General features: G+C 42.2%; 1 protein-coding gene across 5 annotated transcripts; it reads left to right on the plus strand.

Moving 5' to 3' along the window:
• Positions 1–2584: 2584 nt before the first annotated feature.
• Positions 2585–52236, plus strand: PRPSAP2 (phosphoribosyl pyrophosphate synthetase associated protein 2). Of its 5 annotated transcripts, none has more exons than XM_055307052.1 (12): positions 2585–2717; positions 7782–7877; positions 8131–8281; positions 9294–9346; positions 12784–12850; positions 16715–16887; positions 19542–19657; positions 28893–28948; positions 36518–36666; positions 44069–44139; positions 47715–47861; positions 51301–52236. In XM_055307052.1, exons 3-12 carry the CDS (start codon positions 8163–8165, stop codon positions 51457–51459), a joined length of 1110 nt encoding a protein of 369 aa, XP_055163027.1. In that variant the 5' UTR covers positions 2585–2717; positions 7782–7877; positions 8131–8162; the 3' UTR covers positions 51460–52236. The 5 variants fall into 5 exon arrangements, with proteins under 5 accessions (XP_055163027.1, XP_055163030.1, XP_055163028.1 ...); XM_055307053.1 differs by lacking the exon at positions 2585–2717 and adding an exon at positions 2763–2781 and having other exon boundaries at positions 51301–52226; XM_055307054.1 differs by lacking the exon at positions 2585–2717 and adding an exon at positions 4378–4629 and having other exon boundaries at positions 51301–52226.
• Positions 52237–57981: the final 5745 nt, after the last annotated feature.

The following is a 57981-nucleotide window of genomic DNA, read 5'->3' on the forward strand; positions in this document are numbered from 1 at the left end:
TATTTTATTTGCAGCAGTTTGGCTCTTGAATATGGTCTGTGATGTGATGCAGGCAGGCTGATCATTTCCAGAATATATAAAGACTCTGTAAACCTCCAAGTATGCAAGGGATTCTCAAGCTTGGCAATAGACTAACCCAAAATTGCATTGAAGTGGAACTGACCACAGCCTTTAAATCCTCGTTCTGCTCCTGTCTTGCTCATTACCCATAGCTGTGTAACAAGACATCTCCAAACTCAATGATCTAAGCCAAAAACTTATTATCTCTCAATGGTCTGTGGTTTGACGGGGCTCAGCTGGGTGATTCTCACTTGGGGGTCTCTCATCCAGTTGCAGTTGGGTGGTCACTGGGGCTGCGGTCACTGGTGGGTCACCTGGGCTGGATGCCCACCACAGATTATCCTCATGGCCTAAGCCCCGAGGATAATGAGAATGGGAGATGAGACATTAGATCTAGGAATTTCGAAAGAGTATTTGGAGAATGGAAGGCAAACGGACAAGTGGTATTTGATCCAACATAGCAAAGGAAACTAGAAGTCATGTGCCTGCAGTGAGGGGAAACTGATTAGAAACTAGTTATTTCATTGGAATCCTGGAAGCAGAGCTATATGAGACCAAGCCATACTGGCTCAGGAGAGGCGATCTGTAAAATTTCCAGAATGTTTTCTCTGTGTGGTGCAAATATTATATAATTCTGTGCTATTTCACACCTTTTCACCAAGGGGGGTGTATCTGAGGTCACCCATTTTACAGACACTTCTTGAGTACCATACTTGTGCCAGACACTGTTTTTGGTACTGGAAAATAGAAGTCAGCAAAAGAGACAAAGGGCTTGCTTTCACAGGCTTACAAACTATGGGGCCTGGGATGGGGATGTTTATGAAATAATCACCCAAGTAAATACATAATTATCAATCACGATAAGTTTAATGAAGGAAAAGAACATGAAGCAGATTGGGGGGAGGGTTTAGGGAAGGCTTGAAAGTGACAACTGAGCTGAGATACAGTTTCAGTAGGAGTTGATGGGGGAGATGACTGCAGAAGGAAGTACATTCAAGGAGGCAGGAACAGCATGTGCAAAGGCCCTGTAGTTCAGAGATGGAGAAGCAGGCTGGTGAGAAAGAACAATAAACAAGTAGAGGAGAACACGCCCCCTGTGAATGATAGAAACCCAATCCACACTGGCTTAAGAGGGTGGAGGGGAGAAATTTATTGACTCCCGTAATTGACATGTCCAGGGAACTACTGACTTCAGATGCAGCCTAAACCCATATAGTTGGGGCCCTTCTATACTCCCTCCCCTCTCTTCCTCTCTCAGCATCTCTTCTGGCGGTTCCCCTGCAGGTATCCTTACAGGCGGCAAGATGCAAGGCATCCAGCCACAGTTCCCCACATGGCTGCAGATTGTATCTCCTGGGCTCCCATTGGCTCAGCGGCCTATCCTTGGAGCCAATCAGCGAGCTGAGAGAGATGAGCTGTCCTGATTGGTCAGATCCATTCTTGGGTAACAAGAGGCGTGAAGTGTGGATCCCATGCTTCTGGCCCAAGCAGGCAGGTGGTCGATCACAGTGCAGAAGAAGTGAAGAAAATCTAGCAAAGGTCTGTTTGGAGAAGATTCCGTTTGTTCCAAAACGTAACAGTGGGCTCAAAGGCCTCACTCTTTGCAGAAGTATATCCCTGTAAAGTTGTCAGGCAAAGGAGATGTCTTAAATGACTCCATTTCATGAACTATCACACAATTTATAACTCATAAATTGTATGCTTGTATTCCTCAATTGTAAAATAAGAGGTGCCCAACCTTCAGTGAATGATTTCACGCTTGTGAAAAATCCAAAGCAGAGTTGGAGATGCAATGTGATGTCGGTTCAGCGTAGTGCAGGGTTTGGTGCCAGGCTTCCTGGATTGCAATTCTTGTCTGCTTAGTCATATGTCAAGCCATTCAGCGTCGGTGTTTCAGATACCACGGCTACTAAAATGCCTACTTCACACTCTTGTGAGCATTAAATAAATTACAGTTAATACATGGTAAGCACTTAAGAGGACTCGGCCTGACACATGGTAAATGCTACCTACATACGTGGTCACTATTATTATGTTATATATATAAAATAAGGGGTAAACATACTTAAATTATAAAGAATTCGGGCAATAGATACCAAAAACACCGATTGCTTTATAATGAAAGAAGAAAGGAAATAATTACAGGAATAACTGAGCATTTAACTATATGCCGGGAACTGAGCTAAAAAAGCCCTGCAGGTGCTATGTCCTTTAATCCTCACAGTCCCGTGAGGTGGATGCTACTATCATTTCCATTTTTCAGATGAGGAAATCGAGGCTCAGAGGTGAAGTGACTTTGCCTAAGGTTACAGGCGGGCAAGGACTGGAGCCCAGACACCTGTAATTTCACAGCCACCTGAAGGCTAGCCCGGAGCAAGGCCCGCCCCACCCCGAGGAGGCTCAGCCCCGCCCACCTCCCCGCCCCTCCCCGCCCCTCCCCTCGGGCGGGCCACGCCCACGACCCCGAGCCAGGTGCCTCCGCAATCCCAGCTCCCGGCCCCGCCCTCGGCCCCGCCCACGGGCCTCGCAGTCGCCGCGGACGCCGCTCTTGCGCATGGAGTCGCCATTTTGCTCCTAGAGAAGCCGCCTGGAGAGACGGCGCTTTCTTCCTTCGGCAGCCGAGGCTGCGTCGGGGCCGGGGCTGGGGTCGGGGCCAGGTAGGGCGGGAGCCAGCGACGAGCGGCGGCGCGGACCGGCGGGCTCCGGCAGTGCGGGGCGCAGGTGCAAGGGGCGGGGAGCCCCCCGGCGCCGGCTGGCGGACGGGTCGCGCGGTCCCGGGGCTGCAGCTGGGGGGGGACAGCAGGGCGACCCCGGCCTCGCGCCCGCCGCCGCCCCCTCCCCCCTCCTCCCTCCTCCTCCGTTCGTCCCTCTCCCGCGCGGGCTCCGCGGGGCTCGGGCCGGCGCGCGGTCCCCGGGGTTCCCCCGCTCCAGGCGCCGTGGGGAGTCGAGCCCTAATTCCGGGACCTGCGGCCGGGGCGGCTCAGAAAACCAGCCTCCAACCCCACCATCCGCGGCCCCTGATTTTAAGTCGACTGGCCTCGCTGCTCGCAGGCGCTTCTCTTACCCCGTAACCTGGTGTCTTTTTTTTTTTTTTTTTAAATTCCACCCAGAACTCACCTAGAGGAGGTTGAGTGAGGACCTTGATGTTGATTTTTAGATATTCTTTTACTAGAAAATGTTTTCCCCTAGTATCTTAACATTGATGATGAGGACCGCCCCCCCCCCCCTTATTTTGATACTGGCGCAGTTTGGGTTGTGTAGCTTTTGCAAAGAATAAGGAAATGCAGAATGGGGATTTGGGGCACGAGGAAGTGTGATTTCTAATGTTTAAAAGATTTCAATGCGCAAATAAAAATAATTCAGCCACATTATTGAACTCCACTAAATCATACCCTTCTTCCTGCCCGTGTTCCTATCCTGACCCAGTCTAAACCATTGTCACCCAGTTTTGATTGGAGGAGACGAAATTCTGCTCTTATTCACTTAACATAAGCACTTTTGCATTGTCCCAGACGTTTACCGTTCCTATTGTCTTGAATATATTCTGAATTTCACTTAATTACCCCATTATCGATCCTTTCTTCACTCCCAGTGTTGCTCTTAAAAAAAAAAAAAATCTTGCAGTGACTGACCATCATTGAACAAACGTGGCTTTTTCTTTCTTCCTCTTGGTGTAAATTCCCAAAAGGGGAAATACTGAATCAAAGTTCTGTGTTGTGTTCTTTCTTCAACACTCAGATATAAGTTGTTTCCCAAACAAGGCCTGTTTATGGTAGATGTTTTTCAAAATGTGGAAGTCGGATTCTGCTCACTGTGATGCAGAATCAGCAGGGGAGTCCAGGCATTTTTTGTGCTGTTGGGAGATGAGCTGTCCCCACAACTGTCTGTGCTGCAAGTCAGACTGGAACTGAGCTCATGTCTGCAGCTTAGAGGCCATGCAGCCTTGAGCATGTTTCTTCCGTGTCAGCCTCATTTCCCCCAGTGTAAAATGGAACCTTGTCTGGTCCCTGCTCTGTTGAGTTGTCATCCAAATTCAGAGCACTCAGAAAATGATGTTATCCCATAAGAAAACATGCTGATGGAGAGAGACAAAGTGCCTGGGATCAGAGGCATGGAGGATTAATTCAGCTTTAGGTTTTGCCCTACTAATTCTCTTCAGCAGTGAGATATAAAGCAATTTTTTTTTGAAGTGAGGTACATCACTAATAAAAATAGTAATTCTTTGTACTTTATGATGCCTTTTAGTTCCATTTATTAATCATTGCAACCTGGTCAGGCTTTTATTCAAAAATGTTTGTTGTTTGACAAACACTGAGCTTCTTCCATGTGCCAGGTACTAGGCACTGGTTTATACAGTGGAGGACATAATGGAAAAAAAAAATCTCTGCTGTCCCAGACCCTAAATTCTGCTGGAGGAAGCTGATTTTACCAAGCATCTATCTCTGTTGTCAGGAAGGAAGACGCACAGGCCCTGTGAGGCCAAGTGACCTACCCGAGGACCAGTAGCTAGTAACGTGGAAGGCAGACCCAAGACTTCACACTCCTACTCCAGCATCTTTAGATAAAAAGGTGTTTGTACAGTGGACCCTTTGGAGGGAAAGCATCACACTTTAATGCAAGCCTTCCTTGTCCAAAATCCAGGGAAGTGGGTTTATTTCATTTTATTTTATTTTGTTTGTGTAAAGATTTTATTTATTCATGAGAGACACAGAGAGAGAGGCAGAGACACAGGTAGGGGGAGAGGCAGGCTCCCTGCGGGGAGCCCCATGCTGGACTTGATCCAGGGACCCAGGGTCCTGGATCACGAGCTGAGCCAAAGGCAGATGCTCAACCACTAAGCCACCCAGGTGCCCCTGGGGAAGTGGTTTTGAAAAGACTGCTGGCCACATCCAAACCAAATGGTCTTTCAGTGTGGAATCATTCATGAGACTTAACAGGTTGTCAGATCTCATTCAAAGAGGCGTAGGATTTGCTTTTAGAAAGGTGCCGAGATTCTCTGGAAAGGGTGTGTTTTCATACTTGTTGTAAATAATCCTCACACATTCTAGAGCAAATTTAGGATAAACGTAAAAACAACTAGTTTAGAGGCTCCACTTCACCCTGTAGCTTTATGCTAATGAGCCTTCTGTTAGCTCCATCTTGGTGATTCTGTTTCTGAGGATGATCTTTAAAGCTCACTTTTATTGAAGCTTGGTAAAGAGCACAACTTGCATTTCCAATAGGGAAAAGGAGAACCCAAACTAGCAACAGCCCTTGGGTTTGAACAGGACTTGACTGTATCGATAGCCATTTCCAAATGGACTCCCCTTCTGGTGCCATTCTGAGGGAGGTCTCAAGTTAGGTTTCAATTATAGAAACCTGGTATCTGAAGATGGGCTCAAAAGAGACCACAGTCAGTGGTGAAGGGCATTTAAACTGACCAGAAAAAAAAAAAATAAAAAGAAATAATTAACTGACCAGTAAGGAAAGGCTCCAGGAAGTATCCTGGAGCAGAGAGTACCCAGGAGTAAGAGAGCCATCTAGAGATATGCGGCAAGGGAATTTGACATTTCCTGTAGATTACCAAGGAAAAGACAAGGATCTGGGGGTGGCGACTGCAGGGAGAGAAAGTTTAGCATGTTCTACGGAAGTGTTTGGAATGGAGGGGCCCTCCGGGTATGGGCATCTAGCTCTGGAGCTGTTCAAGCACCTGCCTGCTGTGGCTTCTTGGCGGGAGTCCTGTAGATGGGCGGGTTTACCTGCAAGAGCTCTTTCTACCCTCAGATGCTTTCATTCTGAGTGTTCCAAGCCCTCTGAAGGACACTATGGTACTTTAAGAAGCTTCTTACTTGAAGTTTGGGGGATGTAAAAAGATGTCTACCCCAAGTGTATTACTGTGCTTGGTCAGTAGAAAACTGAAATATTAAAAGTTGATGCCTAAGTAGCTTCCATTTACCAAGCAGATCCTCTGTTTGGGACACTTTAAGTGCTGTACAAAATTAATTTTACAGTGATCCTGTAAGGGCTGTGTTTATATATTGTATGGATGAGGGAACAGTGGCTGAGAGATTAATTTTTGCAGGGCCTCTCAGTAAGCTCAGGGGAAGTAGCAGCCAAGATGCAGACACGATTTTGACTGTAAAGGTTGTACTTAAAATTACAGGAGAATGAATTTCTTCTTCCAGACCTGTACCCTGTGTTCTTAAACACAGACCTACATTGGTTGAGAGACGGTGTTGGAAAGATACTTAAGATCTCTTCCAACTTTGAGGATTGAGGATTTTTTTTTTCATGTAACCTGCCACTCTGCCCCCACAGTATGCCATAAAGCAGGGGTCAGCAGACTTTCTGTAGAGCGCCAGATAATCAGTGTTTTTGGCTTTATGGCTGAGGCTCAGCTCTTATCATTGTATCTGTAGGCTGTAGACAGTGAACGTGGCTGTGTTCCAATACGATTTTATGTACAGAAATAGCATTTGGAGGGATCTGGTTTGGCCCATAGGCTATAGTTGGCTGATCCTTGCTCCTGAGCTGCTTTTCATGGTAGGCATCTCTGGTCCTCCTTGGTCTCCTTAGGGCTTTGGTCATGTGTGTATGTGTTTTTATTTGTAATTATTAGGCTGTAGGTAAATTTCATTGAAGTCCATATTTCCCTTTGTGGCATGCCTCATAAGAGGCAATCAGTGGGGGAACATGCTTTCCTAGCCTGCTGGTGCGTCCATACCTGTAAATTGCACCACCCCCAAGACCCAGTGGTTTTCTTTTTGCAGTTACTGCAGAGAGAGACCTACATGTGCACTAGGAAGCCTGTTTAGGATGTTGACCAGCTAAATGTGGCATCTCTGCATCATGGAGTACTGGCATCAGTTAAAGAAAAGACACGATGGGCCTATATTTTGTAACCCTGGGTTGTCAAAATATATCATTTAACAAAAAAGATGATAAATTTGTATCATGATTCTTTTTCTATGTTAGAAGTGTATTCTTATCATATTTTCTTATGAGGGATGGATCATGTATGAATGTGTAAAGGTCTGATGGTGCCCATATCAAACTAATAAAAACTGTCCATTCCGGGAGGGTGAGTGGTAAGGAGCACGGGATTGGGGCTAGTGACTTTAACCTAAACTATCACGTTTCAGTTTTTTTTTTCCCCCAAGGAGAATGTGTTTGTGTATTACTTGTGTAATTAAAATTGAAGAACAGCAGAAAAGATCCGCACAGCTTCATTCTTAGTCTCCACCGGCCTTGCGGGGGCAATCGAAGTAAAGCTACAACCGAGGAAGTGCAGTGGGCTAGCTGGGAAGGTGCCCCCGTTCCTCATGGTCCTCGAGACTATTGCTGGTACACCTAGTCCTGCACCGTCCTTGGGTGATAAGGACACAGCTCAGAGATCGGAAGGTGGAAGGACACGTGAAAGGCCTCAGCCCTGACAATTTTGAGGCCAGGGGCTTTTCTCTTTGTGCCCTGCTGCCCATCAGTTGGTGGTCTGCTTACTTCCCTTCCACTCAGGGTTATTGTTTGGTCTGCCTTATGTTCAGTTCAGGAAAATGCAGATGGCAAGGTCCCTTTTAGACCCGGCTCAGGGCTCCAGAGAGTCAGCTGGCAGTCCCCGGGGAGGTGTTGGGATAAATAGTGACTACAGTAAAAGCTGGGCATAGGTGGGTTATTTCTTCATGATTTTTGAGGGTCAATCCATGTCCTTGCTAATGGCTCTGCCATTTTTCTGTGTGTTAATCCAGGAGGAATTTTGTTGTCAGAGAATAAAAGGAGGTTGTCCATAATTGACTTTAAGCAGCAAACAGTAAAACACTGAGCTCTTCAGCTCCGCCTTTCTTGTAAGTTTATCATTTATTCCCAGTGGTCATGAAAACTAAATCATATAACAACGTATTTCCATAAATTTGGAGCCATAAAGCCCAAACGAACTTTTTCTTTATCCATACATATATGTAATATAAAAGACTCCATGATGGTGAACACTTATCTCCTTCAGCTTAAGTCATTTGCTATTTTTTTTAAAAAAAAAAGTTCATTCAGGTGAATTTAATATTCTGTGGCAGTTCTTAATATACTTTTAAATCCTCCTAGGCTCTGAGAATTGGAAAACCAAGAAGGTTTTGATGTTTTGTGTGGCGCCACCTGAATTAGAAACCAAGATGAACATAACCAAAGGAGGTCTGGTGTTGTTTTCAGCAAATTCTAATTCATCATGTATGGAGCTCTCAAAGAAGATTGCTGAGTGAGTTATAATTACACTATTAAAATCCATATTTATAAAAAAAATAAAATCCATATTTATTATGTGATGTTTTAAATTTGATGATCGGAATAGCACTGATTGTTAAACTTGAGAGCAGATATTTTGTGGTTAGCCTGCGTATTATCTATATATTAAGGGCTAACTTTTTGTAAGCTGTTGTAACTCCCTACATGTTCATTCAGCAGACATTTAGGGAGTCTTGAGGAGTGCCAGGGATTGTGTTAGGTGCCATACATATACAGAATTACTTGAGTATAAAGAACAACGGAGTGTATTCTGTATGAAAATAGTTTATCTAGTTTATAGTTCAGTATAGTTTTAGTTATTTATTAAATATTCTCCAGAAACCAACATTGCACTGTATGTTAACTAACAAAATTTAAAATAAAAATAAAAGATAAACATTGAACATCTTTCTGTGTACTAGGTCTTGATCTAGATATTGGGGACTCATGGTGAACAAACCAGTCAAGATCCTTCCTTCTTATATTTAGTAGACAACCAGATAAGAAGGAAGTCAACAAAACAAAATTTCAGGCAGTGGTAGGTAGTGTGAAGAAAACAGTGTGAAAGAAATGATTTGGGCAGGTTGCTCGGGTACCTTTTAAACTCAGGGTATGGTATATGAATTGAGAAGTCCTGTGGGTCAAGGGGACAGAATGTTCAAAGGCCCTGGTGTGTGCACCTCTGACATGGTGGTATAGCCTAGGGGCATGGCAGGAGGGCAGAGGGCGCAAGGAATGGTCGGTGAGGCAGGCTGAGCAGGACTCCAGAGGCCTTCTTGGGTTAGGCCTGGGATGGCGGGTGGGGGATTAGATAACAGAGTGACTTAGTAGTAGCATATCTGCTTTAATTTTATAAAAAGAGTGCCTCTATTTCATTTTGCCTTATCTTTTTAATGAATTTATGAAGCATCCTTAAATAGTTAAGGTGTTGGATAGATACTATCTCTGTTACCTTTCCAACTTTTCTCCCCCTTTCTCTTCTCTAGGCGGCTGGGGGTGGAGATGGGCAAAGTGCAGGTTTACCAGGAACCTAACAGAGGTGAGCTATCTTAGACATGCACTGCATTGAATTTTTTTGTGGAATGTGCCATGCTGGCTCTGTCTTTCATCCTCCACTCTTGAAACAGTTGGATCGAGTGGCTGGTTAGTCCTGCCTGCAGGAAGTTGGGTGGGCAAGGTGGTGAGAGTAGTGCTCTAGCTCCTACTGATACCAGCTGTATGTAGAGTATGTGGGAGCTTGGACTCCAGCTCTCAGACTTCCTCTAATAAAAACTGCAGAGATGCATGAAACCTGTACCCTGAATGGAAACACTGCTCAGAAGTCATATGAGTTTATGTCACTTTGGGCAGGCTGAGAAAACCCTGTGTGGCCACAGTATTAATTGGTTGTTAATTCTCTCTTTTTTTTTTTAAGATTTATTTACTTATTTGGGAGAGAGAGTACAAGTGGAAGGGGAAGGGGGAGAGGGAGAGAGAATCTCAAGCAGACCTTGTGCTAAGCATGGAGCCTGATGCAGGGCTCAGTCTCACTACCCTGAGATCATGACCTGAGCCAAAACCAAGAGTTGAACGCTAACCTGACTGAGCATCCAGGTGCCTCAGTTGGCTGGATTCTTATTTCCCTCAAGCTGTCATGGACAAAACTTCATGAAATGCTTGTTAGGAAATGCTTTTGTTAATTGATTTATGTTATTACATAAGCGTCTCAAGTTGTGAAAGCATATGTTACTTAATCTTTGTGATTTCTCTAGAAATGGTGGATATTTGAAATTACCCTAGGAAAAGCGATGGAAAGCTTGCATGGACTTGAGGGTCAGACCACTTATTCTTGGCAAGTTATTTAACTTTTCTAAACTACAAATGATTAGGGCTATTTTGAAAATTAAATGTGATAATTTGTGTGCCTAATACAAAGTCCTTGGCACATAGTAGGTGCTCAGTAAATGCTGGTTCCCTCTCGTTCTCCACTGTAGGATTTTGTCGATATTTATTTATTTATTTATTTATTTATTTAATGATTTTTTTTTTTTTAAAGATTTTATTTATTTATTTGTGGGAGACACAGAGAGAGAGGCAGAGACATAGGCAGAGAGAGAAGCAGGTTCCATGCAGGGAGCCTGATGTGGGACTCGATCCTGGGACTCTGGGTTAATTTTATTTTTATTTTTTAATTTTTAAAATATTTATTTGAGAGAGAAAGAGTGAGCACAGCAAGGGGAGGGGCAGAGGGAGAGGGACAAGCAGACTCTCTGCTGAGCATGGAGTCTGACGGGCTCGATCCCAAGACCCTGAAATCATGACCTGAGATGAAGTCAGGCTCTTAACCAGCTGAGCCACCTAGGCATCCCTTTAGACTTTATTTTTAAACAATCTCTACACCCAACATGAGCCTCAAACTCTCACAGTCCCCAAATCAGGAGTGCCACACTCCACTAACTTAACCAGCCTGGTGCTTCTAGGATTTTGTCAATTACTTAAGTAGAGAACTTAAAAGACACTTTGATGAAAAGACACAAGACTCTTTTTCCAGTATTTATTTCTTCATTACTGCCTTCTCTTTCCTGTCTCCCAAGATCTCCCATGTGGCTTCCATAGGAAAAATGTGTAATTAAAGAAAACCTGCAGGGAGAGTTTGGAGAAGGGTCTACTGCCGAAGGGGATTGCGTGATGTCCTTTGTGTAGTCTGGGAAGGGGGGGTAAGGGAGAGCTGGTGGTTTAAGGCCCAGGAGGAGGTTGGCCCACCCTCCAGGTTCATGAATGAGGGCAGAGAAAGTAGTTGGTGTTTATTGTGAAGGAAGGCAGGAACTGACATTTGTGCATTCCTCACTGTTACCAGATACTAAGGAACTGCTGCGTTGAGGGATGATGTTACATATGAGGTCCCAAAGTAGGAGAGTCAGGGTTTAAGCCCAGGTCTCCCTGATTCTAAAGCTCATTTTCTTTCCTTGGTACCATATTCCTTTGTAAACATGTATTTTGTTTTTTCCAACTTTTTAAAAAAGATTTTATTTATTCACGAGAGACACAGAGAGAGAGAGGGGTAGCAGAGACACAGGCAGAGGGAGAAGCAGGCTCCATGCAGGGAGCCCGATGCGGGACTGTATTCCAGGACTCCAGGATCACGCCCTGGGCCGAAGGCAGCGCTAAACCGCTGAGCGACCTGGGCTGCCCTGTTTTTTCCAACATTTTTAATGAAAATATTCAGACCTATAAAAAAGTTGAAAGAATAGTGCAGTGAATATCCATATGCATGTCTGCTGCTTGGATTCAACAGGTAACATTTTGCAATATGAATATGTGTGGAACCTTTTTTTTTTTTTTTTTTAAGATTTTATTTATTTATTCATGAGAGACCCAGAGAAAGAGGCAGAGACACAGGCAGAGGGAGAAGCAAGTTCCATGCAGGGAGCCCGATATGGGACTCTATCCCAGGACTCCAGGATCATGCCCTGGGCCGAAGGCAGGCACCAGACTGCTGAGCCACCTAGGCACCCCTGTGTGGAACCTTTTGAAAGTGAGTTGCAGGTGTCAGGTCACTTAAGACCCAAATGCTTGACCATGCTTCTCAAGAATAAGCATTTTCTCCGGCATGAATACAGTGTTGTTCTCATACTCAAAGAAATTAACAACCTTTCTCTATCTAATATCTAGTAATCTGTATTCAAATTTCCCTTGTTGTCCTAAAGAGCCTTTTATAGCTGTTTTGTCCTTTTTTTTTTTTTTTTTTTCCAAACCAGGATTCTTGGCTCAAGTAATAATGTTTTTTATTCTAATCTAGAACAATTCTTTTCTTCCCAGGACATTGACTTTGAAGAATGTCTCATTCTGTATTTGTTTAATTGTGGCTGATCGTAAGTTTTTTGAGAGTAGGGTTATTGGACCTTATTTGTTTTTACTCTCACAGCATTATTATAACATTTATTGTCTAATAAATTCTTAATTGTTGCTGGTTTTATGACTGAATATGTGATTTCCCATAGAGATACTGTGCTCAGTGTGGCACAGCACTCACTGCCTGGATAAGAGAAGTAAGAAGGGTAGATTTACTTGTTCCAAGTCAGAAATTGAATTCTTTCTGAAGCACGTAATGTAACCCGACATGTTTTAAAAGTATGGTTGGGGCGCCTGGGTGACTCAGTTGGTTAAGCATCTGACTCTTGATTTTGTCTCAGGGTTGTGAGATCGAGCCCAGGGTTAGACTCTGCACTGGGCATGGAACCTGCTTGAGATTCTGTCTCCCTCTCCCCTCCCTTTCTCTCTTTCTCTAAAAAAAGTTAAAAAAAAAAAAGTGTGATTAACTCCAGTGTGTTCATTATCCTTTATAGCATCTAAAGCCTCATGAGTTTAACAGTTCCAGTTTCATATTTTATAACATTAGGGAAGAAGCATATTTTTTGATGTACATATTTTCAAAAATGTAAATTTTGCCTTTTTTTTTTTTTTTTACCCCCCTCACTTCTTTCCTTTTCCTGCCAGAAACAAGAGTGCAGATTCAAGAATCCGTGAGGGGAAAAGATGTTTTCATCATCCAGACTGTCTCAAAGTGAGTCCTTATCTAATAGATACGATGTTGTTCTCTGGGTTTTTCTTTCTAGGCATGAGCGTTTAAAATAATAGCAGCTGACTAGACAGGAAGAATTATGATCATTTGGAAATTGGTGTGTCGTATTCTGCTAATTTTTCTGACCTAACTGCTGACTTTTACGTGTTTGTTCCATGTTTTTGAATGGTGGAAGTAACCAAATATTGGAGTAGAGGTTCTTAATGAGAACAGAACCCATTATATTGCCTCTCAACCAGAATTTTGTAAAACTCCCAGGGAAGCTCTTCTAGTTCACCCCCAAAAAGGTAGGAGGAGAGCTGTGTATTTACTTGACGTTCTTAAAGCTCTGGCTGCAGGTAATTTAAAAATGATCACCATTTCTTATGTTGTTTAGATAAATGAGCTGAGAAGGTAAAAGAATGTATTGAAGGAATATGTATTCCTCTTTGGTGTGGTGTTTGACATACATGTGTCCTGGAAATTGTTGAGGCTGCAAGTGTATAATCTGAGTGCAGAGGAGTCAGTGCAATGAAGTTGGTCTGCATCGTTTTTTAAAAGACCACTCTGTCCATACATATCCCCAAATGCCTCTGTATTTGAAAGTTCTTCACTCAGAGTGATTCTTAATAATGTCTGGAGATCAGTTTGTATAGGGCATAATTTTTTAGCTTAGAGATTCTAATTTTGCTGCGTGTTTATATGTATAATAAATACCAAAGAAGGGGAACAAGAGCCAAGTTTCAGGAGAATTTAGACTTGGGACACACATACTTTCATCTACATTTTGAATATCTGTCCAGGTCTTTGGTTCATGGGGATGAGATCTTGTAGCCACCTGGCTTTTCCAGGAAGAGGAGTTGAAGGGGACCTGTCATTGCATCCCATGCCCTCCCGGGAGTGTGTGTGCCTTGAAGGGAGGGGGTGGCTTGCCTTTGCCGAAGTTCCCTTGTTTTCATTTCTTCTGTGCCACTTAGCATTCTCGGCAGACCTGGGCTAGGAAGCTCCCAGTTCTCAGAACCCCTGCCACCACCTTCTTTACCCAGATGGCTGAAGGGCTGGGGTGCTAGTGGAGGACTCCCTGTGCCCACAGCTACCCTACCCCTCCTGACATTTGGGTGGGGATAGCGCAGAGCACAAAATGACTTAGGTTGCTCCTGGCTGTCTGCAGTGCTTTTATCTCCTCACAGACATGTGTGAATCCATTTGGATGAACGCAGAGAAGTCGCTTATGTTACACAAGGGGATAAGTGACCCTTATAGGCCAAATTGGACTTAGAATTCAGGGCTTCAGCAGCATGACTCATATAGTCCTTCCTGTTTCCAGGTCCATCCATTCCTGTCCTTTTATTTCTATTTGGTTTATTTCAACACTTACTATTCTGCCCTTGCCTTTTGTTGGTTTCTTATTCCCTTAGCTAAAACTGTCTGCATGTCTCATTTTTCATTGCTCCGAACCATGACCTTGTGTGAACTCACTTCATCTTGCCAGAGAGCCTGGATGTCGGGTGTTTATGAAATAGTTAATGTTGAGATTTGATGTTGTCAGATACGTGTTATCTTTCATTTTAGGACAGATTAAGAGTGGGCACTAAAAGTATCAGAAAAGTTTTAAATGAAGAGAATGCTGTCTCTTGGCTCCATATATCCAGTCATTCAGACAAGTTCATGACTTGAGGTTAGTGCTGGTAAGCCTGTCAGCAGCTCCAGAAAAATGGTGCCCTTGTAGGTATGGCATGGGGCCCTTGGTGTAATTCTGTGCCCACTGTTGGGTCCTCTCCTTCTACCCTTTCACAGACAGTGCTTTCCTGAAAGTCTGCCCTTCACTCTTGTGAGACCAGGTCAGATATTAACATATAACCCAGTCACCCACATGTTCTGGGTTTCCTTTCACTCATTCATTCATTAACAAACACTGATTGAACGTCAGCTGCATGCCAGTCACTATTTTAGGTGTTGAAGATGCGTGAATGATTAAAACAGATAAAGACCGATGCACCTGAGTGGCTCAGTGGTTTGGCATCAGCCTTTGGCTCATGTCATGATCCAGGTGTCCTAGGATTGAGTCCTGCATTGGGCTTCCCCACAGGGAGCCTGCTTCTCTCTCTGCCATCTTTGCCTCTTTCTCTGTGTCTCTCATGAATAAATAAATAAAAATCTTAAAAAAAAAAAACAGATAAAGACCCTTGGCTTCATGGAGTCTATTTTCTGAGACATGCAATTAGTTAACTGTATACTTACTGACTTAGTAACTGAGTATCTACTGATCATCCAGTTTGTCAGAAGCTGACAAAGACCTCAACAGTGTGGCAGGGGATTGGGAGTAATGTAGGGAGGGAGGAGAGAGAGGGCAGGCCAGGCAGGCCTCAGCAAGGAGGTGACAGGAGAAGGTAGGGGCAGAAGCCAGGTGGCCAGCCAGGGAGGAGCACTTTCCAGTTGGGGAGAGCCCCAAGGGTGAAGGGTCTCAGTGTGAGTGAGGACTGACGTGATGTCTAGTGTGACCAGACTGGGGGGCGGAGGACATGAGAGGGGGAGCAGAGAGGTGGGGTGTCGGGCAAATCATAGAGGAACTTTGGGAGCCATGATGGGGCTGTGGGCTAAATGGGAAAGCATTTCTGGATCTTGAGCAGAGGAGTGTGTGATGTGACTTGCACTTGAAGATCCAGCCAGCCACCCTGAGGAAAACAAGCAGCAGAGGGACCACTAAAGAACAGGGAGGCCTGTGGTGGCAGACTGCGCCTGTCACTTGCTTGACGCAGAGCACACCTGGCCTGGCCCCTGTGCAGCAGTACAGTGGGGAGATGCTGTGACCTTCTGGAGACAAGAACAGTGAAGGGGCCCCTCTGTTTTTGTCCTGAGTAAACTGAAGGAGGAGTGTCGCCATCTACCACTATGGAAAAGGTTTTATGATGAAGCAGGCTTGGGGGCGGCAAAGAGCAGTTCAGTTTTGAGGGGTCTCAACAGACACTTGAGTGGCACCATTGTCTGGTAGTGGTTGGATTTGCTAGACTGGAGTTGAGAAGCTTGGACTGAGACTGTGACCTTGAGTCTCCAACTTCTAGAAGCTGTGAAATTAGATGAGAAGCCCAAGGGATGAGGGGAGGTCGAAGAGAGGTGCAAATGAATGAGTGTTAGGGAGGTGGGGAGGAGGGGAAGCTGCAGAAGAAGCCAGGTGAACAGCAGGGAAGTCCTAGAAGCCCAGTGGGTGAAGCCGGGCAAGCAGCTGTGGACACTCAGGTGAGAGGAGAACTGTCCTTGGATCTAGGTGCATGGAGGTCATTGAGGACCCAGATTGGAATGCGTTTGAAAGAGGCAAGACGAGGTGAACCAGAGATATCTGAGTGTAGACAACTCTCTTGAGATGTATACACAGGGGAGGGAAGAAATAGGCCAGTGGGAAGAGTGGTCACCAGTCGTTTCTAATGCAACAACAGAGTTTATAGTCTGATGGGTACAAGCCCAAGGAGTGTACAGAATTGATGGCAGAGGAAAGAGGGAGAATTACTGGAGCCTATCTTCCAGTAGGCAGGAGTGGAGAGGAGGGCGAGGGGTGCTTAGGGTGTCATTGTGAGGCCTAATTGCAGAGTAACTGGTGTAGAAAGTTTTCTCTGCCTGATAGTGGGCTGGCCAACTTGGAGGGTGGGAGCTCATGGAAGGCTCTTTTCTGACTGAGTAGTTTTTACAGGGAAAAAGGAAGTAGGTCAGTAGCTGTGAGGGGAATGTGGGAATTCGTTTGTGCCTTCTCTGTGTCTCGAGCCTTAAGTCTGTAGAGGCACACATAGCACATTGCTGCCACTTTGTGGGAACAGGGAGATGTTAAACACATGTCTTACGTTCCTTGCTGGGATTTTCTTTCTTGAAATGCAGGGATGTGAACACCACCATCATGGAGCTCCTGATTATGGTGTACGCGTGTAAGACCTCTTGTGCCAAAAGCATTATCGGCGTGATTCCCTACTTTCCTTACAGCAAACAGTGCAAGATGAGAAAAAGAGGCTCCATTGTTTCTAAATTGCTGGCTTCGATGATGTGCAAAGCTGGTGAGAATGGCAGATACATGACATTTATTGGGGGCCAGGGCATTTTATGTTTACCTTGGAAAGTGTAAACCATTTTCTTAACTAAATTAGAATGTGGAACAGAAAAAAGACCATTTTTAAAGACCGCTAAGTTACAATGAGAAAACACAGAGAAATCTCTTCTGTTCCCCACAACCTAAAACAAAGTTAAGGAGAGTGACTTATTTTTCCCTAAGTTCTTTGTTTAAAGAATTATATTAAAACAACAAGTTACAATCACATTTAAGTTGTTTTTGAAGGGGAAAAGGGCATTTTAGAACCGAGCACTCTTAACATGGCAACTTTTATTTTAGTCTCTTCCCAGGATGGATTGGCATATTTTGCAAACCATGTGCATTATTTTGTGTGGTGCGTTTTCAGGTCACATCCTAGGCATCCCCTCTTGTTTCTAAATAACCTTCTCATAACCTTTAGAGTTATTACATGTGTGTGTAACCATGTGGGCGTGTGTGTGTGTGTGTGTGTGTGTGTGTTTGTATGCAACTCTAGAAGCCACATATCTCAGAGCACTGGTACAGAGGGGAAAGGACAAAACAGCCCCATATCACTGTATTGAACACAGACACTTACTGTGAAATAGGGTTTGTGTCTATTTTTTTTTGCATTCCAAAGAAGGCAAAAAAAACAAGAAACAAAAACAAAAAACAACCCACTCAAAAACCCACACACCCAAATTTGTCATCATTTGATGACACCCGAAGCCCAGCTGCCTTAATGTATAATGTATTAAACAGTCTTCAGAGTTTTAAAAGCTGGCTGAAGGGAGCAGGCTAGCTCACTGCATCTTCCAGAAAGATTCTGCTCATCTTTTCTTTTGGCCTTGATCCTGGCTGGACTGCCAAGTTGACTCTCTTTCTCTTCTGGGCAAGTTTTGCTTTTTTTTTTTTTTTTTTTTAATGTTTTATTTATTCATTCATGAGAGACACACACAGAGAGAGAGGGGCAGAGACACAGGCAGAGGGAGAACCAGGCTCCATGCAGGGAGCCCGATGTGGGTCTCCAGATCCTGGGTCTCCAGGATCAGGCCCTGGGCTGAAGGCGGCGCTAAACCACTGAGCCACCAGGGCTGCCCAAGTTTTGCTTTTTAAAAAACTTTTCCAGTTAGACTTTCCTTATTCTGGTGATCATTTCAAGTATCCTGTAAGGAGCCAGTGAGGATGAAGCTTCTTCATTTTGTCTAGAGACAGGCCCATGCAGTTTGTCTTAAGATCAATATTTGTCTTAAGTATCTATCTTAATATGGCTTTGCTATGCCTATTAAGGAAACTTCATGGAAATATAACTTGCTTTAATAGAATTATCAGAGACATTTCTTCATTACTATTATCTTTGTTATTTTCAGACTATAAATTGATGTGAAAATCATGTATCTGTGTGTGGAAAAACCACCCTCTCTTTCCCTTCTGAGTAAGGAAAAACCCAGTTTACCTCCTGTGTGTCTCTTCTACTCACACACAAAGGGGATTGCTTCTGACACTTCTGGTCACCAAAGGTGTAGGGGTTTTCCCTACACCTAGCAATTCTCCATGACACTGGCTGAGTATCCTACAATTCAACTAAATTCTGGAGATAGTGTCAAATCCCACAGGTTAAGGGCTCAGTCCCACAACCTGCCCCTGCCCCACTCACCCATGCTAGCTGCAAGGCCAGATTGTCACCTCTGCATCTGGCCAATCTGCTGTAAATCACAGATCCCCAAGACCCACATGTCGGATTCAATTATTTTGCTCGAGCAGCTCACAGAACTCCGGGGAACTACTCACTCACTGTTTGCCACTTTATTGTAAAAGCATATGATAAAGAATACAAGTGATGGAAGAGATGCGAGGGCACAGGATGTGGGGAGGGCTGCAGAGCCCTTGAACTCTCAGCATGCACCACTTGCCCAGAGCCTCCACCTGTTCACCAACCTGGCGCCCCCCCACCCACCCACCCACCCAAGGCTTTGCCTCATCACATAGGCGCAATCAATCATTGACTCCATTCCCAGCCCCTCTTCAGTCTCTGGAGAATGGGAGGTGGGGGCTGAAGATGCTAAACCTTTTTTTTTTTTTTTTGATGCTAAACCTTTAATCACAGCGTGGTCTTTCTTGGTCTCCCCATCCAAGAGCCCACCCAGAGTCCCCTCATTAGAACAAAAGGTTCTCTTGGTGCCCTTATCACTTAGGAATTTACAAGGGTTTTAGCTAAGAGCCCTGTGTTAGGGACACAGGTAGAGACCACTATATAGGTTTTCTGTTTTCATCGTCTTATTGAACTAAAACATCTGAGAAATAAAGACACTAAGTCTTTTTTTTTTTTTTTTTTAAAGATTTTATTTACTTATTCATGAGAGACGCAGAGACAGGGGCAGAGACACAGGCAGAGGGAGAAGCAGGCTCCCTGCAGGGAGCCCGATGTGGGACTCGATCCCGGGACTCCAGGATCACGCCCTGGGCCAAAGGCAGGTGCTCAACCGCTGAGCCACCCAGGCGTCCCGACACTAAGTCTTTTTGATGAGAAAGCAATTTTTAAATAGCTATTATATATATAGTATTGTATTTTATATATGCTTAGTTCGTACATATTGACTGGTTATTTGACCACTCGTGTTTTTGTCTGCTTTGTTTCCAAAGGTCTGACTCATCTCATTACTATGGATTTACACCAAAAGGAAATTCAAGGCTTCTTCAATATTCCTGTTGATAATTTAAGAGCTTCTCCCTTCTTACTACAGTATATTCAAGAAGAGGTGAGCTGGCTCAAACTTCTGCATTTTAACATTCTGTTTAAGGTTGAAAAGATACATTTCCATTTCCCTGGGCAGTCTGTAAAGGATTAAAACTTAGTGTATTCTGCTTGAATATTTCCTGGGATGCCTGAGTGGCTCAGTTGGTTAACATCTGACTCTTGATCTCAGGATCATGAATTCAAGCCCTGTGTTGGGCTCCACTGAGCCTCGCATGGAGCCTGTTTAAAATATAGTAATAAAATAATAATAAAAAAATAAAATAAAATAATAAAGTACTATTTACTTTAATAAATGTAATTCAGTGTATTTTAAAATTCCTAATCTATAGTTTCTTTGTTTTGCTAAGCTCTTAAAATTGCTGTGTTTTCTTTGGGGCCTCAGGTACCTAGGACCGGACTAGTTGTGATCATGGCACATAACTCTCATCATTGGTCCATGTATAGACCTGGCCCTCCTTTCATATCTATTGCTCTTCCTTGCTCTCTGTCCATCTGTCTGTAGTGGTCAGCATCCAGGATCTTACCACTCAGCAAGAAAACTTGATGCATCATAACTGATATCCACTGGGTGGTTCTTTTGTGTCACATCCCCCCTACCTCCTCCCACTGAGGGAGCTACCATCTTGAATCTTGTTTCCTCTTTTAACTTCCTTTATATATGATCTTATCTTATATGTTTGTACACATAGAGATACTATTCCAAGGCAAAAACATGTAAGATAGATATTTTTTAATTTTATTAGAAAAATAATCAAACTGTGTGATTTTGGGGGAATATTTCACTTTATGTTGTATTAGTAAGCTTCTTCCAGGTTGAGGGTCACAGTGCATTCATTTGGACTACTGAGAACTACTCACCGTGCAGCTTTACCACAGTTTACTTGTAAGGGTGTTGCCGTTGTGATTGTGCTCCTGTGAGCACTCTTGTCTGTGTCTCCTGTGGCACACAAGCAGAAGTATATCACGGTCACATACCTAGTGTAGTTTTGCAAGGTGAAATGGCATGTGAGTGTTTGATTTTTCCCAAAGCAGTTACGCCAACTTTCATCACCCCCAGCAGTAAATCAGATGGTCTGTGGATCCGTCTTGTTTCAACACTTAGGTTACCAGAATTTACAGTATTTGCTAGTTGAATGCACTGTGGTGTCTTGGCATCACTTTGATGGATAGATCTCTTATGATGTAAGAAGTTGAACATCTCTTTGTATAATTTTCTTTTTTATGAAAAGGTGCTAATGTGCTTCGTTCTTCACTGGTTTTATGTGTGTGTTGTTTTCTGAGCTACAGGCATCCTGTTTTGTATTCTAGATTCTAGCTATTTGTTAGTATTGGTTTCATTAGGGAGTCTAGATGAGCAGACATATTCAGGTTTTTTTTCATTGAGGTGAAATCCATGTAACAGAAAACCAGTTTAAGACAATTTGGTGGGATTTAGTACAGGCAGTGTTGTATAACCGTCTGTATCCCTTGTCTAGTTCCAAAACTTTGTCATACTCCAGAAGAACACCCTGTACTCATTAAGTAACTACTTACCATTTCTCCCTCCCCCTATTCCCTGGTAGCTACTCATGTGCTCTTTGGCTCTGGATTTGCCTGTACCGGACATTTCATGTACCTGGGATCATGCAGCATGCAACCTTTTTGTGTTTGGCTTTATTCACTAAGCTTAATGCTTTTGAGGTTCATCAATGCAGTAGTGTGTATTAGGACCTCATTCCTTTTGATGACTGAATAATATTCCACCGTATGTACATACCACTATTTGTTTATCCATTCATGTGTTGATGAACATTTGGGTTGTTGCCACCTTTTGACTATTGTGAATAGTGCTGCTGTGAACATTCTTGTATAAGCTTCTTTCTTTCTTTCTTTCTTTCTTTCTTTCTTTCTTTCTTTCTTTCTTTCTTTCTTTCCTTCCTTCCTTCCTTCCTTCCTTCCTTCCTTCCTTCCTTCTTTTCTTTTCTCTTCTTTCTCTTTCTTTCTTTCTTTCTTTCTTTCTTTCTTTCTTTCTTTCTTTCTTTTCTTTCTTTTCTTTCTTTCTTTCTTTCTTTCTTTCTTTCTTTCTTTCTTTCTTTCTTTCTTTCTTTCTTTCTTTCTTTCTTTCTTTCTCTTTCTAGAGCAAGCAAGTATGTGCATGTGTGAGCAGGGGGGAAGGGGGGAAGAGGCAGAAAGATAGGGAGAATCTCAAGGAGGCTCCACTCTGGGAGTCACAGGACTCGATCTCACGACTTTAAGATTATGATCTGAGCTGAAATCAAGAGTCAGATGCTTAACCGACTGAACCACCCAGGCGCCCCTCTTGTATAAGTTTTTAAGTGGACATAGGCATTTATCGTGGCCATATATTTCATTTCTCAGGAACATACTTAGGATGTTGCATATGGTCCTATGATAATTCTGCATTTAACTTTTTGAGGAACTGCCAAACTGTTTTCAATGGTGTCTGCAGCAGTTTACATTCTAATCAGGAGTATATAAGATTTGCAATTTCTTCACATCCATACTGACTTACATTTTGATTATAGGTATTCTAGTGGTTATTGTGGTTATAACGTGGCATCTCATTATAGTTTGATTTGTATTCCCCTAATGATGTTGAGCATCTTTTCATGTGTTTACTGACCATTTGCATATCTTCTTTATGCTTTTTAAAAAATGTTTATTTATTTAAGTAACCTCTGCATCCAACATGGGGCTTGAACTCATAACCCTGAGATCAAGAGCTGCGTGCTGTAAGGACTGAGGAGCCCATTTTTTAATTGGGCTGTTTACCATTTTATTTAGTTCTTATTATATATTGGACACTAGACTCTTACCAGGTATATGATTTACAGATATTTCCCACCCTTCTGTAGTTTGTATCTTCACTATCTTGATACTGTCTTTTGATGCCCAAATGTTTTAACTTTGATGAAGTCCAGTTTATCTCTTTTTTTTCGTTATTCATGGTTTTGCCCTAAGAAAACATCAAATCCAGAGCCATTAAGATTTACCTCTGTGTTTTCTTCTGAGAGTCTTATAATTTTTAGATCTTATATTTAGGTTGATCCATTTGGAGTTAATTTTAGTATATGGTGTGAAGTAGGGGTCTAACTTTGTTTTTTTGGATATAGTATCTAGTGGTTCTAACACCGTTTGTTGAAAAGGCTATTTCCCAACTGAATGGCTTTGTCAAAAAAAAAAAATTGTCCATATACGTTTGTGTTTATTTCTAGTCCTTCAGTTCCGTTCCATTGGTCTATGCATCTGTCCTCCCACAATTAACCCTGGCTCTCAGTAATGAAAATAAATTTAAGTATTTTTGAAAGAGAGAAATATAAAAGAGTTTGCCTATTTTCTTTAAAGTTATACACAAGAAGCATACAGACTATAAAAAATCCAGGAAACAATACAGAATAGAATTTACCTGAATATGATTCCCAGTTGAGATAGAAAGGATAGGAGAGGGATCCCTGAGTAGCACAGCGGTTTAGCGCCTGCCTTTGGCCCAGGGTGTGATCCTGGAGTCCCGGGATCGAGTCCCACATTGGGCTCCCTGCATGGAGCCTGCTTCTCCTCTGCCTGTGTCTCTGTGCCTCTCTCTCTCTGTCTCTCATGAATAAATAAATAAAATCTAAAAAAAAAAAAAAGGATAGGAGAGCAACAGCAAGTGTGTTGATAGGGCAGGGAAGTGGGTCCATCCAGAGAGAAGCCCCAGAGGATGAGACAGACTTAGGTATGTGGGAGAACATGGTCCAGTTAAGAACTGTCCATGTGAAGGATCCTACAGCTTTGGGAGAAATAGAGCAGTCGGTGTAGACTTTTATAGACTAATGTTTACATCTTCTGAATTTTTAGGATGTGTCCACTCAAGGCACAGGCATGTTGTGTGCTCACGTATTGAGGCACAAATGGCAGTAATGCCTCTTGGGAGGTGCCCGGTTGGCCTACTGAGTCTGCACTGTGGCATTGATGCTGGTCCAGAGGCCAGGCTTCAATCTCCTTGAGCCGCCCTGGTTGTGGCCCCCAAGTGTAGGCCTCTACCTCTGTATAAGACTGCCTTCCCCTAGGAAAACCCCTTTTTAGGCTTCATTATTGAAAAGAATTGAACTCTCAGGGTTGAACTCTCTCTTATACCTTTCATGATTCAGCAGACAAAGGAAATGGTTCTTTGTTTTTGATGGCAAGCTATCAGTGATAACACCAAATGTGGTTTTAAAATTCTCTGTCGGGATCCCTGGGTGGCGCAGCGGTTTGGCGCCTGCCTTTGGCCCAGGGCGCGATCCTGGAGACCTGGGATCGAATCCCACATTGGGCTCCCGGTGCATGGAGCCTGCTTCTCCCTCTGCCTATGTCTCTGCCTCTCTCTCTTTCTCTCTCTGTGACTATCATAAGTAAATAAATAAATAATTAAAAAAATAAAATTCTCTGTCCTTCATTCATATATTATACATTTTATAAATATAAATTAAATATAAATCAATACAGGCTGTCGAAAATGAAATACAATATGGAGCTCACTGTTTGAAAGGGTTTTTGTTTGTTTTGCCTTTTATTGCATACTTGTCTTAGTAGACCATGTCTTACAGAATTGAAGATGCCACCAGTTAAGGCTTACGTTATTTAGATTGTCAGGAAAGAAGAAAACACTATGGATGATAGTGTAACACAGTGCCTTCGTGTCATTTAGTGATCCTGTTCTGCAAGAGTGATGCTGACATCTTCCTACTTGATAGCTCACATGCTGTTTCTCTCAAGTCATCCTTGGAATTTATGTGCTTTCTGCCACATGGAAGGAGTGTTCAGATAATTGGATGCTCACTGCCTTGCAGCTTTGCTGCTCTCTCCTGAGAGCTTGGTAATTTCTCCTGCCCTCAGTTACGCTGCAGTGCGTGTGGTAGGCATCATCTGAGGTTCAGTCCTTTCCAACCTCCACCTGCTGGTATGGATCCTCATTGGTAGGTCCCATAAACCTTGCAGGAAGATATGGACTTGAGGCCATTTCCTCCAGCGATGACGGATTCAAGAGTATGAAATGTACACCCTGCTGCCCATATGCCAGGTCTGTGGACGTGCATGGTAACTGTTGATTTTAATGCTGTATTATAGGGAACTCTTGCTGGAGACATTTTAAGTGGCAGGTAAAGCCAGCCCATATAGAACCAGCAGTGCCTATGGCTCATTTGAAATGAGAACCATAAGAATGCCATGGCCTTCTTCACCCATACCAGATAAAAAAGGCACATCACAGCTGCTGTGGAGCTGACAGCAGCTATAAGACACTACTGAGTTCAAGACATCTAAATTGGGGCACCTAGGTGGCTCAGTCGGTTAACCATCTGCTTTCAGCTCTAGTCATGATCCCGGGATCCTGCTCAGCAGAGAGTCTCCTTCTCCCTTTCCGTTTGCCTGCCACTCTGCCTAATTGTGCATGCTCTCTCTTTGTCAAATAAACAAATCTTTTTTTTTTTTTAAATCCAAATCATAGAGATACTAAAATGACCAAAATTGTTCCAGGTATTGATTAAATACAGTGCATGTTTTTAAGAAATGATTAAGTATGACAGTGACAGTCCTAGAAATCATTGGTCTGCACCAGGAGTTTTTAAGGAAATGATGAAGAGGAAGACCACAAGTATATATTTTGTTAAGATTTATTTATTTATTTTAGAGAGCACTTCACTTGTGCATGGATGCAGAGATATAGGGCAGAGGGAGAGAATCTGCAAGCAGACTCTGCTAAGCATGGAGCCCGACATAGGGGTTGATCCCACGACCCATGAGATCTTGACCTGAGCCAAAACTGAGTTGCAAAAAAAAAAAAAAAAAACAAAAAAACTGAGTTGCTCTTTAACCAGCTGAGCCACCCAGGTGCCTGTATCTGCACCAGGCGTTTTTAAGGAAATGATGAAGAGGAGGGCTACAAGTATATTTCTATGGTGTGTTTAGAGAGCCCATCCCATTAATTTTTTAAGTAGGAGCTTCTAGAGTATCTTGTTTCTGATTGAGTTGCTGTTGTTTTTTCCTCCATGTTCTTCTGGATGTCTTTGTATCAAGCCACTATTGTCACAGAAACAAGATACGGGAGGGAATGAGAAACCAGGGGACAAGGATAGGCCTGTATAGCAAAGGAGCGTGGGGTGTATATAGCGCCATTTGATTCTTTGTGATTCCATAGTGGTCCTGGTGATGTTTTCCCTTAATGGCGCAGGGGAAAATTTTAGAGTTTGGAAGCTGGCTCCCATGGCGTTTTTTTCCCACTCCACTTGTTAGTAGGGGTGCTCTTCTAAAAAATGAAAAATGACACTTTACATTGACAGTCGCAGTGTAGGGACGTGCATGTGTATCTATAGTAATTCTGACAATGTTGGTAAAGCCCTGGCTTCCCTAGCCCCCCAGCCTGATCCTGGGCTTCTCTGCAGGGATAACCCTTGTTACCAGCTTGCTTTGTGTCCTCTGTCCTCTCTGACCTTTCTCTTTATTTTTGCCTCCTCATCTACACACATAGTTATAGATGTTGAGTTGGGGGTGCTTTTTTTTCCCTCTAAGTCATGACCCCAAGATCAAGAGTCGCATGCTCTACCCACTGAGTCAGCCACCCTCCACCCCCGATTTGTGCGTGCTTTTTTTTTTTTTAAAAACAATTGACCTATAGCCTTGTTCTGCAGCTTATTCTTTCATTTGCTCTGCTGGTATGTAGAGGTCTTTCCATGATAAGATGTGTAGGTTTATTGCTTTGATGATAATTGCTACATAGTAGTACTCAATTTAGATCAGCAATGTCCAGTAGAGCTTTCTGTGATCATGAAAACGTTCGAGCTATTGTCCAGTATGGTAGCTGCTCGTCGCATGTGGCTAGTGTGACCAGAGAGCCGAATCATCTTCTCTAAGTTTATTTAAGTTTAAATAGCTACATGTTTAACTGCTTAGTGTGCAAGTTTAAGTGAGCCACAGGTTTTTTGTTTTGTTTTGTTTTTTCCAACTATTTTCCTCTTGATTGTTCTAATTTTTTACTCTTTCAAGTGAAATATTTTATTTAAAGAAAATTATCATAAGGCATGCATGGCTAGCTCAGTCAGAGGATCATGCAACTCTTGATCTTGGGGTTGTGAGTTCGATCCCCACAGTGGGTGTAGAGAACACTTAAGAAGTATCATAATACTGCATTGAAAATTCTTGTACTTACCTTTCTGATTACTTATGTGGGTGTTTTTCTGAAAAAATACTAGGAAGTGGAATTGCTTGATTGAAAACTATCTTTAATACTTTATTTATTTATTTATTTATTTATTTTTTATCTTTAATACTTTAATGGACATTGCAAAAATGACAATTTCCTGAAAATTTAATGTTATAGGAAATTTCAGTTGTCCTAAGGGGCTGTATTAATTTATAGTCCCACTAACAGTACATATACTAGTATCTTGCCCTGGGCTCTTCATTTTGCAAACCGAATGACCAAAACAATATTGTGTTATTTGAATTTTTTCCTTTCTCGATTTCTAGTGTGATCAGGCATCTTGTGTATGTTTTTGGGGGTGGGCAGGAATTTCCCCCATCTAGTGGAGTTTCCTTATTCTGCTATGTTTTTGAAATTTCAGCATGATGCGTCTGGGGTGAATGTTTCCATTCATTCCAGTAGATACTCACTGGGTCCCTTTCATTCGCTGGGCATTTTTTCCCTCTATGATTTGAGTGTCTTATCCCTTCTGTTTTCTCATTCTTTCCTTTGGGAACTATTAGATGTTGAGATTTTTGGATCTAGTTTCTGTTGTTTAACTTTTTTTTTCAAGTTTTGCATTCTTCTATACAGCATTGTGGGAAAATCTCTTGGCCTGATCTCAGTTTGTTCACCTGTGTCCATTCTACCGGCCCCGACAGCCAGCTAACTTTCTTATTTGGACTGTAATTATTCCAACCTCCTAGATTTCTTTTTGGTTCTTTTTCTTAACAAGTTGTTCATTCTTTATGGGTACGATTTCCCTTTTTAGCTCCTGATGAGAAAATAGATGTATTTTCTTTTCTTTAACTTTCTTTTTTTTTTCTTTTTTTTTAAGTTTATACCCGATATGGGGCTCAAGCCCAAGAGCCTGAGATCAAGAGTCATATACTCTACCAACTGAACCAGCCAGGTGCCCCCCAAATGGACTTGTTTTTATTAAAAAGTCCTTTAAAAAAAAAGATTTATTTATTTATTTTAGAGGCAGGGAGCATGTCAGGGAGGGTGCAGAGAGGGAGGGAGAGAGACACTCAAGCTGACCTCATGCTCAGTATGGAGGCAGTGTGGGACTTGATCTCATGACCCTGAGATCATGACCTGAGCCGAAACCAAGAGTCAGATGCTCAACCACCTGTGCCACCCAGGCACCTCAGAGTCCTTTCTTTTAAAGCCTCCTTTTAATTTGCTTTATTAACTGTTTCCTTTGTTGTTACTTCTTCTCTTGGCTGGGTTTGGTGCTGTTTGATGATATTGGTAAGACAAGTACATAAAACCGTTTAGACAGACTTCCAGCAAAAATATGAAAAGCACCTAAATTAGAATATTTTTTGCCAGTTTACTCCCTGATAGTATTGGATGAATTATTAGGCTGTCCTGTAGAGACATCCAATCCATGTGGTTATGCTGGATATATCTGTATTAGAGCTATCTTCAAATTAATCTTTTGTTCACTCACTAAGTATCATTTAATACATACTAGGCATTGTATGAGGTGCTAAAGGTTATTAATGCTTACATAGAAATTCAGTGATCTAGAGTAATTGTGAGAAAAGCAATAAGGATATATTGAATAAAATCAGGTAATTTAGTGTTGATGTGTCTGGAACATAATTTGGAAATATGGCCAGGATGAAGTCAGAAACAAATTACTGCATGGCTCAAAAAGAGTTCTGTCTTCTAAGAGTCTTCTAAACTCTTAGAAGTTGATAAGGGGTATATCTTCAATTAATGATCATCACCAGCACAGATCACTTCAAATGTCCACCAGTAGAAGACTCCAAAGTAGAGACTGATACTGTTGTTATTTTCTTAAGGGTTCTTTATATCTTTATTTAACCCCACCATCTTGGTCATCCTTTAACAAATTGGTGTCTTCAGTATGCTGTGACTGAGACACGGGTAGTCATTTCTATGGACTGCACTGATTTGGAATTTGACAGTTAACCTTTTTATTGACTGTTGGGTATTGGTGTGAGTGTTGGGTGTTGGTAGCCTTGTGGAGACAGGAGAGTAATCCCTGACCTCTTGTCTGTCACAGATTCCAGATTACAGGAATGCGGTGATTGTGGCCAAATCTCCAGCCTCAGCCAAGAGGTAGGTGGGAGCTCCTGACTACCCCTTGGGTCCACGTGGAGAATCACATCCCCAATCGGATCCTGGGCGTTCTGGATTCTCAGTGCTTCTCATTGGTGTCCCTTATTTTTATTCTATGGGCGATAGTTTAAGAGATTGCTGACTCCATTTTAAAAAATGATGATTTATTTTCCTCTTTTTTTCAGTCCCAGTATGTAACCACCAGTTAAAGACATTTAGGTATAGAGAAACCTGACCTAGTGTTTCTCTCACTTCTAGATTGGCAGCCTCTCCTGGATCTTCAAATCCAAGGTGTTTAAAATCCATGGTGTTTAAAATAACCAGTGGATATGCTTTATAGTTGTTTATTTTTATTACAAGAACTGAGTAATTTATTAACAGAATTGTATCCAGCTGAGAGACCACTTACTAGTATGTGTTAAAAAGTGACATTTTATTTTTATTTTTTATTTTTTAAAAAAGTGACATTTTTTAGAACAAAAACACCCTGAGGCACACAGATAGGGCTGCTGAGAGTTCCATGTAACCTAGAGTAACTGATGAATCAGTTACTTAAAGTGGTTTGTGGTTGAGAGGATTTCATATACCAGTGTTTTGTGGAGAAGCCACTTTGTTGGGAAGGGAGAGAACAAAAGCAAATATAGGAAGAAAGGCTTTTTCCTGAAAAAGCTTTTTTTTTTTTTTTTTTTTTTTTAAAAAGAGGATTGGAAGCAAGGGGCAGAGGGAGAGAGAGAATCTTAAGCAGGTTCCACACCCAACACAGGGCCTGGTATGGGGCTTCATCTCATGATCCTGTGATCATGACCTGAGCCAAAAATCAAGTTGCTTAAAAATAAAAAAATTAAAAAGGAGTCAGACGCTTAACCAAATGAACCACCCAGGAGCCTCTAGAAAAGCTCTTTTAAGGGACACCTGGGTGGCTCAGTGGTTGAGTGTCTGCTTTCAGCTCAGGGCGTGATTCCGGAGTCCTGGGATCGAGTCCCACATTGGGCTCTTTGTATGGAGCCTGCTTCTCTCTCTGCCATTCTCCCTCTCTATCATGAATAAACAAATAAAATCTTAAAAAAAAAAAAACTCTTTTAAAATTATGTCCTACCATTGAATGCCTTTGCTTCCTGGATCCCTGTGAAGTTCTTGCAGAATATAAGAAAGCATCAGTGCCTCTGTCCTGGACCCTGAAGGCTGTTGATATTGAAGGATGAGGGAGAGCTTGCAGACATTAAGCTGGTGATTTAAAAGGTATTACAGTAAGTAGTTTTCCATTATAAGTTAAGAAGGACATTTAATATATTAAATAAATGAGGCTGGCACTTGTGGTAAAAACACAAAGTTGCCATGTCCAGTGCAGCCAGGGCTACACCCACACGACCCTTCCTTCGAGAAGCTCTAACATTCTCTATCATCGGGGTCCTGTATTGTCCATTTGGTTAAGCCGTAGTAAACTGTGATTGGTTTTGGAGTATAAACATGTCAAACCTTTTGGTGCTGGATCAGTTTTAATGTAGTAATTTGTTTTTCTCTTGTATACATGCTTTTAGTTGTTGTTAAGGCAAAAATCACGTAACATTATGTGATTAACACAATCACTTTAAAGATTTTTTTTTTTTAATTCATCCATGATAGAGAGAGAGAGGCAGAGACACAGGCAGAGGGAGCCCAGTGCAGGACTTGATCCCGGGACTCCAGGATCGCGCCCTGGGCCAAAGGCAGGCACTAAACCGCTGAGCCACCCAGGGATCCCCTAATTAATCACTTTAAAGTATACAATTCATTGGCATTTAGTGTCTTCACATTGTCGTGCAACCACCACCTCTCTCTAGTTTCAAAGCTTTGTCATCGCTCTAGAAGAACACCCCGTACCCATTAAGAAATCACCCTTCATTCCCTTCTCTCCCCAGGCAACTGCTAACCGGCTTTCTATCTCTGCCTATTCTAGACATTGTGTATAAATGGAATCATATAATATGTGGCCTTTTGGGTCTGGTTTTTTTCACTTAACATTGTGTTTTCAAGGTTCATCCACACTGTAACATGTGTCAGTCATTCATTCCTTTTTTACAGCAGAATATTATCTACTGTGTGGATATACCGCACTGTTTATCCATTAGTATATTGAAGAACATTTGAATTGTTGCCACCAATTGTTGGCTGTTATGAGTAGTACTGCTATGAACATTGGTGTACAAGTTGCTGTGTCAGTGTATGTTTTCATTTCTTGTGGATGTATACCAAGGTTTGAAAGTGCTGGCTATGTGATAATTCTATTGTTTACATTTTTGAGGGACCACTAAACTGTAGCAGCTATATCATTTCACATTCTCACCAGGAATGTACAAGGATTCCAGGCTCTCTGCATCCTTATCAGTGCTTATTTTATGTTTTATTCTTATTATGGCCATCCTGGTGAGTGTGAAGTGGTCTTTAAATGTGCTTTTGATTTGCACTTCTCTAATGATGAATGATGTTGAGCATCTTTTCACGTGCTTATTGGCTATTGTTAGATCTTCAGAGAAATGTCTGTTGAGGTCTTTTGCACATTTTTTGAGTTATCTTTTTGTGGTTGCGTTGCAGGATTCTGAATACTAGATCCTTATCAGATACGGGATTTGCAAATATTGTACCCCATCCTGTAGGTTATCTTTTACCTGTCTTAATAATGTCCTTCTACACACAGAAGTTTTTAATTTTTATGAAGTCTGGTTTAGCTATATTGTTACTGCTTTTGTTTCTGGCATCATATGTAGGAAGCCATTGCTAAATCCAAGGTCATTAAGTTTTACCCCTGTGTTTTTGCCCAGTGGTTTAGTTTTAGCTTTTATGTTTGGGTTGTTGATTCATGTTGAGTTCATTTTTGTATACGGAGGGAGGTGTCAGGGTCCAGCTTCTTTTCCCTATAATTATCTGGTCATCCAGCACCATTTGTTGAAAAGACTGTTCTTTCCTCCTTGAATGGCTTTGGCATTCTTGTCAAAAGTCATTTGGCCATAGATATTTGTGTTTATTTCTGGACTCTCCGATCTTCTGTTGTCTGTATGTCAGTACCACACTTTTGATTACTGTAGCTTTGTAGTAAGAATCAGATCAAAATGCTCACAAGTACACAGAAGTGGGAATAACACTCCCTGTGAATCCTCTACTGACACCAAGGGGGAGTGGCCTTGTTACCACTGTTGGTGAAAGTCCTGACTCCACTAGGCCTCCCCTGACACCACATCGTAGGGGAGAGGGAAAGGCACTTCTTTACTTTTGAGTTGGGTTGGAAGTCCAGGGTTCACTGTGCACTGGAAGATCATTACCGTTTGGTAGGGATGAAAGTCCCAGCTCCCTACTTGGCTTTCTCTTAGACCACCCCATTGGAGGGCTTGGGGCTTGTCATTATAGCTTAGCAAGGGAGGAGGTGTGGACTCCGTACTTTACCTTTGCTCATGTTGGGGAGTGGGTAGCTGCAGTTTTTTCTGTGGCGGTTGGTTGGAGTAGGGCAGTTACCATGTTAAAGTTTTCTGACTTCAGACGCTGCCCCTTTCTTAATCCTTTGGTTAGAAAAAGCAGGCTTTTTTTGGGGGGGGGTATGTGCCTATTGGCATTTTTGGGTTGCCTGCTTCTCCAGCTGCAAGTCTGTGATAATGAGACAAAAAGACCAGAGGACCTAACTACTTTGTTGTTCCAGCAGTCCCAAGATCCCCAGTCAGTCTGTTTTCTCCTTTCCACCTTTAGTCTTTTTACGTTTGTTTCATAAAGAATATCCACGGTTTTAGTTTTACTTTGTGGGAAGAGTACACCATCTTAGCAGAAGCAGAAGTAACAGCAGTGCATTTTGATAAATTTTTTCCCCACCAAATACCAAAAGAATATGATGAATTTTCTTTTGACTCGCCCAGATGGATAGTCTTCTAGTAACTCTGTAATACTCAGTTTGTATTTAATATCATTTGCTGACGAGATTTTATCATTGTGGTAGTCTTTGGCTCAGTTTTTTTTTTAAATTTTTTTAAAAATTTATTTATTTATGATAGTCACAGAGAGAGAGAGAGAGAGAGAGAGGCAGAGACATAGGCAGAGGGAGAAGCAGGCTCCATGCACCGGGAACCCGATATGGGATTCGATCCCGGGTCTCCAGGATCGCGCCCTGAGCCAAAGGCAGGCGCCAAACCGCTGCGCCACCCAGGGATCCCCTTTGGCTCAGTTTTTTTGGCATTTGTGACTCTTGAGCAACATGTGTCTTAGGGGTGCCAATCTCCCATCCTTCAAAAATCCACACATAACTTTTGATCCTCCAGAACTTATTTCTAATGGGCTACTGTTGACTGGAACCTTACTGAGAGCATAAACAGCTGATTATCACATATTTTGTATGGCATATGTGTTACGTACTTTATTCTTACTATTAGAAAAAAAAATCTACCTATAAGTGGAACCATGCAGTTCAAACCTGTCTTAAGAGTCAGTTGTATGACAGCATTTGTCATTTCTCCATTTAGATATTTATTTTTATTTTATTTATTTTATTAAAAATTTTTTTTCATTTAGATGTTTATTGATAAGCTGTTGTGCCGGGTCTGATGAGGCCTGAGAAGATTCCCTCAGGAAGCTTATGTGTAGTGTCACTATGGTGGACTGTATTTGTGTCCCCTCCAAAATTCATCTTGAAATCCTAGCCCCCAATACAATGGTATTAAGAGGTGAAGCCTTGGGGGTGATTAGGTTATGAAGGTGGGAACCCTCATGTCTGGGATTAGTGCCCTTATGAGGAAAGTCTGGTGCTATAGTGCTCTGTCTCTCTGCTCTCTGCTTTCTGCCATGTGAGGGTACCATGAGAGGCAAGGGCTGTCTGCAAACCGGAAGCAGGCCCTCACCAGGTACCAGCTCTCTTGTGCCCTCTTCTGGGCTGCTAGCCTCCAGAACCGTGAGAAATACATTTCTGTTGTTTAAGCACCTCCAGTCTGTGGTATTGTTATAGCAGCTGGAAACTAAAACATCTATGTTACCTCATTTGATCTTCTGTGGTTGGGGGTCAACATTTATTATCTCTCACAGATGAAAGGGTTGAAGAAAGCGATCCACAGTGATTCAGCTATATGTTGTTTGCTGGAAGGTAGTAGAACCACTGGTCACTTCTTAGGATGTTTTCCATACCAGTGATTATGGGATTTGAGTGTTGGCCAAATATGATTGAGGTGGACTTGTCCATCCACTGAGTATATATGTAAGTGCTACTTAGACTTTGAGAAAGAATAACAAAGTTGGACCTCTAACACTGAAGTCAGGACTAGCTGTAAAGCTAAAGTAATCATGATTACGTAGTATTGGAGTAAAGATAGAAAAATAGATCAGTGGAACAGAATAGATTCCAAAAACAGATCTATGCATATCTAGAATACTGGTTTCCAGTAAAGGTACAAAAGCAACTCAGTGAGAAAGAATAATCCTTTTCATGAATGATATTGGAATGATTGGATGTTCATGTACAAAATAATTTTTTGAGCCATATTTCACATCATATACAAAAATCAACTAAAAATGAATCCTGTAACTAAATGTAAAACCTAAGACTAAAACTTCTAGAGGAAAACTTGGGAGAAAAATCTTTGTGACTTTGGTTGGACAAAAATTTTTAAAATATGACACCAAAAGTACATTTTATAAGGAAAAAATTATTAAATTAGACATCATCAAAAGTAAAACTCCTCTTCAGAAGACATTACTAAGAGGATGACAGGAGAAGGCATAGATGGGGAGAAAATATTTATAAAGCACATATCTGATAAAGAACTTATATTCAGGGGCTCCTGGCTGGTTTAGCTGTAGGAGCATGCAACTCAATCTTGGGGTCGTGAGTTCCAGCCCCACATTGGATGGAGAGATCACTTTAAAAATTAAATAAACTTAGGGGCACCTATGGTGGCCCCAAACTATGGTTGAGCATCTGCCTTTGGCTCAGATCATGATCCAGGGGTCCTGGGATCAAGTCCCCTGGGGAGCCTGCTTCTCCCTCTGCCTCTGTCTCTGCCTCTCTCTCTCTGTGTCTCTCTGAATAAGTAAATAAAAATCTTAAATAAATAAGTAAACTTTAAAAAAGAGAACTTCTATTCAGAATATATAAAGAATTCCCCAAACCTAGGGTTTTTTTTGGGGGGGGGGTTTAAAAAAAAGATTTTATTTATTTATTAGAGAGGGGAGCATGTGTACATGAGTGGATGGGAGGAACAGACAGAGATAAGCAGATTCCCCACTCAGTGGGGAGCCCAACGTGGGGCTCAACCCCAGGATCCTGAGTGAGATCATGACCTGAGCCAAAGTCAGATGCTTAACCAACTAAGCCACCCAGGAGCCCACAAAACTCAGAGAACTAACAACCCAACTAAAAAATTGGCAAAAAATAAGCAGACCCTTGACCAAAGTATGTATTCGAATGGCAAATAAGCACATGAAAAATGTTCAGCACCATTTTTTAAGAGGAAAATTCAAATGGAAACCACAGTGAGGTGGCACTACACCCCATGAGAACGGATAGCATTTGAAATAATGGGCCACACCACATGTCAATGAGAACATGAAAATAGTGGAACCCCGTGTGCGGCTCAGGGGGATGTAAAAGGTATAACCACTTTGTAAAAACAGTTTGTTTTTTTTTTTTAGAGAGTTAGATACATGCCTACCCTGTGATCCAGCCATTCTACTCCTTAGTGTTTACCCAAGAGAAAAGAAAGTGTGAGTCCGTGCGGAGATTTGCACATAAGTGTTCAAAGCTGTTTTGTCATGGTTCAATATTGGAAACGTCTCAGAAATTTATCGAATAAATGAACAAACTGTGGTGGCCCCAAATAGTGGGCTGTTGCAATGTGGAGGGATAATCTCTTGATGTGCCATATGATGTGGATGAATCTCCAAAATGTTATCCTTAGTGAGCAAAGTAAGACAAGAAATGACTACATACTCCGATGCCACTAATGAAATTCTAGAAAAGGCCAAATTCTGGTGACAGAAAGCAGATTATGAGTTGCCAGGTGCTGGAAGGAGAGGTTACAAGGACACGTCTGATGGTGATCAATATTTTGATCGTCTTCATCATGCTAATGGTGACATGGATATATGCGTCCATCAGAGCTTATGAGATTGTACGGTTTAAATATGTACAATTTATTGTGTCTCACTTATATCTTGATAAAACATTAACATTGATGCTTATGACTTTGATGAGTATTTAGTGCTCTTTGTCTCCCGTGGTTGGTTGTCACTATTGGGTAGGTGGCGAGGTGGTTTAGTGATTACAAGCAAGGAAGCCGTGGTTTAGGCTTAGTGGAGTTAACTAGTGCAGGCTCAGCTGGCCGGCTGAATGCAGACCGGGCCAGCTGCCACCGGGCCACTGGTGCCCATTGCCAGAGGGACATGCTTATCACCTGGGGTCTCCATGCTTTGTCCTGGACCCGAAGACGCGAAGATTATTTCCTGTCTCTTTTCATTAATCCTTTTGGAAACCACACTGGATTTGTGTTCTGGAATGTTTCTGCTGTGAAAATCAGGAGACAGGGGCTCTGTGCTTTCTGAACTGTGTCTCATGCTCTCCCTCAGGGCACAGTCTTTCGCGGAGCGCCTGCGACTGGGAATCGCGGTGATTCACGGAGAAGCACAGGACGCCGAGTCGGACCTGGTGGATGGACGGCATTCCCCGCCCATGGTCAGGAGTGTAGCTGCCATCCACCCTAGCCTGGAGATCCCCAGTAAGTGGGCTTGCCCCTCTTTGTCACTTCCCTCTTTGCTTCTAGGGCTAACTCCATGTATTGTTTTTCAACTGAGAATTGCCTCTTCTCTCTTTGATTTTTTAAGTTGCCAAAAATTGACTAATACCTTCTCTGGCCCGGTCATAACAAGTGCATTTCTGGTAGTGCTGTAGATAGTAGAGCCTTCTATTATTATTTTTTAAAGATTATTTATTTATTTATTCATGAGAGACCCAGAAAGAGAGAGGCAGAGACACAGGCAGAGGGAGAAGCAGGCTCCATGCAGGGAGCCCGACGTGGGACTTGATCCTGGGTCTCCAGGATCATGCCCTGGGCTGAAAGTGGCGCTAAACCGCTGAGCCACCCAGGCTGCCCAGTAGAGCCTTCTAGAAGCAGTCTGTGTGATCATAGCAGGAACTATGAAAAGGCTCAGTTCTTCCATTTGAGAGAATTCCATTCATTCACTCAGTAATATATCTTGGAGAAAAGTTTAACACAAGCAAAACACTCTGTGTAAGTTATTCACTAATAGTGTTATTTTTTTTAAAGATTTTATTTATTATTCATGAGAGACAGAGAGAGAGAGAGAGGCAGAGACATAGGCAGAGGGAGAAGCAGGCTCCATGCAGGGAGCCCGATGTGGGACTCGATGTGGGACTCGATCCCAGGACTCCAGGATCACACCCTGGGCCAAAGGCAGGCACTAAACCGCTGAGCCACCTGGGGATCCCAATAGTGTTATTTTGAATGCAGAATATTAGAAAAGTCTGAATGGCTGAGCAGAGGGTAGGTCTTGATAAATTATCTTGCATCAGCATAACTAATCATGCAGCCCATTGAAAGTAATTAAGACTGTCTGCATACTAGAGAAAAATCTGAATATATGGTCTGCTTGTGTGAGGCCCCTGAGGGAATACAAAAGATCCCAATACTGATGACAGGGTGGGGTGGTTATGTGTGAATTTGCTTTTGTTTTTTTTTTTGTTTGTTTGTTTGTTTTTTTTGCTTTTGTTTTTAAGGAACTTCCTTTGTGCTTTACTAACATCTTAAAAAAAAAAATACTACCCTTTAGTCTGTTGGAGAGGCAAAAATTTCCTCTGCCCTCTTTAAGTTCAGGGTCATGCAAATAAAACTCACACAAGATAGATTTGTGCAAGAAAAGACAGAGTTTAGGATTGGGGACATCTATGACATCTTAACAGGGGAAACCAGAAAACAAGTGACTTGAGAGATGAAGGGGCCCCTAGCACAGAGGGGAGTAGGATAGTTTTGTGACTATGTCTGTTTAGGTGTGGTGCTGACTTCTTATCTGGGAGGTTAGTAATCTTCCCTGGTTGTTCCTAGCAGGGGATTTATGACATTTGAATTCTTTTGCGTTCTATTGGGGTCTCTGCTTCTAGACAATCAGGATTTCAGGAGTTCCAGTGCTTTCAGCTCAGAATCATTTTTACACCATTGTGGCATATTCTGGATCCCTTCGGGTTCTTGCTTTGCCCAGGAGTTTGTTCATTTGCCAATAGAGAAGGAAAGCTGTATTGCAGTGGCCATGAGGAAGCTGAGATTGGGGCTGAGCCTGTGGATCTCGGCAGGTGGAGGTAGAGGGAGGTGCTGGTTAGATCAGGGTGCCAGGGGGGCAGCTGGGAGGCCTGTGTCTGGCCGTGGTGTGACCAGGAAGGATACCATGCTGACTGCTAGAAGGTCCTTCAGGGAAAAGATGGGGGTTAGATAGCAGGAGTCTGCTGGAGAAATGCCAGTTAATATACTTGCATTACAAAAAGCAGAGTTCTCTCAAGATGGGAGCAGGTAGTAAGGGGTGGATGTCTAGGCTTGCATCGAATGTTAGGATGGATTATAGGGAAGAGAGGCAAGAGATGTGGAGGACAGATTTGGGAGGCTATTGAAATTACAGAAATGCACCATGGGAGGGCTTTGATGTAAGGCTGTGCTGGGCTTGGCAGTACTGTGGCCGTCCACCCCCTGGAATGGGGTGAGTGGGAGATGGGACATGCCGGGAATGTGAAACTCTCAGGAACTCTCAATGTGAAAACCATAATGTGAAAGATCTTTATTAATTTTTTATTGAGTCTATGTTGAATTGGTATTTTTGAGATACTGGATTCAGTAAAATGTATTATTAAAATTAGCTTCACCTATTTCTTTGTACTTTTGTTATGTGGCTCCTAGAAAATTTAAAATTACATCTGTGGCTTCCATTTGTGGCTTAATGTACATCACTGCCCTGGGAATCTAGCAGTGGGCTCATTGGATGGGAAAACCTGTGTTCTCCCATTCCATCTTAGGAGATGGCCCTCTCCCACTGTGATAGTTAATTTAATTTTATTTTTTAAAAAACTTTATTTGTTCATGGGAGACACAGAGAGAGAGGCAGAGACATAGGCAGAGTAAGAAGCAGACTCCCTGCAGGGAGCCCAGTGTGGGACTCGATCTCAGGACCCTGGGATCACGACCTGAGCCGAAGGCAGATGCTCAACCACTGAGCCACCCAGGTGACCCTGTTTCAGTTAGTTTCATTCACGATTTTAATTATAACATTTCTGTGTTTACATTTTGACTCTACTTAACTAGTGTCAAATAGTGGACACTATAGAGGATTTTGGGGGGCTTGGCCAGAATTTTAATTTCACAGATCCTATATGTTGAACATTTTTGTACATTCCATAGCCTGATGCTCTATGGATAATACTTGTTTAAGTTAGTAGCAAATAGATACATGAAAGCAAAAGAAAGCATTATTCCTATGGCATCTCACCCCTATGTTTTGAGATTGTGATGACATCCAAAGATTTTGATATTTAGCATTAGATTTAAAAAATTAAAAATAGGGATCCCTGGGTGGCGCAGCGGTTTGGCGCCTGCCTTTGGCCCAGGGCGCGATCCTGGAGACCCGGGATCGAGTCCCATATCGGGCTCCCGGTGCATGGAGCCTGCTTCTCCCTCTGCCTGTGTCTCTGCCTCTCTCTGTCTGTGACTATCATAAAATAAAAAAAAAAATAAAAAAAAAAAAAATAAAAAAATAAAAAATTAAAAATAAAAAAAAGAAAAAGAAAAAGTTAGTTTGTATTTTCGTGTTTTTTAGACACGAAAAATGCCAACTAAAAAAAGAAAATACTCTTCCAGAATATGAAACATTATATAAATTTTTAAAACATCATAGTACATAAAGGAAGCCATCAGTGTGAAATCCAGAGACACGGCACTTTCATCTTTTGGTCAGCCTCTTTTCATGGTTTCCTTCCTTGGGTTATGGGGCTGCAGTGCATACGGTACAGAATGCATATGTTGCTCCATAGCACACCTTCTCCCAGGTGATTGGAAACTTGTAGAAAGAGCATTTTTAACGGCTGTTGAATATCCCATCTTAGGGATGTGACTTTTTTTTTTTTAAGATTTTATTTATTTATTCATGAAAGACAGAGAGAGAGAGAGGCAGAGACACAGGCAGAGGGAGAAGCAGACTCCATGCAGGGAGCCCAATGTGGGACTCGATCCTGGGTCTCCAGGTTCATGCCTTGGGCCGAAGGCAGGCGCTAAACCGCTGAGCCATCCAGGGATCCCTATGGATGTGACTTAAACTTAAGCCCAACGAGGGTCTAGCAGGTATTTGTTTTTGCCTGTTTTTTTCTTTTTTTAAGATTTTATTTAGAGTGGGGATGAGGGGGAGGAGCAGAGGAGGAGGGAGAGAATCTCCAGCAGACTCTGTGTTGAGCACAGAGCCCCACACAGGGCTTGATCTTAGAATTCTGAGATCATGACCTGAGCTGAAACCAAGAATTGGATGCTCACTCAACTGAGCCATCCAAGCACCCCAATGTTTTCGCCTGTTCTTTGTCTTTATATATAATGTTGCAGTGCACCTACGTGGGTAAACACTTTGTCTATACCCGGGCTTATTCATGATAGGATTCTAAGAGTGAGACTTATGAGTCCAGAGGTAAGCCTGTTCATACGGCTTTCTGTCAGGTCGATTCCCTAAAGACTACACCACATCGTATCTTTTGCCGGTGTTGGTCAGGTGCCTGGGAAAGCAAGTGTGGAAAATTTAAAAAAACGACTTTAGTTTTGGGATTTACCTTGCTTTGTTTGGTTTTACATTTCTGCCGTCCCCACTCTCCCGCCTCTGCCACCTAGGATCACATTGCATTCTCTTGTCCTGTCTTTAGCCTCTTTTAATCCACAGCATTGGTTATCCGCTGCGGGGAGAGGGTGGCATGGAGTTTGTCCCTTGAGCACAGTTGGAGGTGTCTGCATACATTTTTGGTGGTTGAAATTGAGGGGCCTGTTACTGTCACCTAGTAGGAAGAGGCCAATGATGCTATAAACATCCCATAACACATAGGACAGCTCCACCGCAAAGCATTATCTGACCCAAAATGTCAGTGGTGCCCAGGTTGAGAATCCCTGATCTAAGCACTCCTACTTTTTTTCTTTAGTGACACTGATCTTTCTTTAAAAATTGGACACAACACAGAATCAGCTGTTTTAAAGGCATTGAGTACATGTGTGGTGCTGTACAACCACCATATCTTCCTAGTTTCAAACATTTCATCACCCCAGAGAAACACCCTTACCTATTAAATTATCACTCCCCACGCCCCCTCCCCCCACTAATTTACTTTCTGTTCCTATGAATTTGCCTGTTCTAGACATTTCATATAAATGGAATCCTACAGTCTGTGACCTTTTCTGTCTAGTTTCTTTCATTATGATGTCTTTGCTGTTCATTCATGTCTTTATATGGACCAGGCCTCCATTCCTTTTGATGGCTGAATAATACTCCATTGTGTATGGATATGCCACAGTGTGTTTATCCCTTCGTGCACTGATGGACACTGGAGATGCTTCTACCTTTGGCTATAAGGCTGTTATGTTCATGTGCAAGTTTCTTCCAGACATAGGATTTCATTTCTCCAGGGTCTATCCCTAGGATTACAATTGCTGGATCATATGGCAATTTATGTTTAACTTTTTGAGAAGCTACCGAACTGTTTCCCACAGCAGGTGTACCATTTTACATTCCTGCCAGCAAAGGTTAAAGGTTTTGATTTCTCCACATCCTTACCAGCATTTATTTTCTGATTTTTTGAGTATCATCTTCCTACTGGGTTGAAGTGCTGCATTGTTGTAGTTTTGACCTGAGTTTCCCTAATGGCTAATGATGTATCTTTTCATATGCTTGTCCATTTGTGTGTCTTCTTTGGAGAACATCTATTGAAATTTTTTGCTTATTCTTAAATTGGGTTGTTTGTCCTTTTATTGTTGAGTTGTAAGAGTTCTTTGTGTATTCTAGACACTTGACTCTTAATAGAAAATACATATATTTTCTCTCATTGTATAGGTCATCTTCACTTTCTTGATAGTGTCCTTTGATGCACAGAAGGTTTTAATTTTGATGAAATCCATCCAGTTTTTAGTTTATTGCTTATCTTTTGGTGTCATAGCTAAGAATCCTTTGCCAAATCCAAGGTCATGAAGATTTATTCTCATGTTTTCTATCTAGTGTTTTATACCTTTAGCTCTTATTTTTTAGATCTTTGATACATTTCAAGTTCATTTTTTGATATAGTGTGAGGTAAGAGTACAGCTTCATTCTTTCACGTGTGGATATCGAGTTTTCCCAGCACCGCTTGTTGAAAAGTCTGTTCTTTCTTTATGAGCGGCCTTGACATCCTTGTCAGAAATCAATTCTAAATGTTGTCCTTCAGTGGTTGAATGGATAAAAAAAATGGATTAAAAAACTATTATTCAGCCATAAAAAGGAAATACTGCCATTTATGGCAACATGGATGCACTTTGAGGATATTGTGCTTAGTGAAATAAGTCAGACAGAGAAAGACAAATACTGTGTGATGGCACTTATATGTGAAATCTAAAGGAAAGTCAAACTCAGAAACAGAAAATAGAATGGTAGTTGCCAGGGCCTGGGGGTGGCAAGGAAATGAGATGTTGGTCAAAGGGTACAAACTTCCAGTTGTAAGATGAACAACTTCTGGTGATCTAGCATGGTGACTATAATTAATAATGCTGTATTACATACTTGAAAGTTACTAAGAGAGTAGATATTAAAGATTCTTGTCACATACAAAAAAATCGTAATCATGTAAAGGTAATGGCCGTGTTAACTAATCTTACTGTGCTAATCATTTTGCAGTATGTACATGTTTCAAATCATTATGCTTTACACCTTAAACTTACACAATGTTGTATGTCAGTGACAACTCAAAAAAAGCTGGCGGAAAATCAATTGACTATGGATGTTTGGGTTTATTTGTGGACACTCATTTCTGTTCCATTGATCTGTGTATCTCCATCCTTATGCTGCTACCACATTTGAGTCATACAGCTTTGTAATAAGTTCTCAAATAGGGAAATGTGAGTTCTGTACCTTTTTTTTTTCCTTTTTAAGATTTTATTTATTCACGAGAGACATAGAGTGAGAGAGAAAGAGGCAGAGACACAGGCAGAGGGTGAAGCAGGCTCCATACAGGGAGCCCGACGTGGGACTCTATCCTGGGTCTCCAGGATCAAGCCCTGGGCTGAAGGCAGTGCTAAACCGCTGAGCTACCCAGGCTGCCCAAGTTTTGTACCTTTACTCTTTCTTTTTTAGAGATTGTTCTGGCTATTCGGGGTCCCTTATATTTCCATATTTTAGGATTTTAGGATCAGGTCATTTCTTCCAGAAAAGCAGTTGGAATTCTGATAAAGATTGTATTGAATCTCTAGCTTACTCTGGGAGCACATTCCCATCTATACAGTATAAATGCTGTGATCCATGAACATGGGGTATCTTTCCGTTTGTGTTTTTAGTTTCTTTCAGCTGTGTTTTGTAAGTTTGAGCGTATACGTCTTTCACTTTATTGGTTAAATTTATTTTTAGGTATTTTAGTCTTTTCAGTACTTTTAAAAGTGGAATTTTCTTCATTTGTTCTTCAGATTGCTTGTTGCTGGTGTGTAGAAACAGCTGATTTTTGTGTTACCTTGCAACTTTGGTGAATTAGTGTATTAGCTTTGGTAGTTCTATGTGGATTCTTTGGTATTTTTTATATGTAGAATCATGTCATTTGCTAATAAAGATAGTTTACTTCCTTCTGTCCAATTTGGATATGTTTTATTTTTTTTCTTGCCTAATTGCCCTGGCTAGCACATCCAGTACCTCAAGTAGCAATGGTGAGAGTAGGCATCCTTGTCTTGTTTCAAGTCTTAGGGGAAAGTTTTCAGTCTTTCATTAAATATGAAGTCAGCTGTGAGTTTTCCATGGTTGCCCTCTTTCAGGTTGCGGAGGTTCCCATCTGTTTCGAGTTTCTTGGAACTTTTTGTCATGAGACATTCCCTTTCTAAAGACTCTAATCTAGAAACTTGTGTGTGTGTCTTTTATTCTGACCAGTGCTGATTCCCAAAGAGAAGCCTCCAATCACAGTTGTAGGTGACGTGGGAGGAAGGATCGCCATCATTGTGGTAGGTAGACCTTTTATTATTGTTCATTGTATTTGCCATTGTTATTCTCTTGTGTTACTTGTGAATTGTGTGGGGATAGCAGTGTGGCCAGGTAAATCTCATTTAAGTTGATACCTTGTGCTAAATGTTTACTTTGGTCCCAAAACTGAAAATTGTTACCATTAGTTTATTAAGAAATTTTAACTAACTGCTTAGTTAACTAAATATTATGCAGCTGTTTGTCATAACATAGAAAATTGTTTTATGATGGATAGAAGTAAGGTACAAAATTGATGAAAACTGTTTAAAACGCACATCCTCTTGCACTTCACAAAACCAGTGTACCGTAGGAGTACGTTTAATGCTTGTATAGTTAGAGGAAGGATAAAATGAACACGTACCTGCTTGGAAACAGAATGTTGTCCTGTCCCCTTGAAGCAGCCTCGGCTTCTCCCTGGGGTCTCTTCTCTCTCCTCCACTCGGAGGTTGTCAGCAGCCTGAAAGTCATCGTTCATGCCCTTACTAGCTGTGACAGTCTGCCATGAGTACATGTACCCTAAACACTAGGTGGTTCTGTCTTGCATGTTTTTGATGTTTGTATAATGACGTCTTTGTGTACTTTGTGACTTTTGTTCAATGCTGTTTTGAGATTTCTCCATGTAGTAACATGATTGTACATTATTTTTCCTTATTGCTGTGCTCTGTTCCATGGAACAGCCATGATACAACGTACTGTTCTCCAGGCATTGAACATATAGTTTCTCTATTTCCAAATAATACTGCTCTGAATAATCTTTTATTTTATTATTTTATAAAGATTTTATTTATTTTTGTGAGAGAGAAATGTATGTGCGCATGAATAGAGAGAGGGGGAAGTAGACTCCCTGCTGAGTAGGACACCCGACATGGGGCTCCATTCCAGGACCCTGAGATCATAAGCTAAGCCAAAGGCAGATGTTTAACTGACTGAGCCACCCAGGTGCCTTGCTCTGAACAATCTTGAGCCTATTTTCTGGTGCATATATGTAAGATTTTCTTGGTGTCTGGGAGTGTGGTCATTACGTCTGAAGGCACACACATTTCTAGCTTTACTGGCTGGTGCCAAACTGTTCGCAAAGTGGCCACACTAGTTAACCAAGACTCCATAGTGGGGGACCCACATGCTCCCCCATGCTTGTAATTTTGTTTATGAATTTCTGAATTATAAAGTTTTTTCTGAATTACAGAATCTCTGATATCACCCTTTTAATAAATACTCATTAATTTATTCCTCAGTTAACAAAATCTGTAGGAACAAGATGCTGTGAATTCAGTAATGCTTTTGCTCCCTTTATAACTGCATTAAAAAAAAGACAATCTGGGGATCCCTGGGTGGCTCAGCGGTTCGGCGCTTTTGGCTCAGGGCGTGATCCTGGAGTCCTGGGATCTAGTCCCGCATCGGGTTCCCGGCATGGAGCCTGCTTCTCCCTCTGCCTGTGTCTCTGCCCCTCTCTCTCTCTCTCTCTGTCTATCATAAATAAGTAAATCTTAAAAAAAAACAATCTTTTTATTTTGAAATAATTATTGATTGGTGGAAGTAGCCCCCCCCCCAAATTATATAGGGAAGTCTCTTGTTCTCTTTATCCAGCTTCCTCCTCCTTGCTTAACTGTGATACAGTAACATAATCTGGAAATTCAGATCACTACGACCAACACAGCTGCTTCCAATAGCACCAGTGTGACCTGTGTGCATATAGACGTGTGCAGTCTTATCACACATGGAGCTTTCTATAACCACCACCGCGGTCAGCTACTCCATCACCACAGAGCTCCTTCATGCTACTCCTTTATCGTCACACCCCTCTCCTGTGCCCCTGACCCCTAACTTGTGGCAGTGACTCATCCGTCCTCTGTATAATAGTTACTTCAAGAAAGTCATATAAGTGGAGTAAACAGGCAGCCTTTAAGATTGATATTTTTTACTTAGCGTGCTTCTTTGGAGAGCCACTCAAGTTCTGAGGTATGTTAAATGCATACTTTCAGGCTGAGCAGTTTTCCGTGCAGGTTAGTAGCACAATTGAACCGCTTACCCATTAACATGTGGATTGTTGCCATTTTTCTGCTATTAGAAATAAAATTGCCATGAACATTTGTATATGAGTTTTTGTGTGAACGGAGTTCTACTTGTGGGATAGATGTCCGAAAGTACAATTGGTGGGTTGCATTGTGATTGCAAATATAGGATTTTTTTTTTAAGGCAGAAATGCTGTGATTTATTTATTCATTCATTTATTTGATTTTTTAAAAAATTTGAGAGAGTGCACAAGTTGGAGCAGGGGGAAAGGCAGAGGGAGAAGGAGAAGCAGGCTCCCTGCTGAGCAGGGAGCCCAACACGGGGCTTGGTCCCAGGACTCCCTAAGATCATGACCTGAGATGAAGGCAGGTGTTTAACTGACTGAGCCACCTGGGCACTCCAGTTTAACTCCGTTCTGATGGTTTCTACCAGAGCTAGCGTCAGAGCCCCACGGGTGAAGGGTCAGCCCCACAAATCTGCCCCCACCCTACTTCAGATGCCGTTTGCAAGTATTGCAAGTACAGCCCTGGGTTGCCCAAGCTTCTGTACAATCTGGCCACAAATTAGAGGCTCCCATGACCCCTTATCAGATTGGATTAATTTGCTAAAGTGGCTCACAGAACTCAGGGAAACATTAATATTGGCCAGTTTATTAAAGGATGTCATAAAGGATACCAATGCAGGGATACATAGGGTAAGACCTGGGAGGGTCCAGAGCACAGGATACTCTGGCCTTGTGGAGTTGGGGTACTTCACCCTCCTAGTATGTGGGTGTACTCACCAATCTGGAAGCTCTCCAAACACTGTACTTTTGAGATTGTTATGGAGGTTTCATCACGTAGGCACGATGGATTAACTCCATTTCCAGCCCCTCTCCACTCTCTGGAGAATGGACGGCTGGGAATCCGAGGCTTCTCATGGCATGGTCTCTCTGGTAACCAGCCCCCATTCAGGAGCCTGCTGAGGTTCACCTCTTTAGAATAGAAGATGCTTCTGGTGCTCTCATCACTTAGGAATTTCCAAGGGTTTTTGGAACTCTGTGCCAGAAACTGGGGGCAGAGACCCCTCTATATATTTTCTACCCCATCACACTGGGAGCCTGTGGTGCATAGGTAGGAAACCATGGACTGCGTATTTTGTTAAAACACTATTACTGTCTTTCCCATTATAAAAACATACGTAGAAAGCATACTTCTCTTGTGCCCAGTGGAGAAAATATGGAAAATAAGGAAAACCAACAGGAAAGGAAGAAAGGGCTAGCTAGAGTGAAGCACCTCCAGTTTTATTCTGCATTTCAAAAAAACAAAAACCCTTCAGCAAACATGGCTAGAGCCCCTGCAAGCTGATGGTGCAGTTCCCGACCCAATAGGGATGATGTGGAGCCTTGGGTGTGGCCCAGAAGTGTACAGGGAATGCAGTGGGGGCACGGCGGCCAGTTCACCATGCCACCCAGACATGTCCACACCCTTTCTTTTTCCTGATTGTATAAACCCACCTTTGCGCCCATGTTCACATACCCTATGCTCCCTCTGTGACTTGACAGGATGACATAATCGATGATGTGGACAGTTTCCTCGCTGCAGCTGAGACCCTGAAGGAAAGGGGCGCGTATAAGATCTTTGTGATGGCCACTCACGGCTTGTTGTCCTCAGATGCTCCCAGGCTGATTGAAGAATCTGCCATCGACGAGGTAACTGCCAGCACTCTGGGCAGCATGCCCTGGCACCTGTGTACCTCCGGGTCCTGGTTATAGAGAGTTGGTGACGAGGGTGTTATTCCCTGGTTAAGAATGGATTCACAATGTGGGTTGTGTTTGCATTTCATGGATCCAAAGCCTTGCTCTTCTGCCCACAGTAGTAGTTAATAAGTTTACTGACTCATGAGTGGAGCATGCAGTGTGTGGTGCTGTGCACAGTCCCCCCACTCCGTCCCCTGAACTCCCATCACAGCCCTGCATGGTCCCTGTCGGTATCCCTGTTAGAGAGACAAGTCGTGCATCGGAAAGGTTAAGTAACTTCTTAAGGTCACACAGTTAGTAGGCTGAGCATTTATGATCAGACCTTAACTTGCATGCTGCCAAAGCCCAGCTGTCTTGCTGGTATGGACACCTGTGGTATGAAATTGGGGGAGGAGGGCAAACAGGGCTGTTGTCCCAGGCTACCTGTGGCTCCTACAAGGCTGAAGCGAGGCTGTCCTGGCTTACTGCCCCTGCTTTGTTCACCCCCCCGCCCCGAGGTCCCCTGGCTTGTCTCCTTGTCTGCTTTCACTGCATAAATTGCATTTTTATTCTTTTAAGAAATGGAGGTGTTTTGCCCTGTAGATTCCTGGGAAATGAATCTTATATTGGTCAAACTCCTTTTACTTGTCTGAATCCCACACTTTTACTCTTTGGCAGTACACCTTCCTGAGCCTGGCTCTGTGTTGATGGGTTCTAGGTGCCTCCACACAGTCAGAGACCAGGCTGGTGTGGCTTGGATCAGATCCAGCCTCCTTACTCAGCTGGACAGACACCCTAGGGCTCAAGAATACATGAAAGGACAAATCCAACATGGACTTCACATATTATATAGACTGAGAAGACTTCAGGCCTCTGGGAGGCCTCAGCTGCCACGGTCCAACCACGTGGTTCCCACGGGTGTTGCATGTGGCACATTTGAAAGAACAAGCCAGAGGAGTGTGGGGGCCAGGCCTCCTAGAACAGACCAGACTTTGGAGAGGAGGCATAAGAGCAGCAGAAGTGGACACAAGTACACCTGAGTCAGATGCGGGAGTCTTGAGGGAGAGGCTGCCTCTGCAGATGGGCGCCCTTGTGTCCTGAGAGGGGCCTCTGGCACCCATGCCCAGAACGGGGGAGTCAGGCCAGTAGCTAGTGGCTCAGTCAGGTTCCGAGATTAGGAACGGGGTGGGAAGTTCAGGTTTTTCGTGTAAACTTCCAGACAAAGCATGGTCATACAGTAGATTATAAACAGTGCAAGAGTGACGACGGAATCCATAAGTTAGGAGCTGGAGAGAGAGGCTGCCATCCTCATCATTTGGAGCAGGAGCCAGTAGACCCTGCTCGGGGTTGATAAACCAAGATTTGAGGTGGTTTTCTTTGTTTTAGTTAAAAGAGTTGAATGAAATGTCCAGAATAGGCATCCCTAGAGACAGTAGATTAGTGGTCACCAGGCCTTTGGGGAACGGTGAGGTGAGGACTGACAGCGAGGGGGTGCAGGGTTTGTTTCAGGGAGACATAAGAAACCCAACTGTGAGTGTCGCGAAAACCAGTGAATGTACACTTCACAGGGCTGATGGGATGGTACATGAATTATCTCAGTAAAACTGGTACTGGCGAAAAGTGGTTCAAATAAATTTGGAGGATCTATTCCCCAATGAGGGTGATAACTGGTGAGGGGCCGAGGCCCACGAGGGAGCGCCATGCAGGGTGTGCAGGCACAGCAGCACTACCGTGTGAGAGGTGCAGACTGGTCTGTGTTTGGTTCCAGTGATGGTACTTTTATGATTCCTTGTGTTTCCATTTTTTGCCTCAGTTGCCAGGAATATCAGATTCAAAATGAGGAGTCAGCAAGAATCAGATGAGGTAGCTTTTCATGCCCCTGGTGCTGGTTCTGAATTATCCCTGACTGTCCGTCTCTATTTCAACAATCTCATTGTGTGTGTGCATCTTTATTATGAGCGGTCTTGAGGCTTATTTCAGAAATAGGGAGTATAGATCATAAATATAATTTAAAAATCATCCCATCTCCTGTTTTTTTTTAAAGAAGGCTGAGGTTTTGTTTTTTTTTTCATTTGTAGCTGTTGAAAAAAGTACTTGCTTGTCTTTGATTTTTATCAAATCTTAATTTTAAGAAAAACAACTTTATTGAGATACAATTTACATATCATGCAGTTCACCTATTTAAAGTATATTTGCTGGTTTTTAGTGTAGTCACAAAACTGTGCAGCCCCCATTCTCATCTCCCCAGAAAGAAGCCCCAATTCTCATTAGGAGCCACCCCCCATATTTCTTCTCTATCTACTCAGCTTTAGGCATCTACTAACCTTCTTCCTGTCTCTATAGATTTACCGAATCTGGGCATTTTTTTTTTTTAAGATTTTTAGTTATTTATTTGAGAGCTAGAATATTAGCATGAGGAGGAGCAGAGAGAGCAGGATTGACAGAAACAGACTCCCCGCTGAGCACAGAGCCCAATGTCAAGCTTAATCCTAGGACCCTGAGATCATGACCTGAGCCAAAGGCAGACACTTTTCTGATGGAGCCACCCAGGTGCCCCTGGGCAATTCATATAAATGAAATCACATGATGTTGTGACCTTTTGGGTCTGGCTTCTTTCACTTAGCGTATGGTTTGCAAGTTAATCCGTGCCAGAGCAGGGTATCAGTACTTCATTCCTGTTTGTTGAGTATTTCATCCAATGGAGATACCACATTTTGTCTTTTCATTCATAAGGTTATGGAGATTTGAGTGGTTTCTACGTTTTGACTCTTGTAAATAATGGTGTCATAAACATTTACGTACAAATTTCTGAACAGAGATGTGTTTTCGTTTCTCTTGGGTCCTATGGCAATTCTGTCTAATTTTTTGAGGAACTTCCAGACTGCTCCCCAAAGTAACCAGACCATGTTACACCCCCACCAGCAGCGTATGAGGGTTCCAGTTTCCCCACATCCTCACCAGTAGTTCTGACTCTCTGTCTTTTTTGCCTGTAGCTGGCTTTGTGGGTCTCAGGATATCAGATCTTGACCTAAGAGACACAAGTAATGGGGACACCTGGGTGGTGTAGTTGGTTAAGCATCTGGCTCTTGCTTTCAGCTTGGGTCCTGAGGTCGAGCCCAAATCGGGCTCCATAGTCAGCAGAGTCTGCTTAAGACTCTCTCCCCCCTCCCCCTGCCTCTTCCCTCTGTGCGCACACTCTCTCTTTCTCTCTCAGATAAAGTAAACCTTTAAAAAAGAAAGAAACACAGGTAGTGTTCACATTGATTGAAAACATCGTTGAAGGGATGATAGTAGACTTACTGTCCTGCCAGGTAGAACTGCAGAGATTTGAGAACATGTGGGATTTTCAGATCCAGCCAGGGAGCTTCCTGCTTTCCTGATGCTCTTGGTGTTTTTTCTTCTTGACTTGCAGGTGGTGGTTACCAATACGATTCCACATGAAATCCAGAAGCTCCAGTGCCCCAAAATTAAAACCGTGGATATTAGCATGATCCTTTCAGAAGCCATCCGTCGGATTCACAATGGGGAGTCCATGTCTTACCTCTTCAGAAACATAGGTTTAGATGACTGAACAGCTTTCTTTTCTTAAAACTCCTGAGGGCCAAACTGGAAGCAGAGAGTACTGTGAGGGGTCACGCCTGACGTGATGTACTTCCCAGGGGCCGTTTGTGCTTTGTTCCTTCCTTTTTGTTAATTCCTACAAAGATAGACCAACTTTTTATGTCGGTTTGTTTGTGAGTTTTGGGGGCGATTTTTATAAAAGAAAAACTATATTCTCTTCCTAAATGAATTAACAACCTGGTTTGTAGTTTATTTCACCAATAACCTGGAATAACCTTTTTAAGCTCACAGACCCTGCCTTTTTCCAAACTAGATGGCGCCCAAGTGCTTAAAAAAGTCAATGAAAAAAAAAAAAAGTCAATGAAATCAAGTGGTCTATACTGCGTAATACCTGATTGAAAAGCCAAAAAAGATTATAGTGTTGAATCCCAGCAAATGATGTTTTTAGAAATGCTTTTATAGACAAGCATATGTGAATGATTATTACACAACCATTATTTATTTTCTGCAACAAAAGAAGGAATAAAAACTTACGTTGTGTGTGTTTTTTTAAACTTTGTGTTTTGGCAATCGTTTTATAACTAAAATAAAATGAAAGCTGAATATACATGGCTGTGGATGTTGAAATGTTCGTCTGCTTGTTGAGTCTTCTCCTCTGCAGCTTGTCATGGTGACTCAGTAGCCTCTCAGGAACGTAACGTTTCCTGTTCTGTTTGTCCAGGACCTGCACATTTCTGATGCACAATCACTTGGCTGTGGCAGGAGAGGAATTCGAGTCCCAGGCCGTGAGCCACGGGGGGCAGGTCAGCGAGTTGGCGTGAGCTGCCACCTGCATCTTGGCATGGCTTTGTTCTGCTCCCCGTGTAAAAGCACAGCCATTTTCTGAACAAAATGCACCCATGCATGGCCTGGAAGATGAGATGCTGGGGGGGTGGCCACAGAGGGCAAGTGATACGACCTTGTTAATGACAGGCTTCTAAGTACCGTCTGCCCTGCAGGTCAGAGTGCAGAACTCAAAACTTGTACATTAGAGTTTTACCAGGCTCTGGAACACGGGGGTCCCAATGAGTTAGGCCAGCATGCTCTCCTGCTAAGGTCATGTAATGGCAATCCCATCAAATGCATGGAGGAATAAATTAAGACATTGTCACAAAGAAAAGGATTATTTCTTCTTTTTGTTTCAAGTAAACCTCACCCCCAGCGTGGGTCTCGAACTTATGACCTCAAGATCAAGAGCCGCATGCTCTACTGACTGAGCCCACCAAGAGCCCCAGGATTATTTTTTTCCCCAAAAAAATAGTTAAACCTGTGGTTTCTGCCTGTGTTAGCAACTGGAATAAAATAGCAGTTGACATAAAATTAAGATTAGTCACTCACTGTTTGCCATATCGGGGTTTCTTGGTGTTCCAAGACAGCAGCCTGACTCTTGGGGATTTGCCCTGAAGCGGTTCTGGGGCCCAGTTTCTGGCAGCTGCCCTGGGTATCAGATGGTCTCCCACGTATCTCTCTGTACTCATCACCCCAGCAGTGTCCAGGCCCCTTCTGACCCATATCTCAGCCAGACACCCTGTGATGGTTGTGCTCCTGCAGGTGCATGAAAGGAAGATCTATTTTGTTAATTATCGAAAGTAATGCACACTGATGCTAGGATCTACTCAAAGTAGAAGTCTGCACTGTTACCATAGGACATTAACTCTTGTGTAAAACTGTGTGACCTTAAAATAAGCTCTCTCCTTTATATGTTGTGAGCATGGTTTTTCTCTTTGCTTTATGAAACCCTTGAAAGTAACCCAAGTTTTCCTTTTACTTCAAAATGAATAAGCTGGCAGATGTCTACAAGGCTGGTGGAACGGGGAACTCCAAAAGTCTCTTCCTCCATAAAAGCGAATAAACTGGCAAGAACAGAATCCACTTTATTGGACCTCAAGGAAATAATCAAAAGTTTACAGCAACCAAGGATATAGTAAAAACAAAAACAAAAAAACCCAAACAGCAATAATAAAGAAAAATGGCTGAATCTCGACAAGATTGCTTTGCGGCACTTTAACAACTTGGTTCCATTATGTGCTTCCTGGCAGCCTTGAAGACAATAGTCTGCATTCCTGGTACCAGTGGGAGTAGAATATTGTTCTCAAAGGATTACGGTTATTTGTTTGGACCTGCCTACTGGCTCCTTGAAGGACCTGTTCAAAAGGACTTGCCTGTATTTTACGCAACTGAGAACTCTTCCAAGCAGAGGGACAATGGTCAAAAAAGTTTAGAGGCAGATGTATTAGCCACCCTTCTTGGGGCAAACAATGAGACCATTAAAAGCTTGATCGGAGGGTAGGGAATGAGATCCTTCAGGGGGAAAGGGCTTTGAAAAGCTTCCACATCTTCCTTGGATATGATGGGCATGAGAATACACATGCTCAGAAAAGGCTAGAGATTCACATGGGTGGCTTAGTGGTTGAATGTCTGCCTTGGGCTCAGGTCGTGATCCCATGGTCCTGGGATTGAGTCCCACATCAGGCTCCCCGCATGGAGCCTGCTTCTCCCTCTGCTTATGTTTCTGCTTCTCTGTGTCGCTCATGAATAAATAAAATCTTTAAAAAAGACTCAAGAAAACTTTAAGCTCTCAGCTGTCAGACCTTTAGGCTCTGTGCAACCAAGAAATGAAAGCTAAAGCAGACTTCTAATCTGCCCAGTGAGTGTTGAAGGGGAGTTGCGAGAAACAGCCCATCTGCAGACTGGATTATTTTTCCTCCTTCCCTTACATCCTTCCTCTTTTTTTTTTTTTTTTTTTTTTTTTTTTCTTTTCAGGCTTAAGGAAATCTGTGATGACTCACCATTCAGTTGACTGAACAGGGATTTCAGTTCCCCTACACAACGAAAAATACAGACTTTACAAAAACTAGTTCAGAAAGGCCACCAGACAACTACAAGCTGCAATAAACCCCAGGGAAGGAGAATTTGGTTTCCAGACTTCCCACATTATAATATAAAAAATGCCCAATTTCCAACAACAACAACAAAAAAACTCAGATGTGTAAACAAACAGGGTTGGGCCCACACACAGAAAATAATCTTCATTGAAACCATCCTTGAGGGATGTCTGAGTGGCTTAGTGGTTGAGTGTCTGCCTTTGGCTCAAGGCATGATCCCGGGTTCTGGGATCAAATCCTGCATCGGGCTCCCTGCAGGGAACCTGCTTCTCCCTCTGCCTATATCTCTGCTTCTCTCTCTCTGTGTCTCTCATGAATAAATAAATAAAATCTTTTAAAAAAGAAAAAGACTAGAACATTTAAAAACAACTGCATATATAGGGAAAATCTGAAAGTTCCTGCACAAGCCCAGAGGGTGTGCAGGCTCAGAATAGAACTGAAGAGACCCTAAGCTTATCCCTTGGATTGATCCTTGGCATAGGGACAGCCTACAACAACAACAACAAATACTACTACTACTACTACTACTACTACTACTACTACTACTATAAATACTGAAGAAGGGAGAGAAACTGATTTCCAATTACCACATTATTAGATTCAAAGGTCCAGCTTTTAATTAAAAAAAAAAAAAGCATGTAAAGAAACAGGAAAGTATAGTCCATTCAAAGGGTAAAATCAATAGAAGTGTTTTATGAAAAACCTGCTGGTAGATCTACTAGACAGGCTTTAAAGAACTGTCTTAAAGATGCTCAAAAGAACTAAGAAAACAGTTGTGGAGAAAAAAATAATGTATGAACAAAGCAGAGATATCAATAAACACAAAAGCTAAAAAGAAATAAAAACAAATTCTGAAAAGTATAACAAATAAAAAAATTCCCTAGTAGGATTCAGGCAAATTTGAGCAGGCAAAAGAAAGAATCAATGTACTTGAAGATAAGAAAATGGAACTAAGTCTGAGGAACAGAAAGAGGAACAGAAAGAGGAAAGACTGAAGAAAGGGAAACAGAGCCTAAGGACCTGTGCAACTCTATTAAGTGGGTCATCATACATATTGTGGCACACCTTCTTAAAGAAAAGAGAGGGAAAGGATAGAATATTTGATAAGTAGTGGCTGAAAAACATCAACATTTTATGAAAGACATGAATATGAACATGCAAGAAGCTCAATAAACTCCAAGTAAGATGAATTCAGGGACACTCATACCAAGACACATTATAATCAAAATTTAAAAAGTCAGACAAAGAGAGAATCTTGAAAATAGCAAGAGAAGAGATGAGTCACATACAAGGGATTCTCAGTAAGATTATCAGCAGATTTTTTTTAAGGTTTTATTTATTTATTCATGAGAAATAGACACACAGAGGCAGAGACATAGGTAGAGGGAGAAGCAGGCTCCTTGAGGGGAGGCTTATGCAGGACTCAATCCCAGGACCTTGGGCATGACCTGAGCTGAAGGAAGGGCCTCAATTACTGAGCCACCGAGGTGTCCCAAGAGATGGAAATCTTAAGAAAGAACCAAAAAGAAATACTACAAACAAACACTGTAACAAAAAAATAAATGCTTTTGATGGTATAATTAATACTAAACACAGATAAGGAAAGAATCTCCAAACTTGAGGATATATTAGTAGAAACCTCCAAAGATAAAAGTAAAGATAACAAAGATTAGAAAAAAGAAAAAGAATATCCAAGGGCATGGGACAACCACAAAATGTGTAACATGCCTGTAATAATATCAAAAGGGGAAGAAATAGAAATATTCAAAATAATAATAATAATTTCTCCTTAGTGTCAGACACCAAATTATAGATTCAGAAAAGCCAGAAACACTGAGTAGGATAAATACCAAAAAGTACACCTAGGCATACCATTTTCAAACTACAGAAAATCAAAGAGTAAAAAAAAAACTAAAACCAGACGGGAGGGAAACATTTTACCTATAGATGAACAAATATAAGAATGACATCCAGCTTCTCCTTGGAAACTATGCAATCAAGAAGAGAGTGTAGTGACATTGAGAGAGAAAACTAACCAACTTAGAATTCTGTACCCTATGAAAAAATAATAAAGAAGAAATACTTTCTTTGACAAAAATTGAAAGGATATGTTGCCAATATATTGGCCATACAAGAAATGTTTAAGAAGTTCTGTAAAGAGAAGGGAAAAATATAGGTCAGAAACTAGGATTTACATAAACAGAAGAGCATCAAATAAGGAATAAGTGAAGGTAAAATAAAAACTTGTCTTATTTTTAATTGATCTAATAGGGGATCCCTGGGTGGCGCTGTGGTTTGGCGCCTGCCTTTGGCCCAGGGCGCGATCCCGGAGACCCGGGATCGAATCCCACATCGGGCTCCCGGTGCATGGAGCCTGCTTCTCCCTCTGCCTATGTTTCTGCCTCTCTCTCTCTCTCTCTCTCTCTCTCTCTCTGTGTGTGTGTGTGTGTGACTATCATAAATAAATAAAAATAAATAAATAAAAATTGATCTAATAGGTAACTGTTCAAAATGATAATAGCAACAATGTATTTGGTATGTGTATTCTTGCCTATAAATGAAATGAATAACAGCAATGATATAAGAATGGGAAAGAAGAAGTGGGATTATTTTATTATAAGTTAATCACACTATTTGTGACACAGTACACTTTTTAAAAAGATTTTATTTATTTATTCATGAGAGACACACAGAGAAGCAGAGACACACAGGCAGAGGCAGGAGCAGGCTCCCTGAGGGGAGCCCAATGTGGGACTCGAACCCAGGACCTCGGGATCACGATCTGAGCCCAAGGCAGATGCTCAACCACTGAGACACAGGGATGCCCCAACATAGTACACTTTTATATGAAAGTGGACTTGGATTAGTGATAAATGTACAGACATAGTTCACTTCGTTGTGCTGTGCAGATCCTGTGTTTTTTACAAATTGACATTTAGGGCAACCCTGCATCAACACCATATTTTTCCAACAGCATTTGCTCACCTTGTGTCTCTTTGTCACATATTGGTAATTCTCACAATATTTCAAACTTTATTATTATTATATTTGTTATGATCTGTGATCAGTAATGATTATTATAATGATCTGTGATCAGTAATCATTGATTACTCTTGTAGTTGTTTTGGGGCACCACGTACCATGCCCATATAATATGATGAACAAAATAAATGTTGTGTATGTTCTCACTGCTCCACCGACTGGCTGTTTCCCCATTTTTCTCCCTCTCCTCAGACTTCCCTACACAATAATATCCAAATTAGGCCAGTTAACAACCTTACAATAACTTCTAAGTGTTCAAGTGAAAGAAGAGTCTCATGTCTCACTTGAAATAAAAAACTAAATCATTGAGCATCTCAGAAGCTGAGACAAGCTGAACGCTAGGCCTCTTGCACCACATAGCCAAGTTGGGAATGCAAAGGAAAAGTTCTTGAAGCAGAGTGCTACTCAAGCGAACATATGGATGATAAGAAAGTGAAACAGCTTTATTACTGATGTGAAATGTTTAGGGGTCTGGAGAGAAGGCCAAACCAGCCTCAATATTCCCTTAAGCCAAAGTCTAACCCAGAATAAGGCCCTGACTCCCTTCAATTCTGTGAAGGTTGAGA

This window comes from Nyctereutes procyonoides, unplaced genomic scaffold, assembly GCF_905146905.1.
Source record: "Nyctereutes procyonoides isolate TBG_1078 unplaced genomic scaffold, NYPRO_anot_genome, whole genome shotgun sequence".
Taxonomy (NCBI): Eukaryota; Metazoa; Chordata; class Mammalia; order Carnivora; family Canidae; genus Nyctereutes; species Nyctereutes procyonoides.

Excerpts from the sequence above, each read along its gene's own strand:
- PRPSAP2 (XM_055307052.1), top strand. The coding sequence starts at position 8,163 with ATGTTTTGTGTGGCGCCACCTGAATTAGAAACCAAGATGAACATAACC. Across the intron at positions 12,851-16,714 it reads ATCATCCAGACTGTCTCAAA|GGATGTGAACACCACCATCA; the intron begins GTGAGTCCTTAT and ends CTTGAAATGCAG. Across the intron at positions 16,888-19,541 it reads TTCGATGATGTGCAAAGCTG|GTCTGACTCATCTCATTACT; the intron begins GTGAGAATGGCA and ends TTGTTTCCAAAG.